The 70,965-nt window shown below is 47.0% G+C and overlaps 2 protein-coding genes and 1 pseudogene across 3 annotated transcripts; all 3 read left to right on the forward strand.

Moving 5' to 3' along the window:
* The first annotated feature begins 2,211 nt into the window (after positions 1-2,211).
* Positions 2,212-4,068, forward strand: LOC117704951 (syncytin-B). The gene has a single exon (XM_034497068.2). The coding sequence runs from the start codon at positions 2,212-2,214 to the stop codon at positions 4,066-4,068; it is 1,857 nt and encodes a 618-aa protein (XP_034352959.1).
* Positions 4,069-10,179: 6,111 nt separating this feature from the next.
* Slc25a37 (solute carrier family 25 member 37) lies at positions 10,180-53,235 on the forward strand. 2 transcript variants are annotated; one of them, XM_034497985.1, is made up of 4 exons: positions 10,180-10,567; positions 45,646-45,874; positions 47,543-47,599; positions 49,840-53,235. In XM_034497985.1, the coding sequence occupies exons 1-4, from the start codon at positions 10,358-10,360 to the stop codon at positions 50,358-50,360; spliced, it is 1,017 nt and encodes a 338-aa protein (XP_034353876.1). In that variant the 5' UTR covers positions 10,180-10,357; the 3' UTR covers positions 50,361-53,235. The 2 variants fall into 2 exon arrangements, with proteins under 2 accessions (XP_034353876.1, XP_076786910.1); XM_076930795.1 differs by lacking the exon at positions 10,180-10,567 and having other exon boundaries at positions 45,667-46,262.
* On the forward strand, positions 33,356-37,336 carry LOC143441684 (small ribosomal subunit protein uS12 pseudogene; annotated as a pseudogene).
* Positions 53,236-70,965: the final 17,730 nt, after the last annotated feature.

Raw genomic sequence — 70,965 nt, forward strand, 5'->3', positions numbered from 1 at the left:
TGGGGGCTACTTTTTTATATGGATTTCCAACTTTGGGGTCTTAGCCCAACCAATTTATCAAACTACTTGTACTACTCTCTCAGAACCTCTGACTCTCTCCAAACCTATTCAACCTACTGTCTCCAAACTTAAAGAGACCCTTCTGACTCCTTCTGCACCCCTCCAAACCTTTTGTTCTGTTTGTATACTTAGACTTAGGTCTCTTATATCAATTGTATGGAGAAACATGTCCAAGTAGTAGCCCACCTGACTAAACAGTTAGACTCAGTAGCAAAGGATTGGCACTTTTGCTTGAAGACACTCAGAAACTTCTGTCTTAATGATACAAGCTCTCAGAGTCACCCTCTGACTCATTGTGTTATACTGTACTGTATTGTACTATACTGTAGAGTCAGGCCAGAAGAAGGTCTGCATATTGACGTGTGCAGGGACGAGCTTGAGGCTTAGCAGATCATGAGGCAGACTTGCAGGTCAAAGAGATGAGAGGTATTATGCAATCCTTGGGGAAAGGCTTCAGGGTTGTCTGAGTGGACATTTGGAGGTCAGGGTCTGTCCAAGTCAATGCAGGCAGGATGATCTTGACAAAGACAGGCGAAGAGGAATAGTTCATCACTGTCTCTGCCGAAGAAGTTCAATCTTCCCCTCCCTCCTCCCCCCCACCTCACAGCAAGCAGATCTCATTGCTCTTCCCTGGCACTCACATTAGCTTGAAACCAAAGGCTAACATCTAAGTCAATTCCAACTATGCACACCATGTTCTAATTCTCATGCCACAATTTGGTAAGAGAGAGAGGTTGTCTGTACTCCCCAGAGCACACCTATCATTAATGACAAAGTCTTTCAAGCTGCCTGGCTGCCTCTGGCTGCAGCAGTCCTTTCCTGCACAGGCCAGATAGCCAAAGGCAACTCTCGAAGCTGACACCCTCATTAAACAGGTAACACTGGCCTCCGCCCCGCATACTTCTAGTCCTCTGGAGTCTGCTCGACCTAAGGCTGTCTTTTTTTTTTTTTTTTTTTCCACTCTCTCATCTTTCCGGCCCTTGTTGTCTTTCAACCTATCCACCTCCCATGTGTGTATGTCTGGTGGGGGGGGTGGGGCTTAGGGGGGATCGGTCAATCCCTCTTCAAAGATTCTTGAGAATCCTATTACCTTCCTTTCTGTTCAAGCATGGGACCTCCTTTCCACCCTACATGATGTGGGATATCAGCTTCTGTTCACCTTACTCAAGACCCATCTCTACTCCCCCACCTTGTCACAGACCTTCCACACCACGCCTCCTTCCTCACTCACCAAGCCCCAGGACATCTCCTGGGACAGAGCTAGCAGATGGACTTCCCCCACATGCTGCCCTCTGGGTGTCTGCTCTGCTGGCGACACTCTGTCAGGATAGGTGGAGGCTTTTCCCACTAGGTCTGAGAGGACACAGAGGCCGCTCATTTCTTTCTATTTCAAATCATGCCTTGCATTGGTCTGCTTTCACCTCCACTGTCTGACCATGGACCCATTTTGTTTGTTTGTTTGTTTGTTTTTTGTTTGTTTTTTATTTCTAAGGTAACTCACTGGTTGGCTACCCCCTTAGGCATCAAATACTGTTTTCACATTCCCTTTAGACCTCAGTCCTCAGGGCTGGTGGGCCATGGCAATGCTTTTCTCAAACAACACTCAGCCTGTGGTTGAAGTCAAACTGTCCCGGCCAGCTCTTCTATTGTTCTTTCTTTTTTTCAGGTTCTCTCCAGAAAAGCCCGTTGACCTTAGCCTCTTAGGATTCAAGCATAGCTGGCCGGTCACCACCTTCTCGCTAGCACCTCATTCTCATTGCATGGACTGCTTTACATCTAACCAGCCACATTCTGCCATCGTTTGGCTCACGAACCTTCCTCAACTCATACTCATCCTGATGATTCTGGAAAGGGACCTTCCCAGGTCATTGTGACTACCTCAACAGTGGCAAGGGTAAAGGAAATGTCTCACTGGCTGCACTACTCTGGGCTCCAAAGGGCTCCAGACCCTAACTCCTTCTGGTGACCCTTCCCTATTTTTGCTTCTTCTCTCCCAGGTCTGACCTCTCACCTCATAACCTGAGAGCCTGAAGCCACCCTGTCTTTACCAGCCACCTTTGAACACCCCGACTGAACAAGTTTCAGTGTTCAAGAGTCCACAGGACCAACTTCTCAGCACCCCACACTACTGCTGGCCACTCCCAAAGCACCATGACACGCCTTTGGGTCCTCTGTCTTGTGCTTTTCCCCTCCTCCTTGTCCTATCCTGAAAGCTGGCTGCCCCTTATAAACCTCACTCACCACATCCTACGTGATACCAACTCTTCCCTGTTTTCCAACTGCTGGGTCTGCTTGTCCACCCAAACCCAACGGTCCCTAGCAGTCCCAGCCCCTCTGTCCATTTGGACAGACACACCCATGAAGCTTCACCTTACCTACTCAGTCAAGCCGTTCCCTGGCTCCTTTCCCATTAGCGACATTGAAAGACGCCTCCGGTTCTTCCACCCACTGACTGCCTCCTATTCTTTCCACAATCCTGACAGAAGGGCGATTGCTTTTCTCCAACTTGTCAGCTCAACAGGCATATTTCGGATCATCACCCGGATAACTTCTGTGATATATCCTGATAAGGACCGTTTCTTCGAATCTGCCCAACGCCCTCTCTGGGGACCACTCTTTACTGAGACCGTTCTCAGGTCACAGGCTCCACTCTGCATATCTCGCTTCTTCAAGGTCTCAGCGTATGCCACTTTTGTAGGCAACCTCTCTGCCTCTCTCTGCAACTACACCCTTCGGATTTCACCTTCTACCAGTCATGAAAACCTAGATCTTTCCACCACCCATCTATTCAAACAGGCAATGAAAAGACCCGATGCCAAATGGAAAAACCCACTCCGTTTTTCCGGGCCCCCATCCCTAATCTTCTCGAAGCCGTCTTACTATCCCTGCCCAACAGACATCAAATACTGCCATACCTCCCCGGCCACTCCCTGGATGCGCTGTCCTCAGGCTCCCTCCAGCACCTGCTATAACCTTACCTTATTTGAATCAGACAACTTAACCCATCCCATTACCATGTCAGTGGACCCTACCCACTTCAAGGTCAAACTCCAGGGGCACAGAGACCCCTATCCGCTCTCCCATTACCAGCCCCTCACGGGAGCCGCCCTGTCTGGACAATATTCAGTCTGGGAGAATGAGATCACTATCCAAGAAAACTGGGATGTCACTTCCAACATTTTCTCACATCTTCTCAGCTTCTCGTATGCCTTCTGTCTCAACTCTTCAGGAGTTTTCTTCCTCTGCGGAACATCGACTTATGTCTGCCTCCCAGCTAATTGGTCCGGCGTCTGTACCCTTGTCTTCCAATACCCGGATATTGAACTCCTCCCCAATAACCAAACGGTGCCTGTCCCCCTTTTTGCTTCAGTTCTTTCCTCGGCTTCAGCTCTTCGCCAAAAGAGGTCCCCTCATCTACTCCCCTTCCTTGCAGGCCTGGGTATCTCTTCTGCCCTTGGCACGGGCATAGCTGGCTTGGCCACCTCAACTCTCTATTTCCAACGGCTTTCTAAGGCTCTCTCAGAAACCCTGGAAGAAATAGCTTCCTCTATCACTACCCTCCAGAACCAAATAGACTCGCTCGCGGGTGTTGTTCTCCAAAACCGCAGAGCTCTGGACCTCATCACGGCCGAAAAAGGGGGGACCTGTCTCTTCCTCCAGGAAGAGTGCTGCTTCTATGTAAACCAGTCTGGAATAGTCCGGGACGCGGCAAGGAAACTCCGAGAACGAGCAGCTGAACTCAGCCAGCATTCTGACTCTTGGGGACAGTGGCCCGACCCTGGCCTCTGGCTGCCCTGGCTGACTCCCTTTCTGGGACCTCTTCTCTTCATCTTCTTGCTACTGACATTTGGGTCTTGTCTTCTGAACTGCCTAACCCGTTTTGTGTCCCAGAGACTTGGCTCCTTTGTCCAGGACACTGCCAAAAGGCACGTGGACAGCGTCCTCCAAAATTTGCAATATAAAAAACTGCCCCAAGACTCCCCAGATGAGGACACCATTCCTGTGTAACAGGAAGAAGTTGTGAGAGTACCAGCTATACCCTCCTCTCTACCCAGTTAATAGAATCCAAGACAGGACTGTTAGTCATGGCCTCATGTTTGTATCAGTGTTGATTCCAGAAACTACAGTAATTTGGCTTCCAGGATTAAAATTACTTATTTTTCTAGATCTGAGCTCCTTCTGCCTTTTCAGTAGCCCCCACCCCAGGCATGACCTCACCTGACATTCTTTAATTTATCACTCACCTTACTACTTAGCTACTCTTAGCAACGGCCAAGTGGAGGCCAAAGAAGGAATGTTTCCAGTGCCCTGCCTGTAAGTGGAGAGTGGGTTCTCTTATACTAGAGACTTTTTTTCCCCAGGCTTGTGCTGCCATGGAGTGGCTTGTTCCTTTGTCTTTCTTGCTTTCTGACCTCACATGAAGAACATTGAGATGGCAGGAGCTTCCAGAAGCTGGAAGGAAGGCAGCAAGGATCCTCTATGACAGCTTTCAGAGAGAGAGAGAGAGAAACACACACACACACACACACACACACACACACACACACACACACACAGAGAGAGAGAGAGAGAGAGAGAGAGAGAGAGAGAGAGAGAGAGAGAGAGATCCTATTGTCCCTCAACCTTAGACCTTCACTTCAGAAGATACAATAAACATGTTTTTTTCAAGCTGTCCGCCTAGCAGGCCCAAGACGCCCGAATCAACTCTGAGCTTTAGGTGTGGTAGCATATTCATGTGGGGCTGTCTGGGAGCACATGAACCAGGTGTGGAGGGCACAGGCTAGAGTAGGATGTATGACTGAGCTGGGCTTGGTAATTGGGATGGGCAAGAGAACCACAGGGAAGGAGAGGAAGGAGAGGTCAAGGGCTGAAAGAGTAGAAAGAGTGAGGATTCCGGAGGTAGGAGAAGCTCATGCTGGCAATGTTACCAGAGTTGCTAGAGGCAGAGCTGGCGCCCTGGCAGCCCTAACAAGCTAGGTTTGGCCAACTGTCCTCAACAGGCCAATTATTGTCACAATTAATATTGAAAAGCAGAAAAACATTTATTCAGTGTGGCCACATTGGGAAGAGGAATGAAGAGGCCTGTGGAGCCCCTCTCTCTCCAAGTCCATGCTCTGGGTCCTGACATGAGGTTTGGGTTATTTAGAAAGCAAGAGGCAGGTATAAGGAAGCAGACCCGTCCAAGGCACAGCCCCTCCTACCATCACTGTTCCAGTCTGGTCTCTTCTGCAAGGTGGTCTGACACGTGGTCAGAGTTGTATGAAATCTCTTCTTGAGAGGTAAGTTCCTCCTACTGGCCCCAGCCTTTTCCTTCAATGAACTTGAGACTCCAGGGAGATCCCAAATTCTTAGGAATCCTTTCCACAGCCTGATGGCAAAATGGAGAGGTATAAGTGCCCCTTTAGAGTACTTTCCTTTCTGCCAGGACAGTGACAGGAGGGGATAGGGCCTGGGGGAGGCAGGGTCTGACTTGGCATTAAAGTCATCAGTGAACCTTCTAAGATTGAGAACCTACAGAAAACTGCAGGGGTTAAAAATGACCATGCAGAAGTTTAAAAACTGTGCCATAAGAAGTGAGGCAGATGAAGTAACCCTTTTAAGGACTTCAGAACCAGGGAGGGGGATTGGCCACTTTAAAGGGTGAAGCTGGGAAGAGAAATTTTATTAGGTAAAGGAGGCACCAGTGTGTTTGTGGAAATGGGCTGGGAGAAGGAAAACATTATGGAGGTTCAGCTGACACAGTGAGCAGCTGGGGGCTGGCCTGTGGTTCACCATACAAAGGCACACGGGACTTCAGCCACAGTCTGACATGGCTTTGTTTCCTGGTGCCAGTGCTGCATTGCCAAGCCATTTGGCCACTGGGGACTTTAAGCCTGATAGAGGGGCTCTGGTGTGAGAGCAAGGACAAGGGCAGTGCACACATGCTGCTGTGAGCTGATGTTTTCAATTCACACAGCACGGGGCAGGCATCCCCACAGGACCATCTTTCAGTACTTGTGCTTGGTTGATGTCATACGTGATGTCACATGTCATGGTGACTCGTGCACTTGAGTGACTGAGACGGGTAAGGGTCAGGCTCCTAAGAGGCAGAGCGGGTTAACAGGGTTAACATCAACCTCCTGATGGAATCTTCAACTCTAACACCTGCCTGTCACCATCAGCAACCAAAGAAAGCCCGGTAAACTGAGGCAGTTCTGTCCCACCTCTTCATTTTGTCTCTGTTTCTTCTTCTATGTCCTGGGGAATGTTATCCCGGAGGGAAATTTATCCCACAGGTCAAAAGTCTATAAACAATACTATACCTGGAAAAGGGAGGGATTCTGGGATTCTAAGGACAGATATATGTGGTTGTGAGGATTGTATATATTTAAAGGTGTTTGTGATCTTCTTAATGTATATATACTTGAGTTAAAATTAGCTGGCACATGCATGCTCTCAGTCTCGATCTACTGGTGTATTTTATTTAGTATGTGGTTAAGTATCCATGGCTGTGATCTTCAGAGGAAGTAGGGCAATCCAGAGGCCAGAGCCCTATTGTCAGGAAATGGTAGAACCAGAGCTGGCACATGTCTCTGAGCCAAAGTTAGAAACTGTGCACCCTGCATGCTCAGTAACTTCCTCTTTCTAAGCTAAGCTTGGCTTCCAGTTGACCTGGGGCAGATAGCATGTTGACATCTTCGGGCCTTTAACAGTCAGGAACTTTATGCAAGACTCCAGCAGAATCAGCAGCCCGTGTCTCTGGCCCTGGCCCTGGAGAGAATATCCTCACCTCAGTAGCCAGTCTTCTGGTTTCTGAGTTTCTGGGCTCCTGTCTTTCAAAGAAAGAGCAGTTTCCCCTGTGCAGGGTGTGTCTAAAACACAGGGTTCTAGAACTGGAATGTGGGCCTTGTCCCAACAGGCCTTCTTCCAGAAGTGGAGGGGCAGGGCTGGCTGCTGAATTGCCGTGTCCAGGAGTGAGTCCTCCACCATCGGGCCTTTCTACTGTTATGTATAATATTGTTGGAGGTGTGAAGAGCCGACTCCAGGCTAGGTCTCTGAGGATAATTCACAGATACACATGGCCAAGATGGCCCAAGAGGGGAACAGTTAACTTTCACATCCCTGAGTGGGAGGGATCCTGAGGACATATATGACACTGTGGTGAAGGGATTGGGAAGCTGCCATCAAAGACTCCCAACAAGCATATATCTGGTGGCCAGACACTCCAATGTGCAGACACCTTAGTGTCTGCAGTCTTCTCAGGGAGCCGAGAACAGCAAGCAGCAGCAAATGGCTCTGGTTGTACTTCTGCTTTCTGGATCCAGAAATTTATTTTTGTATGTATTTCACATGTAAGTACTGTACTTATATGATTACCCCTTCTTCTCTTCCTCCCTCCAATTCCTTTTGTGTTCTCTGCCACATATGCTCTTCAAATTCATGGCCTCTTATTTTTTTTTAAAAAAAGATTTACTTATTTGTATTTTTTATGTATATGGGTGCATTGTGTTTGTGTACATCTGAGCACCAGAAAAGAGCATCAGATCCTGTTGTAGGTAGTTGTGAGTTGCACATGAGTGCTGGGAATTGAACTCAGGACCTCTGGAAGAGCAACCAGGACCCCTAACCATCTCTCTAGCTCCTGGCCTCTTATTCTTTATTATTGTTACATATATACATATGCATTTATAAATACATCCTGCTGACATAACTTAGTGTTGCTCATATGTGGTTAGAAATGACCTCTTTGGATTGCATAGCCTATCGGGGGCTCGTCCCAGGAGAAGACTGATTCTTGGTCTCCTAGCAACTATTAATTGCCTGTAGTACTTCATCTAGGGGTGGAGCCTTGTGAGAATTTCCCCATCCATGTCGGCATGTCTATAGGTGCTGCCATTTTTCACGTCTTGTTTAGTCAACATGGTTGCCATTTCCTGGGTGTTGCTTCCATGCCATATAAAAGACATGGTCTCCCAGCAGAGGTCTTGGTCCTCTGGTTTTTATAATCTTTCTGTCCCCTCTCCCTCTATGTTATGTGAGCCTTAGGTGTAAGGGTTGTGTCTTAGATGTATCAGTTGGGGTTGGGCACCCCGTGGCCCATTGTTCTTTGCAATTTGACAGGGTGTGGCTTTCTGTAACAGTCTCTGTCTACTTCAAAGGGAAGCTTCTTTGATGAGGGGCGAGAGCTACACCATAACAATTTTTAAAAAATAATTTAAAAATCTTCTGACTCCAAAGATTGTAGTCATATTCTCATTTGCAAGAATCTTTAATTAAAGAAATTTTTTCCAAGAATATTCTTAGTCATTGATAAGTTGAATTCCTTCCACCAATGCCATTGTTGCCAATTCCAGATGGTTTCCATTAGCATGTGGTATATATATATCCTTTTATTTTTTTAAATCACAGAAATAATGTATAAACTGAAACCTGAAAAAAAATAGTTGCCTGCAATCCCATCACCACTGCAAGTCTTTCCCTTTTCTTTCTGTGCACAGCCATTTTGTGCGTGTAATGGCTCCAGAATTGTGTTTTGCTTTTTTTGACCCAGCAGTGTATGAGTCATTTCCTTTGTATTGCCCAATAAGAACCACAGTTTTTACGCATGTGTGTAATATTTCACCAATACACATCATTGTTTCTTCATTTTCCCTCTTACTGAATGTTTAGATAGCTTGTAAGTATGTGCTACTACAAATAATGCTTTCAAAAATCTTTATGTGCATCTTGGGTCTTTGTGTCTCAAACCCAGAAGTGGGATAGGGGGTTTATATGTATTGGTTGAAGACTTCTATTTTTTTGTACGTGTGTGACAGGGTCTCACACTGACCCCAGGATGGCCTGGAACTTATCATCATCTAGCACAAACTGGCCTCACACTAGTGGCAATCCCCTTGTCTCAGACTCTTGGTTGCTGGTGTACATCCTGGGAGTATCAACAACTTCTAATCAACAGTTCTTTAAACAACACCTTTGTCAAGAGCGGAGCCACGTTTCTGTTACCTTTGTTAGACTGTGATCTGGTGTCTACTTTCATAGTCTCGGGATTTGCCTGGAAGCTACTAGGACAGCTATAGAACACTGGAAAATGGTGCCCTTGGCCCTGACCCCTTTATCATCCTCTGCTGAATCCCCAAGGGCTGCTTGTAGGCGTAGGGTCTACAAGGTCTTCCCCATCCCTGCATATCTCATAGCCCAGCCTTGCTGCTCTGCTTGGAAGTCTTTACATAAGCGAAGGAGGCCCTGGCACTGCCCTCAGCCCTGGGATAATGTCCTAAACGCATCTAAGGACAGAGCCACCCATAAGCAGACAGACCTCTGCTTTTTGATTTCTAGATTTAACAGCAGATGGAGCAAGGCAATACTAAGTAAAGCATCCTGGGTTCCAATTCATTGAAGGGGTCAGCAGGGATGGCTGTAAAAGAACAGCCTTAAAAGATAGGCAGTGTTGCAAAGCTTTATTCAGTTACTTGAGCACTCTCTCTGTGACATTAGTTAACGCTCTTACAAACCCCAAGAAAGTGACCCAGGGAGCTGCTTAGTGAAGGGTTCTGTTCCTGATTCTCTTGTCTTGGTCCATCCAGGGCAGGGTGGACTTGGATCGTCAAAGAACACACTTAGCCCTTCGTTGGTTTCTGAAGAGAAACACACTTCCCAAGCTATGAGGCTTTCCCCAAGCAAAGCTGACTAGAAGCGGGGACCTTGAATGTTAACTGTTCACTCCCTGGAATGTGCCCTAGCGGAGCACAAAACGCGCACATATCCGGGTGTATCCTCGATTCTAGATTCCTACTCCGTCGTCCAACCACTCAGCTTCATAATTGACATTCCCAGTAACAGTCATCACCTCCTACCAGCCTTCGGAATGCTAAAGCTGGTTGATTAGGGTGTGCAAAACCACCGATTCTGGGGACAGCCCTTTCTCCTGATCTTGCAGCTCTGCGCATATCCCTTCTGCTGACTCTCCCAAGGACCTGACTGTCCCTTGCAAATGGTCACCACCCCCTAGGTAGTACAACTTCCCGGGACACCCCAATGTCTGCTCTCGCCCCCGTCCGGTTGCTTGGAAATGTGCAGCGGGCAGCGACGTCACACAGAGAGGTGGGTGCCCTCTGCCCGGCGCACCAATAGCGCGGCCACGGCCTGCCTCTTCTTCTCCAGCTATTGGTGCTTCTGGCCGCTCGGCTCCACCCCAGCCCGCCATGGCGTCAGCCGCCTCAACCCGGGGGAGGAGGTTCCCACTTTAAGAAGTGAAGTTTTCCTCCCCCTCCCCCTCCTGCCCACCTCCTGCCGCCTCCCGCGCCCCGCGGGGCCGCGGATGGAGCTCCGCCGTGGCGGCGTGGGAAGTCAGGCTGCGGGCCGGAGGATGGATGGGGACTGCCGCGATGGCGGCTGCGGCAGCAAGGACGCCGGGTCGGAGGACTACGAGAACCTACCGACCAGCGCCTCGGTGTCCACCCACATGACAGCGGGAGCGATGGCCGGGATTCTGGAGCACTCCATCATGTACCCGGTGGACTCCGTGAAGGTGAGGCACGCGGAGGACTGTGGGGGAAAGAAGCCGGGAGAGCAGCTGCAGCAGAGCGCGCGTTTGCATCCTGCGCAGTTCCAGCCCAGGGCAGAGCCACGAAGCCACGCTGCCGGTTCCCCGGGGCGCGGCGACAGGCCAGGGCTCTCTCCCGGATTTGGTGCGTGCAGCCGTGGCTCCGGGAAAGCGCACCATGTCGCTCCTTCCGTGATGTCCCGGGGGAGTGCCCACAGATCCCGCCAGGGAGCCTTGCACTTCTGTCCTCGTTGCGATCCCAGGGGACAAGTGGTGAGCACTCAGTGCGCCGATTTGGCTGTGGCTCTGTCGGACCGCGCGGGCGCTGCACGTGCGCCGCTTCTGAGGGAGCTGGTGGCCGGGAAGCGCTTGCCGCGCTCCTCCGAGAAACGTATTCCCCCCCACCCCCCTTTCCCTGGCCGCGCGCCCTCTGGCCCCGGCGCGTGCCTACTGCTCTGGGTTGGTTTAGGGGCTGGGGAAGAGCAAGCGACGCTGTTTCGCCGTTTTCCCAGGCTCTTTGGGGGGTCGGGGTCGGGGATACTGGATCAGCGACACTCCACGTGACGCCTCCCTTCCCACCCAGTTCTGCTAGAAGACAGTGGGACATACAGGGATCTTTGCTGTCTGTCGCTTGCAGAGACGTGGACCCGCAGATTTGTACTGTACGGCTGCGCTGCGGGTTGTGTAATAGGCTTGCAGTTTGACCTGGTCACTTCCCCCAGGTAGTTTCCGCATGCGCTTCTGTCAAGAGGCTGCTCGAACAGGTGAGATTTGTCAGACCGAGAGCAGCCTGTGCTGGACCTAGAGAGGCCCGGCAAGAGATGCAGGAAGTAATACCTGTACTCACATTGCACTTTTAGAGCTGGAACACGGGGAGAGACAACCCTGGGAGTTAACATGTGAATAAACCGAGGTGCAGGGAAGAGAGTGTAAGAAGCTTCCTCTGACTCTTAGCCACTTGAATTCTGGGCTGCTGTAGCTCCATTATGCTTTGGGGAACTTGGGGGCCTCACTAAGTGGCAGTTATTTTGTAAGGCAGGGTGCCAGGTCTGTACACATGAAACAGTACCTTACTGCTGATGTGGGTCCCACCTGAGCAGGTATGAATATCTGGGTTTTCGCAGAGCTGGCAGTCAGTGGCTGGACAGGCCAAGTCCAGTGAGCTGGATGCTGGGTATAAGGCCTGTCTTCCAGCTCACTGCCAGACCTGAGTCATCTTCACCTCTGTCCCCCCACTGTCCTAGTGGGGAGTCATGCACTGCTCCTTGCCTGCCACTGTTGAAGAGTGAGGAGGGGGAACTTGCTTTCGATTTTTAAATCACCTTAGAAAGAGCCGGGACACATGCTAGATGACATTAGTACAGGAAAGACAGATCAAGTGTAAGGATGTTTTCTGCAGTCTAGTGTATCTTGGTTAGAGACAGGGGAAAGTTAGGAGCTATTAGTTTGAACAGGTCACAGATCTGGAGATGACATTCCATCGAAGGAACCCTTCCACTTGTGAGGCCTGGTGTCCCTTGGCCATGAGTTCTGGTTCCTATCATGCCAGCTTACTTTGAAGGTTAGAAACAATTCTTGCTGCCTCTTGATTTGTTTGACAGCCCAGGCATGTCTCTCCCCTTTGTAAGTAACACACTTTGTGTTTAGATCCCCCACACTTCCCCCTACCTGTTTTGATTCAGACTTCACCCGTGTACTTAGTCTTTTCCCAAAAATTTCCATCTCTGGACAGACAAGCATAGGCTATAAGGGGGTGTGTGTGTGTGTGTGTGTGTGTGTGTGTGTGTATGTATGAGAGAGAGAGAGAGAATGTGTGTGTGAGCTATGAGTGTATGTGTGAGTGTTCCTGAGTGTGTGAGCCATGAGCCATGTGTGTGTGTAAGTGAATGTGTGTACGTATGTATGTATGAACTGTATGTGTGAGAGTGCATGTGTGAGTGTTCCTGAGTGTGTGAGCTCTGAGCATATAGCTCACAGTGTATGAGAGTGAATGTGTGTATGTATGTATGTGTGTATGTATGTTTGTGTGTGAGAGAGTATGAACTGTATGTGTGTGAGTGCATGTGTGAGTGTTCCTGAGTGTGTGAGCTGTGAGCATATAACTCACAGTGTGTGAGAGTGAACTTGTGTGTGTGTGTGTGTGTGTGTGAGTGTGCAGCTATCTTGAGTGTCATAGCAAGCATTCACCTTATGGGGTTTGCTTGTAAAATGAAATTTCTCATTGCCAGTCAGCAGGTTCTTCTAGTTCTGAGGCTGATCCCGGCTGCTGGTTAGTAGTGACTCTGGGGACCCTCTTCTGTTCTTAGACTCACAGGTTAGGTGTGAAGTTCCTTCTGTGTTCCCCTGCAGCTTTGGTGGGGGGCAGCAGGATTTTTTTCTTTCTTTCTAGTTTTCAGCAAAGCCAAAAAAGAAAAAAAAAAAAAAAGGCACAGAGAAAGTTAGCGTCACAAGTGGTATGACTCCAAGTAGGCAGCAGGCAAGCCAGAGTCTACGAAGATCATCACAGTTGTCTGTACCTAACCTGAGGTGGCAGGGCACAGCTATGTCCCAGTCATGGAAACAGTGCATGTGGGAAGACCACAGCTGCGTCCCTCTTAACTATTTTGGATGATGAAGACTGAGTAATTGAGTCAGGAGGGCGGGCTTGGCTCCCAGCCCTTTAGCTCACCAGTCTGTCTCAAGCACTGGCCTGTGCCTTGGCTTTATTGGGGGGAAAATGGGCGCTCCTTCACCTTTAGCCCCTTCCCCTTTGTATGGCACACCCATGTCCTTTCGTGTTAATTATTACAGCTGAAACCAAGTGCATGTAAACTGTATATTGGGAAGAAGAAAAAAAGATTTCTTTGATTTTTTTTTTTAAAGGCATTCATTTTTTTTGAGCTTGCAATTGTTAAGTGTGACTGTTGAGTTCGCCCGCTCTTTTTCAGGTTTGCTATCCGAGGCTGTGTGAGCCGTGGGACCCAGGGCAGGTCCTTTGCAATCAAAGCCTGCTGATCTCCTTGGGCTTGTGGTCTTCAGTACAGAAAGGGGACTTATGGATGTGTACTGCTCTAATACCGAAGTGGCTTTTTCATAAGGTTCTGTCATCTCTCGATGCCACTTTAATGTCCAGTATCTTCCAACTGTGGCTTTTAATGTACTAGTGGGCTGAGTATTTTGGTGACAGTATATAAGTATATAAGCAGATACCATTTGGGTAGGAAGAAAGACGGTTGAAGTTCTGTTTGACTCATGTACCCCAGAGACAGTGTGAAAAAGCACTTCTGGCCAGGTCAGGTAGTAAGTACATGCAATGAATCCTAGAAATTGGAGGCTGGGATGGGAGGGCAGAGAATTTGAGGTCAGCCTAAATTTCATAGTGAGTTCAAGGCCAGCCTGAGCTGCCTGGCAAGACTCCATTTCCACACAGAGTCTAAGCGTCAGAGAATCTCATGGTCCATAATTTCTCTCCCAGCAGCAATAGCCTGAGGTTACTTAAGTTCCTATTGGGAAGACTTGCATCAGTTTTTCTAACCTTTCGCTTTTCCCTTAGTCTTCACAGCTAGTGGTAGCTGTGAAGGCTTCATTTAAAGAGTGCCAGACTGGTGGGACCCCTGAGCACCCCCATGATTGTGGCAACTAATGGATACTACAGGAAGCTAGGATACCTGGCTGTCTGCAGACTCCTGCCCAACTGTGGCTTCTCTCTAACCCAGGCTTGGCAGCATTTCCCTAGAAGCCTCTAACCAGTGGTGGCAAGCCGGTATGGTGGCTTGGACTGGCCTGTGGGGTGGAAGCAAGAGTCCGTGGTCAGGACTGTAGGGAGCATGCCAGGTGGGTGGAGGAGGAAATTCCATCCAGATTAGGCAGAGACCATGCAAGTCAGCTTGGTAAGCACAGGGAAGAAAGGAAACAGGAAAGATTTGAAGTGGGGAACTTCCGCTGACCCTTTCACAGTGCTGCTTTGAGTGACTTGTCAGGAAAGCCCTGTTCTTGTTCTAACCCTCACTGGGTGAGCCCTCTGTTCTCCAGGCACCGAATGGCTGACACTGCTTACCTTACCGTAACTCCTCAGGGGGCCCTCGTGGGTGTCTGTGGGGGATGGCCTAAGTATAGATACAGCCTAAGTATGGATACAGCCTGACCACGGATACAGCCTGAGCATGGGTACAGCTTGAGCATGAATATAGCCTGGCCTGCCTTTGGGGACAGCCCTGGTGCGGCAGGTGACAGGACACCCGCCAGCCCTTGAGCTTTTTCACTTGCCTGGGAGGGAGTACTGGCGGGTGCCAGAGCCCTGCTCCCAGTTCCTCCTGCTTTAGAACAAAGTGTAGGACAGGTGGTAGTGCAGCTACAGGAGGCCACGAAAGTCCAAATTACTCTATTCCCTGGAGCAAAAACCGATAGTGCTTTCTCTCCCGCTCTCCTTTCCCCGCCCTTCGCTGAGAAGCTCTTTTGGACAGGTGAGTAAGAGGTCGACGGACATGGAATCAAATAAGAATTCAGCTAAGTTCTTCCCTTCTTTCATGACACCCCCGGTAGACTCTGATAACCAGATCTGCTGTCTGCATCCCACTGTAAAGTGACTCACACACATTCCCTTGCCCATGAATGGAGGGGAGGGGCAGGCTGGGCCGGTCACAAAGGTGGGGGGATGACACCAAGGACAACCGTGAGAGGCAAAGGGTGCCCAGCAGTTACAAAACAGACAAACTTTATTTTTAAATAAATAAAGAAACTTTAGCTAGTTTCTTTATTTATTTACACAAAATCTCTCTAAGTAGCCCTACCTGGCCTGGAACTCACTATGTAGACCCGGCTGTCCTAAAACTCACAGAGAATCGCCTGACTCTGCCTCCTCAGTGCTGGGATTAAAGGTGTGCACCACTCTACCCGGTGTCTTAGTTAGCTTTGATTTAAAAAACAACCAAAGAAACCTGGGGAGGAAAGGGTGTATTTGGCTTCCACTTGCACAGCACTGTTCATCATTGAATAGGAACTCACACAGGGCAGGAACCTGGAGGCAGGAGCTGATGCAGAGGCCGTGGAGGGGTGCTGCTTACTGGCTCGCTTCCCATGGCTTGCTCAGCCTGCTTTCTTATAGAACCCAGGACCACCAGCCCAAGGATGACACCATCCACAATGGGCTGGGCCCCTCCCCCATCAGTCACTAATTAAGAAAATGCTTCTTACTGGGGGCATTTTCTCAACTGAGGCTCCCTCCAGATAACTCCAGCACATCTGGCCACTTTAACTTTTTAATATGGGGTGGCATTTGAGGTCTTTAATTGTCTTTTTTTTTTTTTTTTTTAATTATTTCCCGTGATTATGGTGTGTGGATGCAGACATGACCGTCATAGGGTGTACATGTGGGTGGATGTCAGGGGACAGTTTTGTGGAATCAGTTCCCTCCCTCCACTCTTGAGAGAGTTCAGGGGCTAGAACTTGAGTCAGCAAGCACTTTGTCTGCTGAGTCACCTTGCTTACTGTGCATTTGGAGTTTAACGGTGGGTGTGGGGTTGGGGGTCAGGGGTGCTAACTGACTGTGTTTCTTAAGTCACACAGGGGCAAGTGTTCAGGGCTTAAGGGGTGTTTTCTCCAAACTCTTTATTGGTCTTTATTGGCCAAGTCTTTGCCACCTTGATCATCTCTTCTTGGATGAGGATTTTTTTTCTCTTTAATCAACTTCAGGCCCCTAATCTCACGTTGCTTTGTCTTGGGCTTGTGTGTGTGTGTGTGTGTGCATATATGTGCATGTATGCATGCTTGCATGTATGCATGTGTTTAAAGATTTTTTAAATTACACATATGTGTATATGCCTGTGTGGTTATGTGCATCTGAGTGCTCATGGGGCCTCGAGGTGTCGGACCCCCCCCCACCGGAGCTGGAGTTACATCCCCATATGCATGCTGGGAACTAAACTTCTGTCCTCTACAGCTCACCAGAACCTCTCTTCCCACCTTTTTTTTTTTTTTTTTTTTTTTTTTTGAGACAGATAGAAACTGACCTGAAAGTCACTAGGTAGCCTAGGCTAGCCTCAAACTTCTGTCAAGCCTGCCTTTGAGTGCTGGGATTACAGGTGTGAGCCACCAGGCCTACTGGACTTTTGCCTTCTGGTTGCATGTAACTAAACTATCTTTCCTGGGCCATTGGGTGAGCTATAGCCACTCCTCTCCCTTCCCTGCCCCTCCCCGCTTCTCATTAAGCCAGTAGGGTCTTCCCAGTGTGTCCCAGTGGAACCCCAGTGCTTCCCAGTCTTTTCCTATCTCCTTTTTTACTCAGCCTTCCCTTTTGAGGGCATCGATGTTTGTTGTTAATCTGAACCCCTAGTCTGGCCCCACACATGCTCCCCAGGGACACAGCACCTGCAGCCCTGTGGTTTGACCTTGCTATTTCCTGCTCTGTTTTTGTTGAACTCCCCAAAGCTCAGTTTATTCTGTCCTTGGAGTTGGCATCCCAGTGTTCTGTTCCTCATGGCTGAGTTCTGATTTCCTTATCTATGGAGGAGAACCCCAGCTTCCATCTCTGGTTCCCTTTCCTGGCCCCACTGCCTCCTGATGACTTCTCCCCTCATCTATACTGTGGGAGTGTCTGGTTGACATCATTGTCCCCTGTCAGCAAAGGCTACTTCTATTCCCATTCTTTTCCTATCTCTGTTTGCTGTCCTCCTAGAAACCCATCTCTCTTCCTAGTGGACAGGAACTCAGGCCCTTTCACCGTCAGCCTGGAAATAGGCCCCGTTCTTACCTGTATCATCTTGACATAGTTTCTTAGCCTCTCTGTGCGGTTTTCCCACTTGTAGAAAGAAGACACTGTTCTCTTGGGTGGTCGGAGGGTGAGGTCCTTGTAATGCTCAGGACAGAGCTGGTACAAGGAGAATGTTCTCCAGGAGTGAGCCTGCTTCTTCCTCCTCCCCTTGGTTGATGTGGCTATAGTCACTGTCCCTCCTCTAAGGACTCAGACTCTTGGCAATCGACTCTCCGGATCTCTATGGACACACACCTGACAGTGTAAGCCCTGCCTGTCCTGGATCTCATTGGCCTGGAACTTGGTAGTTCAGCTAGGCTCCAGGGATCTGCCTGCTTCTGCCTCCCCAGGGATTATAAGCAGACCACCATACCTAGCTTGTGCGCTCTCTAACTCTCTCTCTCTCTCTCTCGCTCTCTCTCTCTCTCTCTTTCTTTCTCTCTCTCTCTGTTTCCCTTTCTCTTTCTCTAACCCTATGTACGTACGTACGTATGTATGTATGTATGTATGTGCACAAAATCTCAACGTGTACTCCTGGCCTTTCCTGGAAATCAGAAACCAGGATGGCCTTGAATTTACAGAGATCAGCCTGCTTCTGACTCTCGACCGCTGGAATTAAAGGCGTGAGTTCTGGGCATCAAATCCAGGTCTATTAATGCAGCTGCTGTCAAGCCCTCAGTTTCTTTGTCTTTGCTTCTTTAACTTAATTCTGGAAAGCTGCTCTGCCCACTGGGCAGCTGAGCCCTTGGGGTAATTCAACACTGCCCCCATTGGTACCCTGTTGGCTCTGAGCCTGGGTCTGTTCTCCCCAGGTCCCATCAACTGCTTCTGACTACCCACCTGCCTCTGCTTTCACCACTGCCACCTCTCTTCCTGCATTGCAGAGAAGCCAGGACCCTGGATGGCTCAGCTTCCCCTCAGTGTCCTTCATAGTCTCTTGCTTTCCAACCTCTATTGTAAGGGAATGGGTTTCTCTTGTTCCTCTAGGGGAGTTGATAGTGGCAGGGAGGTGTGACATGCATGAAGCACTCAGATATGGCAGGATTGAGTCCTGACTCTACACCCAGGGCACATGGTTTAACCTCTGTCACTTCAGATGCCTTTCCAGCAGGCTTGGGGGCAGGAGGCATTAATCCCAGATCCACCTTACAGGGCTACAGGAAGAAAGAAAAAAACGTCCTTGTCTGGTGAGGCTCTCAGTAAAATGGTTTGTTTGTTTCCTCTTCCCCTTCCTCCTCTTCCTTTTCCTTCTCCTCTTCCTCTTTCTTTTCTTCCTCCTCTTCTTTTTCTTTTTCTAGACAGAGTTTCTCTGTGTAGCCCTGACTGTCCTGGAACTTTTCTATAGACCAACTGGCCTTGACCTCCAAGATTTACCTACATCTTGTGTTTCTGCTTGGTGCCTTCTACAGCCTCCCCTGGACACAGCATGTCTGGATGTCATGATCATTGGCCCAGTCCCTCCCCACCTTCCCTATCTCAGTGCCTTTCTGAGAGCCTATTCCTAACCCCGTGGTGTGGCACCTTCAGCTTCTTCCTGGCCCCTGCTTGTGTAAATGAGAGACAAGTGTATCTCTGAGTCAAGGTCTTTTATGTGCTTCCCCATCTCTGCTGCTGTGGGTTAGGGTATTTGCTTTTGTCAATGGGTTTGGCTTCCTGGTCTCTCTACCTCTCTTTTATTTTGATTTTTGATTTCTTTGTCCTTTCCTTCTAACACACAGTGCCATTTGCTTGTTTAGAGTGTTTAGCGGTTATCTACAGTTACAGAATTCTTTATTGCTTATTTATTGCTCATTAAACTATCAGCTTCCAATGGGAGGGGCTTGGGCTTGTGTTCCTTCGATCTTTGCATTTCTGTGACCTGAGACAGAATAGGTGCTAGGAAGCATTTGATATGTGAATTTCTGCCTCCATTCTGCGGAGCCCGCCCTTCATAGCTGCTCCCGTGCACCTGGCCTCAGAGCTCTCCAAGTTTATCCATCCAAAATCAGAAGAGTGGAAACCCCAGACGCATGTCACATCTATGACAGGGATTCCGGGTGCTCTGGTTTTCACTAGGGAGGTTCTGTGCTGGGGCTGTCCGTGGTATTTATGATAGTCAAAGTGAGATCCTGCTGTAAAGGTAAGGTTGGCTCCCTGATGTGGGTCATCTAGCTGGTTTTCCTGGTACTAGTTAGACCCCTGGGTATGGGGGATGGGAAGCAGCCCTACCTTCCAACAATATCCAGTGACCCAGTGCTCTTCACACCTGGCAGCCCATTCAACTACGATAATGCTGAGTGTGACTTCCATGGCCGCAGAGACCCTTCCCCCCAGCTTCCTCCCACGTGCTCACCAGGTTGAGGCCCGGAAAGGCATTCCTGGAGTATTATTGGCCCGGTGAATCAGGTAAATGAAGGCAGGACATGGCAGTTATAGAGAGCTACCAAACCCAGCCAAACAGAAGTAAAACAAATGAGTATCTCGTAGTATTAAACAAATACTAGCTTTGCCTTTGTCTTAGTCTGTATTGTTTTGAAATCATAACGTATCTTGGCCACAAAAAGAGAAAGTTTTACCTTAGAAAGTTTGTTAAGGTCCTTTTCTTTTTTATATTTATTTTTTTCAGTAGCTTTGTTCTTGGGGTGATTTGAATAAGAATTGCCCCTCCCCCACCCCATTGGCTCATATATTTGAGTTCTAGGTTAGATAGTATGGCCTTCTTAGAGGAGGTGCATTGTTGGGTGTGGGCTTCGAGACTTCAAAATCTCCCTCCAGGCCCAGTGTCTCCCTCTCTGCCTCCAACTTTCAGATAAGAAAAAGGCTCTCAGCTACTGCCCTAGCACTGTGCCTGTGTGCCTGCCACTATGCTCCCTGTCAGGATGGCCATGGACTCACCATCTGGAAGCCCCAATAAACTCTTTCATAAGTTGCCTTGGTCATGGTGTGTCTTAACAGCAATAGGACAGTAGCTAAGACACTTGTCGTGAGCCTGTCCCTTTATCTGGCTGCTCGTCTTGCTCCACCTTTGCTGAACCCTCTCTTTCCACACTAAACACTAAACACGAGGCTGCAAAAACAAGAATTCTTGGCCCTCATTCCCAAAGTAGGCATGCTCCTTCCCTGTAACTAGACACTACGCAGGGTGAAGAGCTGGCTCCCTATAAAGAGAAAAATCTTGTTTCCATGTGTACAGCAGCCCCCTTTATCCTGGGGGAGGGTGTGGTGATGTTATCTAAGATATTCTGCCTTTATCTGGAAGTAATAATAAAGCACACTGCACACATACTGTTTTTCTCCAATGGTAATACCTGTGATATAGTGTAGTTTATAAATTAGACATCTTAAGGGATAAAGACTAACCAAGGATGAAAACAGGTCAGTTATAATAAGATACTATAACCAGTTATTTAAAAACTTTTAAATATGATCCCAAGATTCAGGAGGCAGAGGCAGGTGGATCTCTGAGTATGAATTTAGCCTTATCTACAGAGTGAGTTCCAGGACAGCCAGGGCTACACAGAGAAATCCAGTCTTAAAAAAAAAAAAAAAAAAACAAACTATCCCTGCCCCCCCTGCAAATAAAAATCATCAACAACAAAAACATGAATTATTTCTGGCATTTTCCATTTAATATTTTCCAAGCACTTTGACTTCCCACCCCCAGCCAAGGCACAGAAACCTAGAAAGTCAATACTTTCACTTGGGCTACAAGGATGAGGTGGGAGTTGTTGGATTCTGAGTGGCCACACTGCTGTTCTCTTGAAGGTCTGGAGGTTAGAACAGTGTTGCCTGGCTTTCTTTGGGGACATTGTTAAATAGAGAAAGTGATGGTGGATCCTGACTCCTCCTTCCCTGTGATCTTTAGTCATTCTAGAAGGTCACATTGGCTCACAGAGGTGCCTTTGAAATTATCCACCCACCCTGTGTGTAATCCCAGACAGCCCAGATGCTGTTGGCTTAGTCACTAAGGGGCCCAGCCTTAAACCTGTGTCTTCTTTGAGGGAAAACAAAACGTGTTGAAATTGGGAGAAATCCCAGATTGCTTGAGGCAACAGTTGCATAATAGGCTTAAGAAATGCCTGTCCTCCAATGGTCAAGCTTAGCCACTGTCCCGATGGCACTTCCTGTGTCTGATGAGCTCTTGGGTCCATCAGATGTGGCTGGGCAGAGCCTTAGAAAGTTCCAGAACTTTGTGTAGCTGTCCACGCAGTAGGTAGTGCATACTACAGCTGGAGGAAGCCCTGATCCTGTGACCTCAGTGTGCTGATGGTTTTTATTTCCTGGCCAGGAAAGGGTACTTCTGAGATATAGCTGTGAGCAGGGCCTCAAAAGAGGTGTGTTCCTGTCCTGCGTATGACAGTGTTGAAGCCATCAAACCAAGAGACAGGCTTTAGTGTTCAATTCTTGGTCTTGCCATTAACCAGCTTCAGTGTTGGGCAAGTCATTTCTCTGAGCTGGTTTTCTTGTGGAACCACACATGAGTCTGCTTTCCCTTTTTGACAGGGCTGTTGGGAGGCTTAGGTGAGATCATGTGAATTGAATGGCCTTTGTAAGCCTTAACATATAAGAGTAAGGACAAGTTGTATATAGTTTGCCATGTATAATGTGGTTAACGAGGTATAATTGGAGGTGTTCAGGCTTGTGTCTAGGGACAGACTCAGAGCTCTGTGGCCAGAAGGAACCTGAGTACTTATCCAAACCTCCCTGTGCCTTACATGTCTGTAAAATGGGGCTGAGAGTACACATTTCAGAGCGTGGCCCCGAGAGAAGGTATTGACTTGCAGGGGACGCTTAGAGCAGAGCCTTGCTTTGGCTCATGCAGAGATAATGATTCATCACGGTTATTTCTGAAAACTGCCTTGCCAGAATGCCAGTCTTTTATTGACTGCGTGCTGCCTGTCTGTTGGCTAGTCTTGCTGACACAATGATCATTGCAGCACGTATGTGTTGCTCTTTGCCTCTCTCATCCCATGGTTTTAACTGTCCTTCTGGGGCATGAAAAGTGAGGTCCTGTTTCTCATGTCATAGATGAGAGAAAATAGAGCTTTAGAAAACTCACATGCCCCAGGCGTGGGCCTCTTTTCCTGCAGAGCTTGATGAGAGAGCTGAGGCAGAGTGACAGGTAGGTACAGTTTGGGGTATAGACATGGGCATTAATAATAAGCATCCTTGTTCTGGGGCCTGATGGATGAGCAGAAAGGGCTGACATTTGTGATGAAGGCGGCTGCAGTCTTGGAAGGATGGAACTGGAGTCCAGGGGAGTCCCAGCAAGAAGTCCTTTCACAGAATGTGGGGTTCTGATGCATGGCTAGTTCTTCAGTCGTATGCTCTGGGGAGGAGAAGGATGAATGTTTATATGGCCATAAGATAGTTTTGGTTCCCTTCGGCTTCTCTTCTTCAAAACACACTGCAGTTTTGGTGGCCTTTCCCCCTTTCACCAGGTTGCTATGGCTCTCGGTATACGGATCTGTTTGAGGTTGGCCTGAGAATTTCTCTTCACACTACAGTGTAAAAGTGACTTGTTTGGACTTGTTAGCACTGTATTAGAGTTCTGTGGTCCACTAAGGTTCCAGATTTCTCATCCAAACCTGGGAAGTATGGGCATGCATGGCCTGTCTTTCGTTTGGTCCATCTGTGACAGCCTCCTTCCCTCTTCCTCCCTCCTTCCCTCCCCTCCCTCTTTCCTAATGTAGGTGTTAGTGTCATGGCATATGTGCAGAGGTCGAAGGACAGCTTTGGGTACTGATTCTTACCTCCCTCTTGTTCATCACTGCCCAGGCCAGGCTAGCTGGCCCAGAAGATTCCAGAGATTGTTCTGTCTCCACCCCTCTTTCAGAAGCATTGAGATTACACACAGTACTGTGCATGCCTTTATGTGAGATCTGGGGATCAAAACTCAGGATCTTGCTTGCATGACAAGTGGTTTTTCACTGAGCCACCTCCTTAGCCCAGGAGCACAGCCTTAAAGCTCATGCAGGTTGCTCCACCATGTCATCTATTGTTAAACTGGACTCTAGGGAGACGGGTGAAGCCAGCCCTGTGTTCATGTAGGACTGAAGGATTCCCTGTGGCTGCGGCCTTGGGCTTTGACCTTTTTATCCAGCGGAGTCCTCAGCTGCCCACTGGTGTCTTCACCTGGGACACAAGGGAAGAAGAGGTGACCATCAGAATGCACAGGGCAGTTGCTCAGAAACTCTCTCTGGACTTTTCATTGCACACCCTCATCACAAATTTGAGTCTGCCCCATGGAGCACCAGGCAGATGAGTTTGGGGATGTCTTGGGGAGGAATATACCCCGAGATCATCTGGCTCTTGTACTGTGTACTGTCCTGATTTCTGAGCTTGTTTTGTCTGTGTGGAATAGGTGTCTTAGTGTCTCCTGACTTCCCTTTCTTCATAGTTTTTGGTGGTATTTGGCATCAGGAACTGAAGGTAGAGGGGTGAGTACTGGCTTGTGGGGCACAGACTTGCCCACACAGTTTCTGACTCAGCCATGGCCCTGGCCCGAGTGCAGGGTGCTCTCTGTCCGGACATGGAAGGTAGTTAAGTTTGTCTGGATTGAAAGGGCTAGGTGGCTGGTAGATAATTAGCTTTAAGAAGTGGGACCCAAAAGGATGCTGCTTTGTGTATGTGTGTGTGTGTGTGTGCGCGCGCACATGCGCGCGTATGTATGCACACACGCACATACATACAAAAGAGAGAGTGCATGCCCATGTATGTTTGTCTGTCCTTCTGTCTGTCTGTCCTGTGCATGGTTATGCAAGTGAGCTGGGTTCATTTTAATGAAGAATGGAGAGGTGGATTTCCGTTGTCACCATCTCTGGTTTGGTTGCTACTATAGTCTCCAATCTGTTGCCTCCCTAATTCATGGTAACATCACTCCTGGGAGGACTTAAGGACCTATGTGAAGATGCTTTATGCCGTGGCCACCCTCAAGCAAAGGTACTCATTGTGACGTGGATGCCTCTCCCATGAGGTCTGATGCCCAAGAGGATAGATGCATGTTACCTCAAGTCCTCGAAGAGAGATTGACCATTCTCAGGGACTTTGAGCTTCAAAGAGAAGGAACGAGTCTTTGTGGTCTTGTGCAGGTTCAGTAAGATCTCAGTTTGTGTCTAAGCCTGAAGTTGTGGGTATTAGAACAGGGATATACTTGTTTCGTTCCAATGCATCACAGCGAGTCCCCCAGACAGTAGCTTACCTCATTCCTTCTGTTCATACATATGATGGACACTGACTCCCATTTCTCCTGGAGGCCAATCTAGCAACACGTGCATGGACCTACTCACCAGAACAGCATATGGCTATGGAATTCCCTGGCACAGGAGGCCTTGGTGACTCAGCTCGTTTTTCTGGGTGCTATAGTAGGGACCGGACCTTTTTCTGTGTCTAGCCAGTGCCAAGTAGTTACACAAAAGAAATGCTAGAAGAAAGATTTGGTCTGGTTGAAGTAGAGCCCAAGAAAGTACCAAGATGGGAGTTTTCTTTCTTCTGCATCCCTTCTTGTATGTATATGTGGTATGCATGTTTACATGTGAATGGGGACATATGTGTATGCCAGAGACAGTGTGTTTTACAGAGGCTTGAGGTTGGTGTTCAGTAACTCCCTTAATTACTCAATTATATTTTGAGGCAGGGTCTCTCAATTGACCCCCAGAGCTTTCTGGTTGATTCATCCAATCCAGCTAGGCAGCCTGCTCCTGAGGACCGCTGTCTCCAACTCCCATGTGCTGAGGTTCTAGGTGGGCCACCATGTCTGTCCAGCATTTTCCTAAGATTCTGGGGATTTGAACTTTGGTCCTCATGCTTGTGCAGCAAGCACTTTGCCGGTGAAGCTGTTTTCCCTGCAGCCCTAGAGCACCCCCCTCTCCCTTAATGAAACTGTACATCAAACCATGTTTTCCCTCTTTGGTCTCTTAGCTTTTCCAGAACTGTCTGAGTACTAAGCACTTGTGCATGCCTGGAAAGGAGGAAAGGTTCAACAAACACGATTCTAGAATTAGTGAAGATTGTCGTATGCATCTTAGAGCTTTGTCAGCTCAGAAATGGCCTTTAGTTATCTATAGGACAGCTCTCATGATCTTCGAATCGGACTAACTCTTAGCTACTTGTTAACTTCTGACAGACCCTTTCAAGTTTGGATTGGAGTTGGAGAAGTTGAAAACGCAATATGCTCTTATGGGATGCATAGTGCCATGATTACCGGTAGTGGTGTAGTGGTGGGTTCTGTTGACCTTCTCAGGCTTGTGGGCAGGCTCCTGTCAGTGTGGTGACATGTCCCAGACCTTGCTGTTTGTGTTTTCTGACAATACTGTCTTAAGAAAGTTCCTGAAATTCTCTGTCAGTCCCTGGAAATCAAAAGTTTCTGCAAAGCTGGGCTGTCCCTAGAAGCTGCTGCTCAATTGAGAACAGATGTCTGCTCTGAGAGCAGCTAAGACGAAGGGACCAGGAAGCACAGGGCAGTGCTTTTTCATTCTGGAGGGAGGGACTCTAAAGAAGGGAAGAGAAGCCCGTGTTTACTTGCAGTGCAAGGTGCCCAGGGGTATGTTGACTGAGCAGCAAGTGTGACTGGAACTCATGACCTCTCTGTGCCTCGCTCGGGACACTGTGACTTCTAGGTGCTCTGAATACACTTGGCCATAAATGTAGACTTCTAGCCAGAGCAATTCTGCCTTGAGAAGAAAGCTGGGAAGGGAGAATTGCTTGCAGTGCATTCTGGGAGAGGAGCCAACTGCTCATGTCCCATTTTGGGCCTGCCTTGTCCCTGAATTCCAAAGTGCCCGCCTCGAAATTGCAGTTTATTTTATCCACTTGAAGTCACCCTTCAAGATTGCAGACCCTTCATTCAAGCTGCTCCTGAATGTTGAACGACTCCAGCCCCACCCTGGAACCTGGGGAAGATAGTCCCAGAGGTTTCTGGAGGGCTCTGTTTACAGCTCTCTGAGTCTTTCCTGCTTGGGGACCTTTCATAAGTTCATCACCAGGAAGCTGAGTCATGCAGGGGTCAGTTGGCATGATCAAAGATCACCCCGCGCTGCTAGCAGCCCACATCGGGTTGTCGGGGGATTTGTGAGGAGCAGTGGAGAAATGACAAAGTGGATAAGCTCAGAGGCCCCCTTAGCATCTCCCCTCTGGGGTGGGGTGGGTGGGGTGGGGGCTGCATAGGCTGGGGATCCCCGCACAGCGAAGAAGAACCGTCAACCACTTCATTCACTTGATTTCTTTCCCTCTTTGAATTCAAGGCCAAGGTCAAAACCAAACAAACACAGTGCAGAGGATAAAATGCCTTCCCATCTCATGTTTGGGGTTCAGCTCGCCCTCTTTGCCCCTGTGCTGTGCTCTCAGGCTCAGCTCCTGATACTCAGCAGGTTGATGATGGGAAACCAGTCGCCCCAGTCATTCATCCACACTCCCACTCCACAGCCCCACGTGCCTGAGCCCCTTTGTTTTATTTTTGTGTGTATGTGCGCGTGCACATGCATGTGAGTTTATAGAGGCCAGAGGACAATCCTGGCCATTGTTTCCCAGGTACTGTCCATCTTGTCTATGTTTTCCTCACATCTCTGGCTTCACTTTCCTGAGCCATGGTGGTGTTGCTCGTGTGAGTCAGGGTCTCCTTATGTAACCCAGGTTGGCCTAGAACTCACAGACTTCGGCTTGTTTCTACGTCATGAGTGCTGGGATTAAAGACCTTGGCTGCTGTGCCTAGCATTGCCTTGTCTTTTTGAGACAGACCATCCCAAGGCTAATCCATTTGGCCAGGTGTGCTTGTCTTCCCTTCCTCAGTGCTGGGCGAGCAGGAGTGGTCCACTGTGCCTAGCTTTTTAAAAATGTGAATTCTGAATATCTGGCTCAGGTCCTTGGCAAGAACATTACCAATGGCCAAGCTGTCTCCCGAGCCGCAGGCAACTTTCTTTCTCCTACACATCATCATCTTTGCCTTCCTCAGCCTTGGTGTCCACGTGATGGTACCCCCAGACCTAAATTAGGTGTCCTGCATCTGCTCTGATAGCACCTCCTATTTGGGACATTCAGTGTTTGGAAATTATTTGAGTGAATTGGAGTTTCCTCTTTCTCCCTTTTTAGATCATCACTGTCTCAAAGACCAGAACCCCACCTACCTGCTGCCCCCCACCACCCAGCAGTGCACTAATGGGTAGTTTGTGGGAAAATCTCTCTGGCAGAACAGCATGTCATTTTTTCTGCTGAGACCTCTGCAAGCCTAAAGTCACTGTCATCCTGGTCCCTCATCCTCTGTCACTCCTGGGAACCCTTCTCTCTGACAGTTTAGATTTAAATCGTATGCCCTAGTTCTTTCTTTTTAGAGAGAAGATTTTAGTTAGCGTCTGCTCCCTCCCATAATGGGAGCTTTCTGCTGTATTTGCATCCAGAGAAACCTTAAATCTGTCCTAAATCTGGGGCTCAGCTTGGATGATACCCATGTCCTTGGCTGTTTTCCTGTGTGTTGTGCCCCAGACTCTGGGGCACACAGATTCATTGTTGATAGCCTGTGGGGCTTTGTGGGTGTGGGTGCAACCCGGTTGGCCCCTGACTCCTTGGGCCATTGTTACAGTGTTTTAGTGGGGCACAGTGAACAACAATGGATGATTCTCACAGGAGACAGACGCACAGATGCATCACCTGATATAATTATAAGCAGAGGAATGAGCAAGCCAAGCCTGGCGACAGGACTGCTATGAATTCTGCCTTTTCTCCTTTGTTTAATGGCCTAATCATTGGGCACACTTCAGAAGGTGTGGCCTCTGTGAAGGGTGCGGAAGCCGGCCTTGTAGACACTGGCAGGACCTCACCCAATTTGCAGGCATTCACCAGGTGCCTGGCTCTCAGTCTGGTGTAGATTTCAACCAAGCTGTACCCACTAAATCCTGGGGCCCCTCCCTTGTCTGGTATCAACACCAAGAGTTGTATTTTAGGGCTACTTGTCTTGTCACCCTCCTGGTCTCTCACACAGAAACATAGCTGTTTTTTGTCAGTTCCCTCATGCCTGAACAGCTGGCTGGGATGTGTTCTGGGAGGGTGCCCGCTGTGGTGGCAAGAGGCTGGCACATACTGGGGAAGAAGTGCTGTGTCATCCAGTCAAGTTGGCGTGTGGAAGGAGGAGGACTCGGTTTTTGTGGCCTAAGCATTTTGTCTTCCTTTGCAGAAGCCAGAGAATCCCTGGACTTGGCCTTTCAGAGGCTTCATCCATGGAAGGCTTCTGGCTAGGAACAGTGCTGTGTCTGGAGGTGGGGTGGGGGCGGGGTCTGACACTGCAGAGACCCCGGGGGCGGATGACAGACAGACAAAGGCCAGCTCCAGGAAGGGCTGCTGGAGACTTCAGGGAATTCTGATGGCAGACTCCCGAGATACATCCTTGGGGCAAAGTGTAGGTTACATCTTTTTGAAATTAAGGCTAAATATATATAAAACATGTTGTTTTGCCCTTTTAAAAACTTTTCCTTGTGTGCATATTTATGTGTGAGGTGCATGTGTGTGCATGTGTGGGAAGGCCAGAGACTAACCTTGAATGTTGTTCCTCAGGAGCTGCCCATCTTTTTTTTTTTTTTTTTTTTTAATTTTAAAAATATATTGTATTTATTTATACACATGGAACGTGTGTGCATGAAGAGGTCAGGGGACAACTTCTCTTCTTCTACCATGTGAGTCCTGGGTACCAAACTCAGGCTTTACATGGGCTAAAAACTCAGGCTTGGTGGCAAACATCTCTCTGTGTTGAGCCATCTTGCCAGCCCACTTTTTTTTTTTAATGTGTATGAGTGGTGGCTGCAGATATATCTATGTTTATACACCACATGTATGCCTGGTCCTCACAGAGTTCAGAAGAGGCATTGGATGTCCTAGAGCTGGAGATACACATAGATGTAAAGCCACCGTGTAGATCTTGGGAACTGAACCCATGTCCCCTACAAGAGCAGCAAGTCCACTTAACCGCTGAGCCATCTCTCCAGCCAATCACATTATCTTTTGAGAGAGGGGTCTCTTTTATCTGAAACGTGTTGTCTGGCAGCCAGAGAGCTCCAAGGGTCCACTTGTCTCCACCCCTGTGCCTCTGTGCCTGCCTTCTGCATAGGTTGTAGGGGTTGCAGTTGGGTCCTCCTGCTTCTTTGGTCAGCACCTTACTGACTGAGCCATCTCTTTTCAAGTATACCCTTCAACGGTGTTGAGTACCTCTTCTTTATGATATAGCTGGACTCAGACATCTTTTCATCTTGCAAAACTAAAACCTGTCTTTTAAATAACAAGTTCCTGTTTCTCCCTCCCCCAGACTGGGGCAGTCTCCTTTCTGCTCCCTGTCTCTTTAAATTCCATTCCTTTCAGTGCCTGATGTAACCAGAATCCTAATAGAGCTGCCCTTTTGCAATTGGCTTATTTTACTTAGCATATGGTCCAGGTTCATCCATAATGGAACATGTGTCAGAATTTTCACCCTTTTAAAGGCTAGAGAGTATTCCATAGAATGGCTAAGACCATATGTCTTTTTTTAAAAAAAGATTTATTTCTTTATTTTATGTATATGAGTACACCATTGCTCTCTTCAGACACACCAGAAGAGAGCATCAGACCCCATTACAGATGGTTGTGAGCCACCATGTGGTTGCTGGGAATTGAGCTCAGGACCTCTGGAAGAGAAGTCGGTGCTCTTAACCACTGAGCCATCTCTCCAGCCCTGTCTACAATGTCTTTATCTGTGGTGGACAACAGGACTCTTTCTACCCATCCACATCTCTTTTTGAGGCTCTGCTTTTGGTTCTTGTAGGTGTAGCACCACTCCCCACAGGTGAAATTGCTGGATCCTTGGAAATTCTGCTTTTTTACTTTTGGACGAACTGCCTTGGTGTTCTTTTAAATCTTCTTACTACTAATAAATAGTGTCTTTGAGTGAGAATGGCCCCCATAGGCTCATATATTTGAATGTCAGGTCTCCGTTTGGTGGAACTGTTTGGGAACGATTAAGAGATGTGGAGTTGTCATGGAAGAGGTGTGTCAGTGGGGGTGGGATTTCAGGTATCAACAGCTCATGCCAGGCTGAATCTCACTCTGTCTGCCTCTAATCTAAGGATAAGCTATAAAGTCTGGGCTTCTGCTCTAAAACCATGCTTATCTGCATGCCGAGGTATTCCTCACCACGATAATCGGTTCTCTGAAACTGTAGGTAAGACCCCAATTAAATGCTTCCTTTTATAAATTCCCTTTGTCATGGTGTCTCTTCACAGCAATGGAACAGTAACTGAGACAAGTGCACAAGGGTTTGGGTTTTTCCTGGTTTTCAGCTGGCTCTGAGCCTTTACTTCCCAAGTGCTGGGGTTTTAGATGTGTAACACCATGCCTGTTTTAAAATTTTTAAACAGGTGGGTTTAATTTTTTTTTAAAATACAGGTATTTTAAACCTGCAGATAGGTCCAATGTACATTAATGTCAGTAGGCTTAACCTCCTTCAACTCCTACACACCGATACACCTTTATAGCTGGCCCTCCCTGTTATATAGGTACTGATGGCTGACATTCTGAATGTCTCCTCAGAGACAGTGTTAGCCCTATTTGTTCACGCAGCATCTCTGTGTAGTTGTGATAGATGGTCAACAAAAGCACTAGGAATCCATCTGTCTTGCTTCACTGCTGGTGAGTGTCTGGAGAAGTGACCACTCAGAGTCCCTGTGGGGGCCGAGCTGCACAGGGATTTAGGTCTGCTAACTTCCAGAACATTTTGGAGGACCTTCTGTGTGGTGAGTCCCGCCTTGTTAGCATTTGCACTGGGTTTGCATTCCTAGATAATCTCACAAGCCAGCGCCCCTGCATCCCACCTCTGGCCTGTGGAGGGGTCTGGATCCTCCAGGTCCCAAGGGACATGGACAGAGGAGATAGGTCCCTCTGTGCTCAGTCTTGTAGCTGACCTCAATCCACACCTGGCTGCCACCCCGGGTCTATTTTCCCAACACTCCAGAAGGCATTGAGAGAGCCAAAGGCTTGCCACAGAGGTGAGCTTGCTTATCACAGACCACACAACAGTTTTAGGGTGTATTGGTATTCAAGGACCCTCCCTAGTCCTGGGCTGGAACTTCAATACCCGTAAAGGTGAGCATGGAGGCCAGGTGAGTGAGCTTCCTGGAGCACTTTTGTTTGTGACTGTTTTAGCCCATGTAAAGTGATATTAGTGACAGCTCCCCATCCCCCGTGCTAGTTAGCTGTCCAAGTTTCCTTTGTTACATAACCGGGATTAATTTAAGCAGCTCTTATCCCTTCATTCAGAAGTGACAGGGAAGAGGAGTGACTGTGGGAGGGTCCGTGTCCCTCATGGACAGCCTGGGTGAATTCCCTCATTCCTCTGGGCCTTAGCTTTCCTTCCATTAAATGCAATGGTAGAGGGATCAGCACCTCAGGTGTGCTGGAGTCTGCAGGTTTATGGGTGAGTTCGCTCCCACCCTGGGCAGATCTTGTGGGCACCTTTCTCCAAGCAAGAAGAGTTGAAGGGAGGACTCAGTACAAATGATAGTTTCTAGGGATGTTTTTTTGGGGGGGAACAAAAAACAAAAAAGAAATCCCACAACCTAACTGCTCACCAGATCTAAAGTAAAAGAGATTTAATCTTTATAGCCTTTCTAGAAGGTAGGTTCTGTGAAGAACCCCACTCAGAAAAGGAAACAAGCTGAGGAGGTGATGAGCCATTGTCTGAGTTTACACATGGTAGAGGAAGCAGCCCCTGGGGTGTCTCACTGCCCTGGCAGCCCCTGGCCAGTGAGTCTGTAATCATCAAGAAGTAGCCTAGTGTCAATCTCTTGCTAAGAGAGGATAGGAAATTAATGCTGAGGCCTGGGGCCCCCACCCAGGGCTCTGTGTCCAGGAGCCTGTTGTGTGATTTCTTGCCATCTATTTTATAGTCTAATGGGATTCTGTTCAAACCTGTCATGATGTCCTGTGTGCCAGACATCGAGTCCTTCAGTAGCTAGCTAAGAGGAACACTCCTTCAGGGAAGGGTAAGCTAGTCTTAGTGGTGTATTGTGGGGAGAGTCTGGGCATCCATATTACCAGAGTTGTTTTTTTTTCCCTCTCTCAGGGAGGGAACACACAAGCAGCCTCTCCACAAGTATTGCAACAGAGATGGACCCTTATTGAACAGTTGGTCACTGTCCACTGAGATGGACCCTTATTGAACAGTTGATCACTGTACACAGAGACGGACCCTTATTGAACAGTTGATCACTGTACACTGAAATGGACCCTTATTGAACAGTTGATCACTGTACACAGAGATGGACCCTTATTGAACAGTTGGTCACTGTACTTGCTGGCTAATATGCTTCCGTTCCGTCTTTCTTCATATGGGAAGCACAGGCACACAAGATAGGGTGCTCTGCAGGCGAGGCAGCTAAAGGTCAGCGAGGTGACATGGTTTACCAGGGCTGTAAAGTTGAATTAGACTAGAGGGCAGAGGACTGGGCCATTTTTGTCTCCTTGGATCTTGATCCAGGTACAAGGCCTCAAATCAGCTTTCACTCTGCAACTGATGGATAAGGAGATTAGCGGAGTAGATGAACTTGTAACTCTGCCTGCCAGGAATGGAGATAGTCTCAGGAGCCGAGTCTGCCCCTCCCTTTGGCTGTCAGACTATACAATGAAGCCTAAGGTATTGGGATTTCCCCCAGGAGTCTTTTGCTGAGGGAAAGAAAAAAGCTGCTGGCTGCCCTAGCTGGAGAGTAAGAGACTTCTCACTGTTCTGACAACTTGGCAGACCACCTTGCAGGAGACTGGAGCTGAGACAGTAGTTGACACTTCACCTAGAACCGCTTAAATGTGCATTTCCTCTTCTGTTTAAATCTAAACCCCAAGGCAGGACCCCAGAGATCGAAAGGGGCACTATATACCTATATACCCCTCTTTCCTCTGCTTTTCACAATGACTGACTCATTGCAGACGGGTGCCACCTAGATCACTGGTTTTTTTTTTGTTTTTTTTTTTTTTTTTTTTTTTTTTTTTTTTGGTTTTTTGAGACAGAGTTTCTCTGTGTAGCCCTGGCTGTCCTGGAGCTCACTATGTAGACCAGGCTGGCCTCGAACTCAGAAATCTGCCTGCCTCTGCCTCCCAAGTGCTGGGATTAAAGGTGTGCGCCACCACTGCCCGGCAACCACTGGGTCTTCTTGGGGTAAACCTCCAACTCTTCCCCAGTCCTAGTGTCCCCAGCCTTGTGCCCAGTGCCCCAGAGTTTGTGGGAGGCCTCTCCTGACCCTGTCTCTGTTCCACCCCACTCCTTCTTTGTGGGACTGAGATGTGTAATAGTAGAGTGTCTCCAGACAGCCTGAAATTCCCTGAGAGCAAGTGGCTCTCTGAGAGGTTGTGTGCGGATGGCTGAAGGCTTCCAGCAGACTCTGACACTGCGTTTTCCAGCAAAATATTGTTGGAGGGCTGGCAGAGGATACCTGACTGGCTTTCTTACTTTTCCTTTCAACAGCAGAACAAAGCAGGAGGCTGGCCCATGGAGCTCAAATGAAAACTCTCTCAAGGCACCTTCCCCCCAATAATGGGCTTCTGTGGTGCTTGCTTGGGGACTGGGCCGCGTAAGTTTCTTTTTCACTGTGGCATGCCAAGCTTACCTATGTTTTGCAGAAGTAATGTGCACAGTTTCTCAAGTTTGTCTCAACACCTTGTCCTTACTTGTGGATGGAGCGTTTACAAGCCTTTCAAGACTGGCTGAGTCAGTGGGAGGCCTCAGAAGTTCACTTTATTAACCGGGGGTTGAACTGTGTCTCTTGGAAGCATTAGCCTTTGAATGCTGGACTGTTTGGAATATCCTGTTGAAAAACAATGTTGAAATTGAAGTGCTGCTCTTTGGATCCTGGCACTGGCAAGATGGGCAAGTGTCATGGTCTCCTTACTGCTAGGAAGCTCCGCAGTCACCAGTGAGTTCCAAAGAGGCAGGATAAACAATACAAGAAAGCCCTGTAGGCCGGTCCTGTTGGAGACATTTCTTATGCCAAGAGAATTGTGCAGGAAGAAGTAGGGGTTGATGTCAAACATCTAAATCCTGCTGCCAGGAAGCGGCATGGCAGTGCGCAGCAACTCAAGGATGGCGAGAAGGTCCTGGGGTTTGTGCCCTGTGATGGCTACGTGAACTGCATTGAGGAAGACGATGAAGTTTTGGTTGCTGGATTTGGTTGAAAAGGTCACGCACGCCTTAGGGTGATATTCCTGGAGCATGCTTTAAGGCTGTTAAAGTACCCCATGTGGCTCTTTTGGCCCCGTACAAAGGCAAGAATCAAATTCACATATTCTGGGGGGAAAAAAAGAAAAGAAATTGAACTGCTATTCTATCATAGTTGGGAAGCAGGGTCAGCAGGGGGAGGCTGAGTCAAGGGCTCTGAACTACTGAATGGACTGAGGCCCCTGACACAGGACTGTAAGTCCACTACCGTGGGAGTGGGTGAGTTCCCGATGAGACTGGGTTGGGCTGGATCTGCTGTCTTGCATGCATTTGCCCTTCTTCCTTCCACAATGTGGGAGTCCTCCCCAAATATTGGGATGTGCTCTTGGGTTTCCAGGGCCGTGGCACTGTGATGCCCACAAACACTGCTGCTGTTATACCCGGAGGTGCTCCATTATAGCACAAGATGGGCTGAGTCAACTCTGACTCGGCTCCATGCTTTCATCCTTTCAGAGACCCTGCCTGACCCTGACCTCAGTGAGAATCTGGCTCAAATTCTTCTTCAGGAGACCGAGTGCTGGGATGTTGATCCAGTTCTGTATCAAGTTCTGTTGGAGATCTGTGACACGAGGTCTATGATCCATCTATGCATGGCCTGTGAGGACATGGGTGAAGGCCATGCATAGACAGAGCATGCATAGACAGGGATGCCTGGACTTGAACTTGGGGGAGCTTGGGTAGCGACACTCAATGTAGCTCTCCTATTCCCCAACACTGGGCAAAAAGGAGACGGCTGCATGTAACTTAAGGTGACCATAGGAGCAGAGCATGCCGCGGACAGCTAGGAATTTGTAGCCACATTTGCCTGTTGCCTGGCTCTCTTCCTTCATTTCCCCATTTATAAAATGGGGATAGGTAGCCATTCCTTTTCTTGCTTTTATTATAGTATTTTTTGGTAAATAGAGATGGGAAAGGCTCAGAGTTTACCACTGACAGAAACTAGAGTAGGCCTCGGCCCTGTTTGGAGTGAGAAGGAGTGACCTGTGTCTCAGGTTTCCCTTCTGACCCTTGGTGAGATCCCAGCCCTGCTATCTGGTATCCTGGGAATTTGCTCCACCTGAGGAGTAGATGGCGTTTAATCCCTGGGGTGTGCCTCATATGGGGTGTTCTGAGTGTGTCCTGAGTAAACTGGACTTGGGACAGGCATGGATTCTTCTTGCTTGCTGTAGGACCTTCCAGAGAAAGGGAAGAGCCCAAGTCCAGTGCCTGGGGTCTGGAATGGGAATCATATTCTTGGAGCCATAGGTATACTGTAAGCTGCTGCCCTAGGGAGAGGGGGAACCCAAGGGGTGTAACGTTACAGTGGCCACAGCTTTGGATGGAACAGGCAACCTGTCTGGGGAACCTGAAGGGAGGGCTCTAGTTGTATGTGGCTGCCTCCTGATTCAGGGAGACCATCTGTCTAGCTAAATGTCTGACATTTCCTGTTGTCTGTCCTCTCACTGTTGTAAGCAGTGTGTAGCCATGCGTGGAAAGTCACCTGAGTGAATTCCAGATTCATTGGCTGGATTCTGGCCCTCCTCTTTTCGGTCTTATCCTAACCACCTTTCTTCCAACCATTTTCAGATGCCCATGTAATGGTTCAGCTGTCTCTCTGAGCCTTGTCCTGAGGGCATCCCTGCACACCATGTTCCAGCCACACAATCTTGTTTCCCAGATAGCTGCACATGTCCAGATGGTCTTATTTTTCCCAAATACTCCTACTTGTCCATGTACCCCCCTCCCAAATATGTCATTGTTCCCTTACCCTCTATGACTGCACTTTCTTTATATATTTTTTTCTGGGTAACATAGTCTAAACAATTAAACAGAATAGAAAGAGCTGTAGTGACAGTTCTGCTCTCACAGCTTGATCCCCTGTCACTTTTCCTAGTTGAAACTTGAGTAGCCCCTCTCTGGCCACCTTCCACCTTGGAAGTGTGAGTCTTTGTACCTTGGTGCACCCCACTGTGGCTGTGGGAGGAGAAGCAGGCTTGGTACCCTGGTGGCTCCTTCAGGCAGCCTAAGGAACTTTGTTATTCTTGCCAAAGTGGAATTCCATCCAACTCGTAATGTACTTTGTCCCCAGAAACAGCGAGCGTCTTGGCTGGGGTCTAGCTCAGTCAGTAGCATGTTTGCCTGGCACACCAAGGCCATGGTTTGATGCCTAACCGCGGAAACCTTTATGGTTTGTATACAAACAGACTTCCCCTCAGCTGCCTCCTAACACTGGGGCCACCTGAAGAACCTTGGGCACTATGATGAGGTATCCTCTTCCTCCAGGGTTCTCCTCTTTGCTGTATCTAGTGCTGCCCTTTTAGCTGGTACTACAGGTAGACCAGCCTTTCTGCTTGCTCCCAACTAGAGGTTTTTCAGGAGGGGGCATTTCAGCATGCATGGGAGGTCTCCCTGTTCAGACTATGAATGTTCTGGAATGCTCATCGTGTGTGCTGTGTAGCTGTGCTGTTCTCTACCTTTTAAGAAGACAGTAATGACCACTCTTGGGGCAGTCATTTTCTCTTGCTGCTCAATAAACAACCAAGGGCACAGTTTCCCTCTTGGTTAAATGTACACATGCGCATGTTTTTATTTTTGTATGTCTGGATAGGCAACTGTGTTCTCTGTGTCTGTGGTTTCTAAGAATGCTCTAAAATCAAAGCGCGGGGGATGAATTAGAACCAAGTGCACTGACTCATGTGTGAAAGTGCTGTAATAAAACCCTTTGTGTGCTGATTCTAAAAATCAACGTTTAAAAAACAGCAAAGCATGAGTTGGAGTTCGGGGCTCGTGGGTAAAGTTGGATGTGTGTGGCGCATCACGGGACTCAGTGTGCGCTGCGCTCTCGGTGAGCGTGTGAGAACGGTGCTGGTAGTTTTTTTTTTTATACAGGATTTTAAAGGACCAGGATGAGGCCATAAAAGCTCCATTATGAGTCTGTCTTCTGCAAAGCAGCACGAAGAGGGTGTGGGTTCTAATTTAGGAATCCTGGTGTTAGGGATGCTGGTGGATTAGAGGTGCTGGTGGTTTAGCTGTGTCGTAGGGTTAGGGCCATTGGTAATTGAGCTTGAATATTGAGGGCTTTGCTGCACATGCTGCTCCTTGCATTTTGGAATTCCACATGTATAGTCTGTACTTCGGAAGGATTCTGGAAGAAGGGACATGGCTCTCAAGGCCTGGGTGAGTTTACAGTTTCACTTTAGAAGACTTCCCACAGAACACTTGTCCAGAGGAGTCTCTTTCTGCTGACCTTGGGCTTGTGCTCTGCAGTCGGATGAGTCAGTGGGAGGTCCTAGGCCCCATCCTCTGTATTGTGGGTGGCTGTTGGTGGAAGCTGACCTTGTGTGTCTGCAGAGCTGCCTCAGCTCCCAGGGTGGAGGGAACAGTACAGGGTGTGAGCTGAGCATGTCCATGTACATGCTCGCGCGCGCACGTGTGTGTGTGTGTGTGTGTGTGTGTGTGTGTGTGTGTGTGTATGTGTATGTATGTGTGACTGGATGTAGTAAAGTTTCTGCTGCTTGCAGACACTGGTAGCTAGCTAATGTGGAAGTTGCCTGTCTGATTATATATTCTGGGGCTGACCCTGGCAATAAAAGCTAAAAAAGTCTGGCCTTTTTTTCTAGCATTTCCTGGGTGCCTTTCCTTACTTCTTTTCTTCAGGAAATCTCTGGAACACGGGTACACAGGTTGTTGGGCATTCTTAGCTCAGCTTTGGTCCCTGGAAAGTTGTCTCTATGTTCACATCAGGCCCTGGGAGCCTGCATCCTGGGTGTATCCCTATTGTTCTTGGCGTTCCTGGTATCTTCTGATCCTGGAAGTGCCACTTGTACTTTGAACCAGGGATGGTCTTCTCCCCACCCTCAGAAATTTGAGACAGGAGGTTGAAAGTCACCAGCTCCTCTGGGTTGTTGGGCAGGGAGTCAGTCTGTGGCTTAGTGATGACACGCTGGAGCGTGGGATGGGCCAGCGTCCCGAGCAGACTCTAGGGAGATCTGAGGCCTTCCTTCCAGGCCTTTTCTCTTTTTTGGGTTTGAACCCAGCTTTCATACTCCCCACCCATCAGAAGATGGGGAGGGTGCTTCTAGGGTCCTAGTTTCCTGTCTAAACACAGGGCTAAGAGCTCCACAGGCTCTTCGCCTCTGGTTATGTGATCCATGAGCTCACCTGGGACTGGCACACACATTTTCCACTCTCCCTCCTCCTCCCCCTCCTCCGGGTAAGAGAACAGGCTGGGCCTACCTGTCTTGCCGTCCTGGGGAGGGTTTGAGAAAGAGATGGCTCCTCTTCTAATCCCTCTGGAAGCTTATGGAAGGAACCCGGCCCATGGGTGTATCATTCCCAGAAATCCCTCTTACAACTGGTTCCCAAGGGGGCCTGAGCTTGCCACACTCTGACAGACAGAGCTTGGCCAGAGCCTCAGAGCACTTTGCTATTTGCTGCCCCCTTGAGAGTGAATGGCAGAAGTGTAGGAAGAGGCTGGGGAAAGCTTGGCTGCAGAGGGTGCACCTGCTGCTGCTCACCGGGATCCCTGTTGTCTCCAGACTGCTCCCTGCTGACGGTCCTGGCCCTTCCTTGTAAGGGCTGCCTTAGGGTCGCTGACACAGGCATACTCTCCGTGTAAGAGTCTTAGAGGCCCGCCTGTTGGCCCCAGCTGTGTTTTCACAAGGATGCTTGGCCGAGTGTAACTGCTTATTAAATGAAAAAAAGCCGCGTATGCTGCCAGAGACACATGTTTAGGAAGTGCCTGGTTAAAACTAGCTAAACGAGTTTCTTTCCTGAATGCTTTCTCAGAGCCTGCCCCATGCTGCTGTGTGTAATGAACTTCTAAGAGGTAGAATTACAGCCCAACCATGGAAACTGAGTGGAAGGGAAGGTGAGCTCCGTCCAAGGCCGGGGCCGAAATCCAGATGGGACAGTTCAGTGAGTAAAGGCTCCTGCCATGGAGCCTTGTGGTCTGAGGTTGGTCCCCATTACCCATTTGGCAGAAGGAGAGAATTAATCCCTTACAGGTTGGCCTCTCATCTTCACATGTGCATCCCAGCACATGCCTGCCCACATCCATACCCAAATAAACATAAAATTTAATATGATGATGATGGTGTTGGTGGAGGTGGTGGTGATGATACCCAGATGGGCGAATTCTTTCTCGAATGTGAGTGTGCATGTGTGTCTTTTCTGCATGTTCTTTGTGTGGCCTCATTTGTTTGTTTCCTTCATTCTTCTCTCCCTTTTCATGTCTCATTTTTATTTTGAAAATTATAGTTTCATATATGATATATAGGATGTAGATATCATTTTCAAGCTAGGGCTGGAGAGATGGTTCAGTTGTTTAGAGCACTTGCTTTGCTAATGCTAATGTCTAGAATTTGGATTCCTGCGTCTACATAATAAGATAGTCATTCTGTCCAAGCAGTAACCCCAGCTCCCTGGGAGATGGGACAAGATGCTTGGGGCCTGCAAACTTCCAGCCTGAGAAAATAGAGTCCCAGATTCAGGAAGAGACACAGTCTCAAAGGAGTAGATGCCCAACAATAGATGACAATTCCTGATGCCCCTTTTGTGGCCTCTGTGCATTTCAAACACACCCACTAACTCACAATCACATACATGTGTACACACACACACACACACACACACCCCTTTTACCATTCTTACCATTTTTAAATATACAGATCACCATATGCATTCATGTTGCTGAGTAGCTATGGCCACTGTCAATCTACTGAACTCTTTCCACTGCAGAACCAAACTCCTGTGCCCATAAAATACCAGTTTCCACCATCCAGTAACCCCCACCTCTGGCTGCCCCTCTCTGCCTTACCTGATTGGATTTGACTAAGATAGGCCCCTCCTATTGGTGCAGTGCTCCGTGGAGTGGTAGCCACGTTTTTGCTCACCCTTCATTCTTTTTAAAAATTAAAAAAAAAAAAATTGTTTTATTTATATGAGTACACTGCAGCTGTCTTCAGACACACCAGAAGAGGGCGTCGGACCCCATTCCAGATAGTTGTGAACCACCATGTGGTTGCTGGGAATTGAACTCAGGACCTCTGGAAGAGCAGTCAGTGTTCTTAACCACTGAGCCATCTCTCCAGCCCTCACCCTTTGTGGGTTGTTTTTTGTTTTTTCTTTTCGAGTTGCTTCTACTCACCCTTTCCCCTCCTCTGGCCTACACGATAGAGTATCAGCCTTTTTCTCTTTCTGTTCCATGGCTGGGATGGTTGCTCTTTGAAGGTTGGTGAGGGCTTGACTGGGCCCTGCTCCATTCACACGGCCTCCAGCTGTACTCCAGGTGAGTAGCACTGAACTTCCCCTGGAGACTGAAACATCCACCAACCAAAGTACCCATGGATCTTGCCACAGTTCCCTCCCGGTGATTCTAACACCCCCGTCTCCCCTCCCCAACCCCTGTTTCACTCCTCTCTTTAATCTTCAAACCAAACATGCTGGGGACCAGGTAGGTAACATCATAAATCAGAACCCACTTTCGACTAGCGAATACCGGTGCCAGCATCTGGTCTAGTTTGAGGCCTCACAACGGCTATTCTGATGCCTGTTTTCTCACCTGGCTGGCCCCTAGTTCTCACCCCAGTCTCTGTGGTTTCTGCCTGCTTGGATACAAGGAAGCCCTCAATCATACATGCGGTGTGTAAACTCTAGCAGGACCCTGCCCCTACACCAGAAACTCTGGAGGAGGTGATAAGCCTCCTCTGAGAATAGGCACAAGACAGCAGACTCTCTTTGGAGGCATGGGGGTCTCTGCCCTGGACAGGCTTGACTAGAGTCGTTCTTTTCTATAAGCCCAGACTAGTCTTCAGGGACAAGCTTGTTCAGCAGGGGGTACCACAGTTTGAGGAGTATCGGACATCAGTTAGGAATGGGTAAAAAGTCAGTGATGGTGAAAGATGGGTTTGGTTCCTGAGACTATGGTTCTTGCTCAGGGAAGGTGGGCCGGGTGATGGAGAATCCCCTCACTTGCTGTATCATCAACTCATCTACTTATCCATTCAGTAAATATTTGTTGGGTACACAGGATTAGTGCATCTACCATGCCTGAGTCCTTGCAGTGAATGAGAACCAGACTGGGGGGGGCGGTGTCTCAGCTCTCGGGGAGATTATAGCCTGGCTCCATGTTAGTCCTCCTCATATACCTCCCTCCCCCCTGTGACTTCTTTAATATTATTAAGTTCAGAGATGGAAATAGACACAATGTCATCTTGTTTCCCAGCCACTCCCAGGGAATGGACTCAACGCTTAGATGAACTGACTGACCAGGGTTGCAACAAGGGCCTTGAGAGCTGAATCCACCCCAGTCCTATGCTGCCAAGGCCCAGGGCCACAAACCCTGCATTGCCCCATCTGTTATGCTGAGATTTTAGTTTTTTGTCACCGACAGCCACAGGACACACAGCCCAGTGAAAGACAAGACCCCATTTGCTTGAAACTTGGATTTCAAATCTTCTGCAAGTCAGTGCCTGACAGCTTCTTCAGTTCCCAGGGACAGTGGCCTTTCTCAGCCCACATGCGCACTATGCATACCTGAACATCTCTCAGTGGCTGTGCAGCAGTTAAACAGCATGGTAGCCATGATTCCTCTGTCCCTTTGGTTGTCATACTCTTGCTTAACTCTTCTCTCTGCTTTTGTCTGCTTATAATAGACCCTCGAATTAAACCAACATATAAACCATGGGCTGTCCATTCTCAGGGGTTTCCAGATGCTCCAGCCTCCTCAGGGTGGGCCAGAGCCACTTCCCTCAGCCTATGGGAGGGAAAGGAGAACTTCTGACAAGGCTGCAGTTGACTTGGCTGTGTTTTGTGATGATGATTGTTATTAAATTTATTCATTCACTTTACAACCAAATATCAGCCCTCCTCCCAGTACCCCCTCATGTAAGCCTTCCCCCATTCTACTTAGAAGGGGAAACCCCTCTCTGTGAGTCAACCCTTTCATTCCACTCCCACCCCCATTCCCACCTTCACCCCCATACCCCTCACCCATCATAACTTATCTGACTTAACAGAGACACAGAGAGACATCCTTCCTACCAGTTTTTTGTTTGTTTGTTTGTTTGTTTGTTTGTTTGAGGTGCTGGGGACTGAATCTAGTACATGCTGCGCAGGTGCTCTCCCACTGATCTATAGTCACAGCTTCTTCATTTTTATTTCTAGACAGAGTCTCACTAAGCTGCCCAGCTTCTCCACTATGTAGTCCCAGGTAGATGGCCTTGAGCTTTGGTTCTTCATTTCTTAGCCCTGGAGGATCTGGAATTACAGACCTGTACCATTAGGCCTGCCTTTCCTTTCCTTTTCTTCCTTCTTTCCCCCCACTCCCTTCCTTCCTTCCTTCCTTCCTTCCTTCCTTCCTTCCTTCCCTCCCTTCCCCACCCCTCCCTCCCTCCCTCCCTCCCTCTCTTTCTTTCTTTCTTTCTTTCTTTCTTTCTTTTCCTATTAAGCATTAAAAATGCACTTTATTTCTGAGGAACTGATTATGGTGGCAGAGGACATTGGTAACTGATATTTCTGTTGTTGGTTGTGTCTTGGTTGTCGAGACTATGTCCATGTTCTCTGCAGTTTTAGTGGCCAGAACGTTCTGAAATCTAGTAGCTTCTAGTTGAGGCTACTGGTTTTCACAGTGTTCACCGGGGTGAGGGATGGGGAGTGGGGATGGGGGTGGGAGGTGGTGCTCTGTTTTAGGGAGTAGAAGGGAAATACACAGTGGAACCCAGGGCCCTTTGTCTCATTTCCAATGTATGTTAGGTGTTATACATGATTTTGTTTGTGAATTAAAAGCTACTGCCTCCAAAGGTTGAAGAGGCTGGGGGAGGTGATGTGGAGGAGGGAAAGATGGTGTGGCAGGGGTGGGGGAAGAGGAAGGAACATAAGTCCACCATTTGGCAGGTGTTTCAAGTATCTCCTACTGATGTGATAAAACTTTGCGGGGGGAAAAGGCCAAGAAGGGTGTGTATCCAGAACACACACACACACACTCCTCTCTCTCTCTCTCTCTCTCTCTCTCTCTCTCTCTCTCTCTCTCTCTCTCTCTCTCACACACACACACACACACACACACACACACACACACACACACACACCCCACTGCAGGGGCTATGCATTCCTAGCCTTCATGGCAGGCCAGCAGGCTGGACAGCTACCAATACCACACAGGTGACCTGCTTTAGTCAGGAGTAACTGACTTTAAATGTTAACCTTATCTAAACAAAACAAAAATAAATATTAGAGAGTCATCTAGAGTACACTGATGTTTGATCAGGTATTTGGGTACCTCAGCCTAGCTGTTGAAGTATGAAATTAACTCTCCAATCTTCTTAACTGCTTTTCATAGCTGGGCAGTGTTGGCGGGCAACAGAGCCAGCTGAGCCCCGGTCTCTTCCCACGCATGTTGAGATAATTATTTAAAAACTGCCTCTAGTCAAGCCAACCCCAACCGTCTAAGCTGCAGCGGCTCTGCCTAGCTCAGTCGCCATGTTCCGTGAGGCCACATGTGCGCCACGGCTAGAAACAGCCAGCCAGAATCACCAGCCCTGCCACCCGAAGATGCCAGCGTGGGAGATGGCTCTGCCAATCTTCCACGCTGTCTCCGCAAGACTGGGCATTGCCCAGACCATCCCGCCAACCACGTGGGCTCGTGAGACTCTAATGCTTAGATCCACTCAATCAGAGGTGTAACCCAATACCCAACCTAGATATACCAACTACCTTTGACTGCGAGGAGACACGTGAACACCGCCTCCAGGTTCCCCCTCTCATCTCCTCTCTCTCCTAGCTCCTCCTCTTCCTTTTCCTTTCCCTCCTTACTCCTCCCCTTTCTCTCCTTACTCCTCCAACCTTAGCTCCTCCCATACATGCAGACGATTCTATGCATAGGAAGCAGTAGAGCATGGCTTCCTCGATGTATTGAGTGTTACTTTATAGAAACATACTGTAAAAGATGTTTATAAAGGTGAAGATATGGGTGGGGCCCAGTGGATCTGGCAGAGATTTTCCTGTTAGGACCTGAGGAATAACTGTCAGGGCACAGAGGTTCAGGTGTAGAAGGGTGCACACAACTTAGAAACCAGAGTAAACCAGGAGGATGCTGATAATTCACTTGGCTTTCTCCAGATCAGCAGCTGCAGCCAGCTCTTCAGGATAACTACAGAAAAATGGGGCTGGAGAGATGGCTCAGTGGTTAAGAGGACTGGATGCTCTTCCGGAAGACCTGGGTTCAATTCCTAGCACCTACATGGCAGGCAACTCACAACCATCTGTAACTCTAGTTCCTGGGGATCTGACAGTCACACCAATGCACATAAAATAAAATAAATACAGAAAAATGTGTACCTGTATTAAACAAGTACATACTGTTAGAGCTTGCCATTAGCTCCTGAATAGAACACTCTAATAACTTCCTATAGCATTCTTTTGGTGGTGACAGTTTTTTGTTTGTTTGTTTTTGGTTGGATGGTTGGTTGGTTGGTTAGTTGTTTTTGTTCGTTGAGAGACGGTCTCATATAGCCTAGCCTGGCCTTGAACTTCTGATTCCCTTTCCGTCTGCATCCTGAGTGCCGAGACTGCAGGCATGCCCAACTGTGCCTGGTTCATGTATGTGGTCCTGGGGCTCAAACCTAAGGCTTTGTGCACAATAGGCAAATGTTCTGCCAATGGAGCCACATCCCAAGGCCTTTACCCAACACCCTTGTTACCTCAGATATCATCTGGAGACATGTGCATGGGTCACAGGTGCTATAGCATTTTATAGAGACTTAAATGTTCATGAATCTTGGTGTCTTTAGTGGGGACTCCAGGATCAGCTCTTCTCCAGAGACTTGGGGGCAAGGTTGTGGAGGGGTTTTGAAGACATTGTTCCAATGCTTGCTCTTAATAAATGTGGTGTTTTCTTTGACAACCCCACAAAGCCACACAGGTTACCCATGGCAGGACTCAGCAGGGATCTCACTCAATAGTCCCTTCTCCCTCTCCTTAGCTTTGCCCATCTTTTCTACAAGCTGTGAGGCTTTGCAAATTCGGAGCTGTGGAGACTAATGGAGGAGTCCATCCATTTTTTTTTCCCTCACCAACTTTTTTTCTTCTGTTCTCTGGGTTGCCCCTTCCCCCTTATCATAGGTATTAGCTCCCTTATTCATACGTATTTTCTGTCTCCTGCAGACACGGATGCAGAGTTTGAATCCAGATCCCAAAGCCCGGTATACAAGCATCTATGGCGCCCTCAAGAGGATCATGCACACTGAAGGCTTCTGGAGGCCGCTTCGGGGCCTGAACGTGATGATGATGGGTGCAGGGCCGGCGCACGCCATGTATTTTGCCTGCTATGAAAACATGAAAAGGACTTTAAATGACGTTTTCAGCCACCAAGGAAACAGCCATCTAGCTAATGGTATTTTGAAAGCGTTTGTCTGGAGCTGGGAAGCGCTTCTCTTCAGTGCTTGCTGCCTGGGGGCTTCCTCCCCGGGACCCAGCAGCCTTCATCCTCGGCAGTTTGCTCAGGAACAGAGAACTCTAGGGTCACGTGAATGCGCGCACACGTTTCTTTCTTTCTTTTTTTTAATTATTCAATCCCTCTTTCTCTGGGGGAAGCTGGTGGTAGATGTGTTTTGGTATTTGGTATTTATTATTGTGTGGCCATTTTTTTTTGTTTGTTTAAAAAAACACTCGAAACAATTAATGATCAGTCATAGGAGAAAAAATCCTTTTGAATGCTGGATGCAAAACAAAACACAGAAAAGGACAGCTTCTTTGAGACTATTTAAAAACTGGTACAGCAGGTATCTCCAGCGCCAGGATCTAACTAAGCTTTGAAAGGTCAAGACGTTTTATGCTGACACAGGACTCCGAGCCACTGTGGAAGGCCATCCCTACTTTAAGCTGCAGGAGATTCGGGCCTTTGACCCCCCCAGCCTCCTCCGTGTGTCTGAGTCCCATCTTTCTGCAAGCCAGAGCTGAACTAGTTTCCTGTTGTTGATCCATGGAGGGCGGGTGGATAGGAATGGGGCATCAGCTCTGACGGAAGGCAGAGCCGATGGGCTGGGCCAAGTGCTAGCACGGGTGGGACTTTAACGGGCTTTTCAGTGGGTGGGAGAGGACTGTGGATAGCAAAGCAACATAGAATAATGTTCGTTTTGGCAAAATTCACTCTGAGGAGTGGAGAAGTGACTATAATCAGCAGTAATCCTGATTTCATTCCACCCACAACAAAACAGCATCCTTCCTGTGAGCCACCTTAGACCCAGGCATACCCGGCTGCTTTGCTGACCTCCTTTGCCTTTTCAGCTGGTGACCAGTTTTTGAATTGATTGCTCTGGTCACCAAGAGCCAAACCCTCACGCTTCTGAGATGGTGCTAACAGACCCTCTTTCATCCAAACCACCTTGTGTAATGAATGGTTTGGCTCCTTGAAGGAGACTAGGAGACTTGACAAAACCTAGCCCTACACCAGGGTTTGCCCAATGCTATCCCCGCAGCCTTGTGGTAAATGCCATGGTCAGTGTCACCTTTCTGGGGATAATTGTGTGTCTATGTGTGCCGTAAGTAGGAGACACTAGGCATCTTCCTGAGAGGTGGCCTGTTGCCTGTCCCTCATCCCTCCCTCTTTCCACTGGTTGTTGTAATTAACAGGCAGCTGCACTGCTGTGGAAGGCCCTGGGAAGCCAGAAGCAGAATTGAGGCTTTCAAAGCCAGGCTGGAGGAGACTTCAGATGAAGTCGTTCACGCACAGGGCCGGTCCTAAGAATGGACAAGGGAATACAAATCTAGGCAGTAGGCAATGCCTGCGTTGTGGTTCCTGAGCGCCAACTTCCCCAGGTTGATATGCAAACCAAAGGAGCCTCTGAGGCTTAGATGGAACAGTGCCCTGGATAGCTGCCTCCCTACTGCTGTTCAGAGTCTCTGCCACCACTTTGGGATTTAAAAATGTACTCACCTTGGCTGAGCTGCCAGGCAACTTTGAGCCTTAGAAAGCTAAGTCCAGTGTTTATCTGACTTAAGTTCATGGAACTTCCCAGAACAGCAGGTGACAGTGGGTAATTTTCTGGAGTTTGTTTTGCAGGGATAGCTGGGAGTATGGCCACCCTACTCCACGATGCAGTAATGAATCCAGCAGAAGGTAATGTTCTGTGGCTATAGGGAGGGACCGTTGGGGATAGGTAGAGAGGCCGGAGGTGCTGGGGGCGGAAGGTGGGCAAGGGCTGGCTTCATTGGGGCCTGTGGGAAGATTGCATTCCTCATACGTTACTGGGGGTCTCCAGAAAGCCAGCGAGCACTGGGGCTCTAGGAGCATCCCATTATGAAAACAGCTAAGCAGAGATGTCTGCAGACCTGTAGCATCCTGGGAGGAGTTAGAAACTAATCTTTAGGCCCTGCCCCAGCCTCACTGGGGCAGGAAACCTGGGGATTGCTTTGCATGTTCATCACTACAGTGCAACCTGTGTGTTCAGGCGTGAGCACAGCAAATAAATATATCCACACATCTGACCCTGTTAATTGTCTCCCGTCACAGACAAATCTAGAGGAACTGTCCCCATCTCATTCGTTGTGGGTTGCATCCCTCAGCCCATTAATATAGAATCTCACCATGCAATCCAGGATTCCCTGGAACTCTCTCTGAGGCCCAGGCTAGCCCAAACTCTGAGCCTTACTGCCTCAGCCTCCTGAGTACTGGGGTTATAGACACACCCAGCCTTTTTTTTTTTTTTTTAAATTTGTAAGATGGTGGCAAATTTCCAGAAACAGTGAATATATAGAATTATTAACCCTCTGCACTTCTAAAACTAACATGGCCATTTTGAAGGGGGGCTACCTTACTTCTTTTGAATTTTGGAAGTCCTCTTATAAAGTAAGGCAGTATAAGGCAGTATATATATGGGTTCACTTGGCACCCTTATGCATGCTTAGATCATCCCTGGCTTACGCCTAGGGTTCAGCACAGTGTAAGTAGATGCTGTGTGACCTCCCTTAGGGAATAACACTAAGGAGAAGATCTGCTTATGTTTGGTACAGACTATTTTCTTTCTGGTTATTTTCATTTACAGTTAGTTAAATCTGTAGACACAGTGTTATGCTATAGAGGGACTGACTAGCTGTATAGATCTCAGGATTCTATCTTTTTTAAAAAATCTATTCATACAGGGACCTGACAATGATAGTCACTTGGTCAATGTTAACTAAGCAAAGAGTTTGTTTATTTAAACAATTTTTTTTTCTAAAATCAAACAAACAAACAAGGCGGTATTTTGTAACCCAGGCTAGTCTTGAAATCTCTATCACCTGACTCGGCCTCTAGATTTCTAAAATTATAAGTAAATGCTACCATACCTGGTGTTTATATTTTTAATTTTTTTTTTATGTGGATGGGTGTTTTGTTTGCGTGCATTTATGTGTACCTGGTACCCACAGAAGCCAGAAGAGGGTACCCGAGATCTCCTGGAACTGGAGTTACAGGCAGTTGTGAGTCTCTTTATGGGTGCTGGGAATCAAATCCAGGTCCTCTGGAAGAGCAGCCAGTGCTCTTAACATCGAGCCCGTCTCTCTGGCCCCCACCCTCTTGAGTTTGTATTTTTTGTAAGACTTACATGAGGCTCATCCTCCTTTCCCCCTTGGGAAATGACTCTTGACTCAATTAGGTCCCTATTTAAAGATCGATCGTCTTGGCGGTGTGTAGGTACCATTGAAACTCTAGGGAACATATTTTATTTTCTCTGGTCCTATGAACCATTGGTTCATTCTGTCTTAAAGCCAAGATCCCAGGAGTACTGTGATAGAGATTAAAATCAGAGAAGATAGATAGATGACTGAGAAATCAGGGATACTCTTACAGGTCAGTGTTTTGTTTTGTTTTGACACAGGATCTCACTATGTAGTCTTGGTGGGCCTGGAACTCCCTGTATAGACCAGGCTGGCCTTGAGCTTATAGAGATCTACCTGTTTGTTCGTCCTACGGGCTGGAATTAATGTTATGTGCCACCGTGCTTAGCTCAGGGACAAGGACAGGTCAGGGAGAGGGAACTATTTTCAGGGAGTATATGGAAGGCTAGGCTTGGTGATCAGGCCAGCTAATCGAGCCTGAAGTGACTGCCTGATCATCTCTCATTCAAGCTTCAAACAGGAAATTATTTAGAAGTACCTACTTTCCTGGCGCAAAGTCACAAAGTTGAGATGGGCTACTTGGAGCTGGCCCTCCATGGCCTCTTAGCTAGGGCTATATGTGTGCTGTCTTAGTACCTTTCTCTGGTGTGTATTCTAACATGCTTGTTTCTCTTTATTGGTTGGCTTCCCATTTCACTCCCATCTGGGATGGGGCCAAACCATCCACCTGTCTGCTGGTTGCTCATCCCCCACCCGACACAGTGGTGAAACAACGCTTACAGATGTACAACTCACAGCATCAGTCAGCCCTCAGTTGTATCCGGACAGTGTGGCGGACCGAGGGGTTGGGGGCCTTCTACAGGAGTTACACCACACAGCTGACCATGAACATACCCTTCCAGTCTATCCACTTCATCACCTATGAGTTTCTGCAGGAGCAAGTCAATCCTCGCCGGGACTACAACCCACAGTCTCACATCATCTCAGGAGGCTTGGCCGGTGCACTGGCTGCAGCTGCCACCACCCCGCTGGATGTCTGCAAGACCCTCCTCAACACGCAGGAGAACATGGCACTCTCCCTGGCCAATGTCAGCGGCCGGCTGTCAGGCATGGCCAATGCCTTCCGGACGGTGTACCAGCTCAACGGCCTTGCTGGGTACTTCAAAGGCATCCAGGCTCGAGTCATCTACCAGATGCCTTCCACCGCCATCTCCTGGTCTGTTTATGAGTTCTTCAAGTATTTTCTTACGAAGCGGCAGCTGGAGAATCGAACTCTGTACTAAAGGAACGGGGCAGTGGGAAGTGGTTCCGGCATCTTTTGTTCCAGCTTCATCCTCTTGTTCTTGCACCCAGGTCTGGTCCTGAAGGGTGCTTGCGCCGGGCCCTTGGTTCCCTGGTGCCTTAGAAAGGGAGGACCGGCCTCCACTGACCAGCACGCTGTCTGTGGGGACATCTGAGGTGGTGGTAGGCGGGAGAAACTTGGGGAAAGGGAGAAGTTGTTTTTTTCTCCTTCTTCCTTGAGAGTAATGTAGCTTTTCTGCCTCACTGTGGTCTTCTCCCTAGATCTTTAGATCACACCGAAGAGGCAAACAGTGACACAGTAAAGAAAAAGTTTATGTACATAAAAGTACCATTACCCAGTCTGAAATAGGTGGATAATGTTTATCCTTTATTTTTTTACATAGAGATTTTTGAAATTGTGTGTGCTTGTGTGTGTCCATAAATAATACTAGAGCTGGGAATGATGGACTTTTTTGTTTTTTTTGTTTTTTGTTTTTTAAATAAGAGAGTTGAATTCTTCCATCATGAGAAGTAAAACAAACAACAAAAAACACAAGGAAAAAAGGCACCAAAGTAATAAGTGGCTTTATGTGGCCTGAAATTGTGTGTAGCGCCCCTCCCATGGGAGTTTAACTTGAATGTAAAATAATAAATACAAAGTTTATATTTTGAATTTCTCTTTTCATGGGGAAAAAAGGTACGTTGAAAACAAATCAAAATAGTCTATCACTTGGAGCTGTTTTTAAAAAATACAGTCACCCTCCCTCCCCCCCCCCCCGCGTGCCTTTCTGTCTTTTCTAAGACTTCCAGGACCAAAAATAGGGTCCTGGAGCATTTTCCTCCCTCTGTGGACACCCCCCATACAGTCCTCAGCAGCCTGGCTGTCCCAGTACAATAAGAATGACTGGCCATAGCCTTCCGTGTGAGTGATGTGAATGTGCGCCTCCCTGGTCAGCTCTTAGCACTAGAAATGCCACCATCTGCCTAGTGACTCGGTGAGACAATTCCTGCCTTTGTCTTAGGACTAATTTCTGTAAGCAGCCTCCTTCTTGGGCACTTCTGCTAACCTGGTCTATAAATCTTTATATCCCTCCCCTGTCGACCCATTTCCCCTGCAGTCTAGGGTTTTTGGGTGTTTCTGTCACTCGTCTGTCCAGTTGCATGACTTTAACATCATAGCCTCTCACTACCCTGAGGCCAGCCCTCCAGCCGGGACTGATGCCTGCCCGTGACCCTCTGCCCCTCCAGAGCTGCCCAGCAGCCTTGTCTCATCTTGTGTCACTTAAGAACCTACATCCTCTCTGCTTTATCTTCTGAAATGGAGCCAGACCATCTCAGAGAAAACACAAGCCTGTGTTTGTGTTGTCCTGTCTCCCTCTTCCAGCTGTCTCTGAGTAAGCAGGGAAGACACTTGTGTTTTCATTTCCGTGGCCCTGGTTTCCTTTGGAAGCCATGACTAGCATGTTCCCTCCCTGAAGAGGCTTAGAGCTTGAGTTCCCATGGATGGTCATGCTGCCTGGGAAGAAATTCAGCTTGTGCTTGGAGAATTTTCATCTTGTGCCTATGTACCACTCACTCAGTGGTTACAGACTTTTGGTTTTGTCCAGCAAAGTTACACACGGGTCAACTGACCTCCTCCCCCTCCCCCTCCCCCTCCCCCTCCCTCTCCTTTTCCTTCTTCTTCTTCCTCCTCCCTCAAGTACTTCCATGTGCTCCATGAGGGCTTCCTGGCTGGTTGCAAGTTTCTGTCTTACTGATGTCCTGGGCTGGCTGTCAAATTGTAGAGTCCAAAGTCAAATTTAAATCAAACCCTAAACTATTCCTACACCACCCTTTGATACATTGGTGACTAATCCTGCTTCAAAGACAATATTTTCCCTTGGAGTTTTTTTTTACAATTATCTAATACTGGGGTAGCCCCTTCGGTCAGGGACTTGTAAGGTAGGACCAAGACTTCAGGACTCTGTGGGTCCTGTCCTGGCTATCCCCTCCCCATGATTGGTGGGTCTGCAGGAAGACAGCTTTTTAACCTGCCTGCCCATCCAGTCAGCCTAAGGTTGAGCCAGTGATGACTCTGTGAAAAAGTTGTTAAAAGTTGGGAAGCATTCAACAAAAATTCTGTGGGAGTCAGTCCCCTCTGCTTAGCTCCAAAGTTGAAATTTTTCTTGATCCCCCCACACATGATAGCCTGTGTGTTGATTGTAATTTTTGATATTGCAAAGTTCTAGATAGGAAAATGTTTCCCCTTCCAGTGACCAGATTAGGAGAGTTATAACCTATCTTGGTCATTGGCATCTTTGGAGTGACATCCAAGGATGTACCAACCCACCTGGGTACAATGATAATACTTTAGTTGTATGTGTGCGTGGTGTGTGTGTGTATGTATGTTCAGGTCATGTGACAGTCAACCATTTAATAGATGTGTGTTAATTTATTATAGACAAATATTGATCTTTTAAAAATGGGATGCTCTTAATTCATGACTTTTTAAAGAATTGGATTAAATATAGCTACTTTTATGTGTGCTTGTTCCCCTCCTCTGCCCCCCTCCTCATGTCTTATAACTATTGCCTTCCAATGTCACCCCAAGGCTGTATCCCCAACATACTGCTATGCCATTAAGGTTTTATTTAACTTTATTTATGGATAATTGTGTCTGTGAACAACAAATGCGCCGCTGCCGGTCGCACAGTGTGTGGGATAAGAGTGGCCCAATTTTGCTTTCTGGATGTCTTAAAAATGCCTGTGGTCAAGATTGTTTTTGCCTTTGTGGCCTTTGTGTCTGGGGAGCAGCAGTGTGTTCACATGCCTGAGTGTCTGTTGTGCTGCTACAGTTGTAACACTGGAGCTGGAGAAAATAAAGCATTGATCCTCAAAGCGTTGTGGGGTCTTTGTTGGGATGCAGAAGGGGCAGGAGAGTGGATACAGAGGCTGGGAACTAGCTGAGCTGGAAGCAGATCATCTTGCCAGCAGAGGGCGCTTATGTACATCACACTGCCTAGAGGCCTCCTGCTTGACACCTGGAGGATGGCTCCCTCACCCCCATCCCCACTCTTTGCACATACCTCTGTGGAGAGTCAGTCAGGAACCTCTTACAGAGAAAGCCTCAGTTGACCAGAGTTCACATTCCCAAAATATCACAGCCAAAGCCAGAGAGTAGAACTTTCCCAAGAGGTACAGGCGAGGAAGCCTGAAAGGAAAATGTTTGCTTTGAGAACTCTGGACTTTATTCCCAGAACCAAGGTCAAAGATCTGCTCAGTATGACTGCCGAGTCTCTACCAAAAGGTACAAAGTTAGAATGGAGGCTAAGTCTGGGATCCAGCCATGGACACAGGTGCCAGGTGGGCAAAGGTGCTGGGCAGACAGTGCCTGGGAGCAGCTATCTGATTTGTCTCCTCTTACCCACAGCCAACTCTGAGCTACTCTATGTCCCTTGTGGCTGGTAGCTGCTGCATTTTGGTGTGGGCTGTGGGGTGGGTTCAGTGTCTACTCACTCAACCCAGTCTGCCCGCCTGCCTCAGCCGGCAAACACATGGTAACTGTGGTGAGCAGAAGTCATGCCGGAGCTGTGGGGTAGAAGTGTGAGATGCCCAACCCTCATAGGCCATGCAGTTTAGTAGAATACAAAGACAGCCAGCCATGTTGTTGCAGGCCTGTAATGTTGTTGCTACCTGGGAGGCAGGAGGTGACAAATTCAAGATCAGCATGGACTAAAGAGTGAGATTAGCTTAGTGGGGCAGGCTGTGTAGATGGGAGACCTGGCTCGATGATTTAAAGCACCTACTATTCTTACCAAGGACCTGGCTTCAGTCCCTTACACCATAGGTGGCTTACATCCATCTGGAACTCCGTTTAGGGAATCTGATGGCTTCCATGGGTATCTGCACTCTCGTGCACGTAGCCCTCCACACATATACCCAACTGAAAACAATTTTAAAAATCTTTTGAAAGTTTAAAGTGGACTAGGGTTGAGCTGAGTGTCTGAGTGCTTGCCTAGCATGTATAGGAGATTCTGGCTCAGCCCCTAGCACCTCATCGACACACTTCAGTCCCCTTCCCTAAGATGGCAGTGCTTGGTGCTATGGAGGTTACAGGAAGCATGGGACCTCTTTATACACTGTTGGTCGGATTCACTGGTTCTCCCCAGCCCGTAGGGGCTGAAGTTGCTCTGGTCTCTAAAAGGAAGGGTTTTCTTTTCTCCTCAGCCAAGGTCTCCTGTCGTGACCTTTAGTGGGTAGCTGCTCTCCTAAGAACTCAATGCTGACGCCTAAGGAGAGCCGTTGGTGGCATGGGTGCCTCAGAGGAGGATGCCTCAGAGGAGATGGCATGGGTGCTTCAGGGGAGGTGGCATGGGTGCCTCAGAGGAGGTGGCATGGGTGCCTCAGAGGAGGTGGCATGGGTGCCTCAGAGGAGGTGGCATGGGTGCCTCAGAGGAGGTGGCATGGGTGCTTCAGAGGAGAATGTCATCCTCCCCATGCTGCCCATCAGACTTAGCTATGCGGGTGGGTGGGAGACGGAGAGGAATGGAGGAGGGTTATTACCAAGTGCCATATCTGGTCTAAGGCTGAATGCAGAAGCCTTAGAGTGAGGATGGGTTGGTATCGGAAAGCCTGGGACATGGCTACATTGTTCTGTAGGAGTTTTGTCTATAATAAGTTGTATAAACATTAAGCCTTCAGTTTTTAATTCTAACACAATTTTGTGTATGTGTTGAGGGGGTGGGCAGGTACCCGTGGAGTCTAGAAGAGAACATTGGATTCCCCTGAAACTAGAGTTACAGGCAGTTGTGAGCCATCCAATGTGGCTACCGGAAACCAAACTGAGGTCCCCTGCAAGGACAGCATGCATGCTTACCCACAGGACCATCTTTCTATCCTCTAGGTTGTTTCTTCCCCCTGCTTCTCCTCCCATCCTCAGGCTCCTCCCACTCCATCTTTTTCTTCCTCTCCCTCCTCCCCCTCCTCTTCTCCCCTTTTCACTGTGATAAAAAAAAAAAAAACCTGGCTAAAACAACCAACCCCTAATGAAGGGAAGACTGTGACTTATGGTATAGGGAAATGTGACCAATTGAGTCAGGGAAGGCAGGGGTGTGTGAGAGGCTTGCTCACTTCTGAGAAGGAGGGAGAATCAGAGGGAGCAGAGAGATAAGAAAAGAGCAAGAAACAGAGCAGGCAGAACCATTGGTGCCATCCCTATCCCCTTCTTTCAGGTAGGCTCCACCTCTCAAAGATTCAACGACCCCCCAAGAGTGTCACCAGCTGAAGAGCAAGTGTTTAAGCACTCATTTGTTGGAGCCTTTTCACATTCAACCCATAACACTGCCTTTGCAAGAAGTTTGACCCTGAAGTACCAAGTTATGGGGTGATGCTGTCATTGGAGAAACCATGGCATAGAAGTCACAGGGAGAGAGGGTTGGTGAGCATCGTCAGCAGTTTGGTGACACAATGGATTTCCTAGAACGATGCCTAAGAGGCAAGCAAAGAAGACTTGAGTTGCTGAACAAAGTTCACAAGCTGGAGCTTTGGGAGGTGGGGCTATGGGGCTAGGTGAGAAACGCCACTGAAAGGAAGGAGGACCTTACTGAAAGGACCAGCAGGTGGCAGCAGAGGGGCTGAGACCCAGGTATAGCATAGGCACAGCTACTTGGAGAGGTTCTGGTATCTCCGTGCTGAAATTCTGTTCCTGGAGACAGTTTCCTTGGATGGGCCATAGTAGTCACACTCTTGTCCCTAGCCTCACATTGAAATGTCCCAGAGCCACTAGAGATCTCTGAGATTTGTTTGAACTTGCCTTCCCTCTCAAAAGAATACTCACCACCTTGCTGAAGAGAATGATATTCCCTTGGGAAGGATGCTTTTAGCCTGGGCTAACAGTCAAGCATACATATGCTATGCTTTGACCGTGACCGGTTGTTGAAGTATTGCAGTGACCCTTCCCTTTTCTTGATTGCACCAGTGTATAATCTGGGTTGAAATCATGTCCCAAACATGCCTTTTATTTAGGTAGCCCAGGCTGGCCCCCAACTCATGATCCCCCTGCTTTTGATTCCTGAGTACTGGGATTTCTAGTGTGAATCACCACCTGAGTTGAAAAGCTTTTGAGTTGAGAGAAATACATGTGACTGTGGGAATGATCATTTCAATATTACTTCATATTCATGTCCCATATGTTCTGGGTGGGGCAGGGAGGCCACAAGAACAGAAAAGGAATGGAGGAGGGGCAAGAACAAATGCTCTTAGCAACTGAGCCATGTCTCCAGCCCCATATACTTATTTTTTAAAAGTTTTTCTTAATTGACCAGAAGCGCTCATTTGACCAGAATTGCTCATGAAAATGAAATCTACTAATATGACGATTTAGAACGCAAAGGATTCACCAGCACATCCTGCTGAATTTGTATAACATTCTAAATTTGAATTTTTTCCATTAAAATGTCCTGAGTTATTCCAGCCTCATTATTTCATACAGAGAGCTTGTTGGATGATAGCTATTCCTTTACTTCTGGGATGTTATTCACTGAAATCGTATCGGTCCTAATTTTCATGGAAACGTCTGTAGTGTCATCTTTTTCACAGATGAGCATCCCCCTGTGTGTTTGTCGTGAGTGATCCCACACAGCTGTCAGTGGAAGAGATGGTTCATCCCGCAGATAAGAGCAGGGAGTTTAGGGGACTTGGAAATGTGTGCACTGGGAATTGTGGCTGTTAGTGGGTACAGAGCAGAGCAGAGACAAAATTTGAGGTTTTTTTTCCTTTTAACTTTTCATTGACTCTTTGTGAGTTTCACATCATGCACCCCAATCCCACTCATCCATGCTTTTGTATATGTCCTCTGCCCTTACAACCTACCCCCCAAAGAAAATAAAAAACAAAAAACAAAATAACCCCAAAATTAAAAAACATAAAAATCTCGTGGTGGAAGTTATAGTGAGTCACAGTGTGTCCCACAGTACACCCCTTTGTCCATACTTCTTTACTTGCAAATTTTCATTGCAGTGAGTTTGTTGGTCTGGTTTGAGGCCTCTGGCTTCTGCTACCCCATCACTACTGGATGGATCCCCGTACTGATATAGGAACTCCTTTCAGCTATCCTGTTGTTGCCCTGTGTCATGGAGATCCTACAGCTTTGGATCTGCGGGACAGGCCCTTTCATTCGCTCCAGCGGTTCATAGATAGAGTAGATGTTGGGAGCAAAGCCCTGGATCTGGGCCAGGACGGTAGCTGACTTGGTCAGACCACTAACTCTCCCGCACCCATGCCAAAGCTCTCCAGCACGGCCCCAGCTAGCTTAGCCAATGCTGCAGCCAGCAAGGGGCAGGAACTGCTCTTCGTCTCTCATGCCTTCAGGCTGCTCACCCTCACCTCCACCACCAGGGGGAGCTCCACTGTGCTACCCAGGTGGGGTGCAGGACCTGCTCTCCTATGTGCTGCAGCTGGTGAGGCACAGGGCCAACTCTCCCACTCTTATGATCCGGGGCCTAGCTCTCCAGACTGCTGCAGGTAGTAAGGGAGGAGGGCATCTCCCCCACACCCACCCCACCCCATGGCAGACAAATAGTGTGGCCCATATTTGAGGCTTTAATGTGGTTATACACTATTCTCACTGGGCTAGTTAGTACATGTAGCTTAGGGAATGCAATTTTATATTTGCTTCCCAACTCAATCCCGAATTTCTACTTCTGACCACAAGGTGGTATCTGATCTTCATTGATGCTGAAGTCAAGCACTTCATCTTTTGTAGCTCAACCAGGAAACTCCCCCAAACCCAACCCCTCATTCTTTCTGTTTCTGTACCTGTTGCACCAGATGGGGATTCCTAAAGAAAGTTTGGTTAACATGTTTTGTTGAGGAGACTTGTATTGAGTCAATCTTATCTGGGGTAAGATATAAATATGTACTTTCAATGTTTTTAGTTCATCTTTGATTATCTTTCACAGTCTCTTTTTTACAGCCCAGAATAGAAGCATATTGTATTTTTACAAGTGCCTGTTATAGGCTGCACACCAGTTAGCTTGTAAGTGGGACATTCCAGAGGAGCCTTCTCATGAGTGGACTTTTCAGCTGGGTATACACAGGGTACACACATGAGATGCCCATTGAAGGAAGCACATGAGTGCAGTTGTCTCAGTTCTAGACTTGTGTAAGTGTACGATCTCTAAATCCATGGGGATCGTAGTTTTTTAGATTTACTAATTTTGTGTGTATGAGTATTTTGTCTGCACATATATATGTATGTCATGTACTTACTGGCAGAGGTCAGGAAAGTGTGTCAGATCCCTTGGACTGGAGTTAAAAGGGATGGTTGTAAGCCATCATGTGGGTGCTGGGAACTGAACCTGGATCTTTGGACTCCAGATCCCTGCCACATAAAGGATTAAGATTGATAGGTGCTCCCTTATGTTTTTCATGGTAATGTTACCACATCGGAGTAAACCCCCAAATAAATGGACTGCGTAGTTGGGGAAGGATTCACAGGGGGTGGGGTAGGAGGTGATGCTGGTTTAAAATAGTGGATGTGCCACACACTCTCCATTACTGGGATTACAGGCAAGTGTCACCACCACATCCAGCTCTGATCTGTATGTTCTTGGAAAGAAAATTCTGGACAAGGGCATAAAGACCAGGGAGAACAAACGGCTTCCAGATGTTATAAGCAAGGCTACGGTGACAGAGCATCATGTAATCATTGAGACAGGCTGATCTTTTTTGGTTTTGTCCCTGTGTGTGTATTTTCACAGGTATGTGTGTGCACATATGGGAGCCAAAGGACAGCCTCTGGCAGTGCTCTCTGGATGTTGTGATGGCCATCCTTAGGATGAGGATACTTGACATCCGTGGGATGAGGGAGCCTCAACTAAAAAGCTGTCTCTATCAGATTGGCCTGTAGGCTTATCCGTGGAATATTGTCTTGACTGCAAATTGATGGAGGAGGGCCTAGCCCACTGGGTAGTGCCACCCTGGGCAAGTGCTCCTGGGTTACACAGGAAGTAGATGAGCTGAAGCAGGCAGCCAGACAGGAAGTAGCTTTCCTCCCTGGTTTTGCTTTAACCTCTTGCCTTGAGTTCCTATCTTGGCTTCCGGTGATGAGGGACTGTGACCTGCTACAACAAACCCTTTCCTCCCCAGTCTGCTTTTGGTCATAGTGTTTATCATAGCAAGAGAATACAAACTAGAACAGTGGTTGTACCCCTTTTTTTGAGACAAGTTCTTTCACTGGCCTCAAACTTGCTGCTGGGCTGGCTGGCCAGTGGAGCCCTCCATGGTCCCTGTGTCAGGTGTAGAAGTGTCAAACCTTGCCTGGCTTACTAATACGGTTCTGGGGTTTGAACTTTGCTCATGTGGCAAGTGGTTTATGGGGGAACTATCCTCTTAAGTCCCGAAATTGACCAATCTCCTTTCAACTAAATGTCGGGAGACAAAGCTGTGACCTGCTGTAACTGCAGTTGTGACTTAGTTCATTATGAGCTTTGCAGCCGTGAGACTTGGGTCTGAATAGCCGCTTTCTGGTTGAAGAGGCTTTGGGCAAGTCATCATGACTTTCTGTGCTTACTTTCCCTCTGTGCACCACAAAGATAATAAAGGTTGCATCGAAGATACCATGAACAATACAAGTGCAACAGATCCATCACAGGTGTTAGAACTCTGTCTTCTATTTGATTCTAAGGTGTGGGGCCACGGTTGGTTGAAGCACAGCAAGCTGACTGCGCCTTGGAAAGGGTCCACTTCTGGATTCCTGTGTGCAAGGCTGTTGTTTGCATAGTGCACTAGAGATTTAATTGCTAGGGATAACAGCTTTACAGAGGAAAATAGGAATGCCTGAATGCCAAAAAAGAAAATAGCTGGGTTTCAAACTGAATACAAACAAAAATCCAAATTCATGAATATTTCAGGATATATCACGCTAATGCAGATCAAACATTTTATCAATTTGATAAAATGATAGAAATTGTACAGTCACATAAAAATTGTATTTCATGTGAGTAATTCATAAGATTTAAAATGTTGGTTTGCTGTGAGATGAGGACTCCAAAGTGGGAGCCCCACACGCATATGAAGCTCATAAAACAGTTGTGATGGAGGCCAAGTGTCCAGCAGATTAATCTGCTAAAGGTTCACACAGATGAAACTCTCTCTGGTCTTCACATGAAAGAAAAAATGAGTCTCCCTTAGCCCTTTTCTGTAAATGCACTAGTCCCATCCATGAAGGCTCCACCTCCTTACCTTATTACCTTCTTTGATGATTGGTTTTGGCTGTCAATGTAGCTGGCAATGTTCACCTGTAGGTACATCTGTGGGGGTGTGCAGAAAGAGGTGACATATGGGATAGTAACTGGGGGTGATGAGAGAGATCTACTCAGATTGTGGGTAGCTCTGTCCAGTACACTAGAAGTACAGAAGGAGAAATCTGGAGGATGCCAGTCCAGGTCTGTACTCTATTCATCCTGGGTGAGTAGGTTGATCTTTTTCCTAGGGGGCTGGAGAGATGGCTCTGCAGTTAAGAGCACTTACTGATCTTAGAGAAGACTAGGGTTCAGTTCCAAGCATGGTGGCTTCAGCTTCAGGGGCCCAAACGCCATCTTCTGGCCTCCTTGTGTATTATACACTCATGATGCATATACATACATGCAGGCAAAACGCTCAAACACATAAGATAAAAACAAATAGACCTTCTAAAATGGTAATTAATAATTCAGTAGTCACTGATCCCACCCAAAAAAAGAAAAGGAAGAAAATAAGCCACAGTGGTATCCGCTGTTTAATGTCCTAACAATCTAGCAATTTCTTTTTACTTACTACATATATCCTTTAAGTATATTATTCACCAGTGGAGTTGTGGTCCCATTTTCCCCTTTAGGGAAGATATGTTCTATGGGTAGGATCCTGATGAATCTATGGGGGCTGTTGGGTAGAAGAGACAGGAAGAAGAATAAAAAGAAGAGAGATACCTGTAAGACAAGGCTCCTAGCAATGGTTCTGACATTTAGCAATAACTTGAATGCCTACCTGCCCCCACAACAACTTTGTGCTAAGACAGACTTAGTGGCTGGAGGGATTGGCAAGCGTGCATGCTCATACCTGTTTGTGGTTCAGGAAGGGTCTAGGTTGTTTTTTTACAAAAAGAGAGTTCAAATTGTAGAAGGAGCCAACCCAGGCTTGCTTTATGAGGCACTCCCTGCCCATTTATTATGCTGTGTGATTAGTAACAATGAGATTTGCATCCATTGTTTTTCTCAGGAAGTTACTGAGCAAAGTGAGGGACACCCTCCTAGGAGGGGCCAAAGCAGAGGTGTCTTCCAGTGTTTGAAGAACCACTGAACCTGAAACAGCTTGGGGGAAGCAAGGCCTGAGGAAATGTGTCCAGGATGTACAGACTGGCCAGGTGGAGCACCTGAGCTAACTTCCGGCCTGGAAGAAGCCAGGAATAGGAGTGGAGAGTTTACCTGGTGCATTGAACAGGTGTCATCTCTGACATACATCGCTGAGCACAGTACTGAGACAAAGGCGACTTCCTCCTCCTCCTGATCCTCATGTTTGCACTTGGCATCTGGGCAGTTCTAAAGTTGGCAGGCTGATAGGAAGAATGTGGCCATGATCTGGCTCCCTGGGGCTCAGGCCCAGTGACCTCACACCGTGAACACGGTTTGAAAACTGTCAAGGCACTTGTGGTCCACCTCCAGTGTCCTTGTTGCTCACGCTGGCCATGTTGGGTTTCTCCAGTGAGAGGTTCTGGGGTAGTAGAACTGTCCAGCAGGGCTCCAGCTTCTTTTCTTCTAGGCATAGATCTCATATGAGCCAGACCAGGAAATCCAAATCCATTTATGTAGATAACAGAAGTATTATATGTGCTTATCTAGGTTACATTGCAAGACTTCTAATACCACATTGCAAGGTGAGTTCCCTTGGTGACTTCTAAGATATTTAAATGTAAGAGAATGCAGTCAATATTCAGCTTTTAGACATTGCATGTATTGTTTTAAGAGGTGAGCACATGAAGTAGAAAATTTAACATAGCTTTAAAATTTCTATATTTGCATAGGAATAAATCACAGTCTTTGGTCTTAGCTCTCTGTATTTTGAGAATTAGATTAAGAATTGTCTAATTACCACAATATCCAAGGCACAGAATTGCTGTCACCTCTCAAAGTTCCCTTGCACTGCCTTGGGGTTGCTGACTACTCCTTCTGGCCTTTACTCTGAGCAAACTGTCCTCGTTCTAGACAGACTTGCCTGTTTCAGAATGGTATGTGATGTATAGGCCATCAAATATGCCAATCTATTCATCTAGTCTCTAATAAAAGATTATTTATATCACTCCTGCTTTGGAGTGATTATGAGTACAACTGATCTAATCATGTACAAGTAAAATTTTGTGTCAACCTAAGTTTTCTTTTTTTACTATTTATTTTTTATATGAATTTCTATATTTCTGCTTGTTTGTATGTGAACCATGTGCATGCAGTGCCTGTAGAGGCCAGAAGAGGGCGTCGAATCCCCTGGAACTGAAGTTACAGGTGGTTGTGAACATCTGTCATGTGGGTTCTGGTCCTCTGGAAGAGCAGTAAGTGTTCTTTCTTCACTGCTGAGAAATCTCTCCAGCCCCAAGTTTTCTTTAAAAAAAAAATCACTGTATGTTTCCATTGTGTATGGTTGTGTTACATAAGGACATTTTTGTGCATTGACCATATTCCCTCTGGCCCCTCCCATTTCCACTAGGTTCCTCTGTCTTCCTTGACGGCTTGCCTTCTACTTTCATGTCATACATACTCACGTGTATATTCTATGCATTTATGTAAAATCAATCAGATTTTATATAGATGTTCTACTACATCTGAGAGAAAATGTTATCTTCTTGAGACTTGCTCAGCTCATTTAATGTGATCATGTGCAGTTGCATTCATTTTCTTGCAAACAACATTAAAAAAAATCCCTGTTTTGAACATTGATCCATTGATCTCCATGTCTGTCTTTGTGCCAGTACCTTGCTTGTTAGTCTAACTAAAAGATTAGGTATACTGATACTTCTTATCATATTGTTTTTCTTGTTCAGAATTGCTTTGGCAATCTAGGGCCCTTCGTAGATCTATGTGAGGTTTAATATTTTTCTGGTTCTTCAAAGAATGATGCTGAAGTTTTGATGGGATTGGATTGAATACATAGACTGATTTATATATAGTCATTTCCATGATATTAATTTTTCAGTTCATCTCATTCTTGGGCATATCCTCAGTGTACATACAGGATAGTGACATCTCTTTCAGCCCAAGAGAATTGATTCCCATTGTCCTTAGACTTCCATGGAGCCTCTTGAGAAATTAGCAGTCATTCAAATTGATGTCTCTTACCTACCATTTGCTGTTTGTGTGGCTGTTTCTAGATATTATTTGCTTCATTTTTTTTTTATAAGTTTGATTACAGTTTGTTGGTTTCCGTTGAGATTGTGTGTTGTTGGGTTGTATTGAAACTTAAATTTATAGAATGCTGTCTTTCACAACATTTAGAAAATTTTTACCCCTATTTCTTGACATTTTGGTTGTGCACAAGTCCCTCACCTTTTATTCTGTTACATGAATGGCATGAATATTAGAACTCTTGTTGTGTGTGTGTGTGTGTGTGTGTGTGTGTGTGTGTGTGTGTGTGTGTGTGTGTATGAAAGAGAGGGGGCAGGGTGGAGAGGAAGATGGAGACAGAGGAGGAAAAGAGAACCTCAGATATCATTTTGCAGGAGCACTGCACACCTTCTTTGAGGCAGAATAGCTCCTTAGCCTGGAGTTTACCAATTATATTATTTGGGCCAGTGAGTCTCAGGGCTGATTTTTGTCTCTGCCTACCCAGTGCTGGACTTATGAGTGCATACCACCACGACCCAGTCTCCACACAAAATGTGAGCACTTTCGAGATCATCCCACGACTTTCTTAGACATGATTTCTATCTTTCATATCCTTCCTTCATTTCTTCCTTTCTCTCTCACCTTCCTTCCGCTTTTCTTTTCTCCTCCTCCTTCTCTTTTCCTTCTCCTTCTCCTCCTTCTTCCTGTTTATGTCTTTCTCTCTCTCTGTCTCTCTCTGTGTCTCTGTCTCTGTCTCTGTCTCTGTCTCTGTCTCTGTCTCTCTCTCTTTCTTTCTCTCTCTCTCCTAACCTGGGAAATTACTGTTGATCAGTATCTAGGTTCATTTATTCTTTCCTTTTTTATTTTAGTGTCTTGAATCCTGCTATTGGGCATGGTGGTGCACAACTGTAGCCCTACACTTGAAACATGGTAGCAGGAAATGCTGCAAGCCCAAGGCCATCCTGCCCTACAGTCAAGATGGGGATGGAGGAAAGGAACGAGAAAGGGAGAGAACTATTCTTACATTCTTATCTAAGGCATTTATCTAATTTCAGAATGTAGTTCTTATTCTAACAGCTAAGATACCTCAGGGTTGGCATCTTTTAGTCAGCTCTTGAAAATTGGTGATAATTTCCTTGTTGACAGTGGGTAATGTTTCTTAGCATCAGGAATCTTTGCAATGCTGTGTTGTGAGCTCCAGTCACATTAAAATCCTGTGGTGGTGGTGTTTTAGTGGACAACCAACCTGTTGTCCTAGTCCAGGTTTCATTCAGCAAAAGAAGGGGATGTCCATTCAGTTGTTGACACCTTTGTTGCTCACTCTGAACCTTCTCTCCTATGCATGTGTCTCAATCCCAACTGTTTAGTTTTGGCTGTGATCACTGGAGGTTCTAATCACAATTCCACCTTCAGAGCTTTTGCTGTACTTCCTGCCCAGCTCTGTGACACGCCTGTGAGATTGAGTGATGAGCTTGGGGGTGTGAGTGGTTCTGAGCTCTGTTCCACATCTGGGAGATTGAGTGATGAACCTAGGGTTACTAGTGTTTCACACAGAGTTGCAGTATTTAATTCTCTACTTCTCTGTTTACAAAACTCTCCCGTCCTCTGATGCTGTGGATTTCTGTACCTGGTTCTTCTAGCTAGAAGTAGGAGTTCTCTAACAGTCTTAGCCTACTCTCTCCTTCTGTGATATCATACAGTAGTATGCAACTAAACTGCCATGGATACTGAGTATCCATGAGAGAAACATGGTTGAGAATTGCTCCCACTCTCAGTATGTCAGGAACTTCTTTCCCATGCTTTTTGAGTCTGTTACTGGTGTCACTGTGTTGGTGGTAGAGGTTTGTGACTGAAGCTGATGTCAACACAAGGTCTGGAAGGGAGGGAGGGAGGGAGGGAGGGAGGGAGGGAGGGAGGGAAAATGGAGGGAGAGATAATTCTCTCATATTTTTTCTGGGGGGTTCTTTTGTTCCCTAGTCTGTTCTGAGATAAGCAGTTTCTTGGTATTTGTGCTCCCTGCAGCCACTGTGCAGTTCAGTCAATGTGATCCACCCTCGGGTCAAAGCCGGATTAAAGCAACAAAAGCAAAAAAAAAAAAAAAAAAAAAAAAAAAAAAAAAAAAAACTATAAAACTCACTATCATTTGATCAGTCTTGTCCACTCTTCAGGAGGTGAGGATTGAACCCAGGGCCTTAGTATTTGCTAGGCAATTGTTCTACCACTGAGCTAAATCTCAACCACATTGGCCCATCTTTAAGTTTGTCTTTCTTATCTACCCACTATATGGACTTTTCAGAGCAACAAGGAGTTGTGTCTTATATCTTGTAGAATTGTAATCAGTGGGAGAGAGAGGATGTAATGAGTCTATTCCTCTTTACCCAGGACTGGAATCCTTAGGCTGCTAATGTTTGATGGACAGGGCATCTTAGAAAGGTATGAAACGCCCACTATTGACATTTCTCTCCAGCTCTACACTTGCCCGAGCACCGGCAAATGCAGACACTGCTTTTTCTGAAAACTTTGCATCAACCAGCATGCCTATACCTCATAGCACTGCTAGCCTGGGTCAGGGCCAGGAGGCAGCATCTCTGATTTCTGTCTTCTCCAGTACTCTCATGTTCCTAATGCTTGGAGTCATCTCTCCACCCCCTCCCCCGACACATCTCTACTTCCTTAAACTCTACGTTCCATCACACCCTCTAGAAATAAACCAAACAAGCACACCATGGTCATTTCTCGAAATAGCCCATTTCCTTCTTGACTTGAGTTTTAAACCCAGGGACACTTACGTCTTCCCAAGAGGTTGCTATTCATCTGTGGCTCCTTTCCACAACCCTGTCTTCCACAGATACACAAACTATCAGATGGAAAGGCTTGCATGCTTTCTCTTTACTAATGTTTTCAAGTTAGCATACAAAGAGATGAGTTTCCTTATGGCATAAATCCATATATGTGTATATATGTGTGTGTATACACACATATACACACACATATACACACACATACACACACATATACATATATGCACACACACACACAAACACACACACACACACATACACACACACACATACACACACATATACACACACATATACACACACATACACACACATATACATATATGCACACACACACACACACATACACACATATACATATATGCACATACACACACACACACACACACACACACAAACACACACACACACACACAATGCACACAGGAGTATATTGTCCTCTGAGAGACTCCACCCAGAAGCTGATTCAGACCAATACAGACACCCAAGACAAACAGTGGATTAAGCCTGAGGACTCTTATGGAAGAATAGGAGGAAGAATTGTGGGCTCTGAAAGGGATAGGAACTCCACAGAAAAACCAACAAAGTCAACTAACCTGGGCCCCTGGGGCTCTCAGAGTCTGAACCACCAACCAAAGAGCATACATGAGCTGGACCTAGGCCTCCCCGCTCATATGTAGCAGACGTGCAGCTTGGTCTTCATGTGGGTCAACTGGAATGGGAACTATCCCAAGAGCTGCTGGCTGTATGTAGGATACGTTCTACTAGTTGGGCTGTCTTGTCAAGTCTCAGTGGGAGAAGAAGCGCCTAGCCTCATAGAGATTTGAAATGCCAAGGTGTGGGATGGGGATACCCAGGGAGACTACCACCTGCTCAGAGGAGAAGGGGAGGGGGAGGAGGAGGGAGAAAGGATTGTGGGAGGGGGTGACCAGGAGGGGAGCAGTGAATGGGATGTAAAGTGAATAAGTAACAACAAAAAAATTTAAAAACAAAGAATATTATTTCATCACAAAAAAAAAAAGAAAGAAAGAAAACCTAAAAGAAATGGATGAGTTCTAGATTTATCTGAAACATCACATTTAAACCAAGGAGAGACCAACAACTCAAGCAGATCTGTCACAAACAAGGAGACAGAGACATCCAGAAAAGGCTTCCAGTTAAAGACCACTCAGCCAGGTGGACTTACAGCAGAACTCCACAAAACTACCAGAGAAGAACTGCCACGAACAGATTACATTATTTCTAAAGTTTTTTTTTCATATCTTTTGTTATTTGATTTTCAAATGCTAAAGGGGGAAGGATCATCTGAAACTCTTCAGTATAAGAAGACTGAACTATTTAACAATCTGAAAACAATGCTAAAACATTCTAAAATATATACAGTGGTATTGACTGTCTAAAAAGGCTTCCAATAGCATAGGAATGAATCAATAAGTGGTATTGCATGAAATTAAGAAGCTTCTGCACAGTAAAGGAGCTAATCACCAAAGTGAAGAGATAGCCCACAGATTAGAAATCAATCTTTGTCAACTACAGATGGGATGAGAGATTAGTTTTGAGACTGTATAAAGAACTTTGAAAATTAAGCAAACAAAAAGAAGTCACACCAATCAATCAATAAGTGAACTAATGAACTGAATATAGAAAATTCTCAAAAGGAGAAAAACAATCAATAGAATTTGAAAACGTATTCAGCATGCATAAAATCAGGGAAACATGAATGAGAACAGTTTTTCGTTAGCACAGGTTAATTACTCATAGCCAATGGTGTCATTATGACATCATCATACACGTGTAACTGCTTCGAAATTCCTCTCACTGGGTCAGAATGGCGATTGTCAGAAATACTGGTGAGGGTAAGTGGAAGACCTGATCATCGCTGGCAGGAATGTAAAGCGATAACGGCGCTGTGAAGTCTGTGTGAGGGTTCTGCACAACACCGGAAACAGGACTACCTCGTGGCTCAGCTGCAAGACTTCTGGGTGTATACGCTGATGGACTCTAAGTCAGCCAAGCCACACATGTTATTGTCACACCAGGCATAATAACTAAGATCCGAAACCTACTGTGCCCATTAACACATGCAAGGGTAAAGAAAACATGGTGTGTACATATTCTTTTCAGCTGTAAACAAAAATAAAATTATATTTGTATGAAAGTGAATAGAGTTAGTGATTGTTAGGTTAAACAAAACAAGCCAATCAGAAAGAAAATATCATACTTCTTTTATATGAAAAAAATATAAAATGGTTTTATGCCATGAGTTGAGGGTGAAAAAAAAAAAAACCTTAAGGAAAAGGGGCAGAAGGTGCTAGAATTCATGTGACATGAAAACAGAAAGGGGACTATTTGAGGAAAGGAAGCAAACCAAAATGGGAGACATATAGGAAATGGCAGTGGGAGAGGAAGATGAAGAAGAACAAAGGAAATCTCCAACTGACAGGTAAGGAGACGGAGAACATCTCTAGGACAAGAAAAGGACCTGGGATAAGGGATGCACCCAAGAATCAGTGGGGGTAATCTTAGCTATGACTCACTGCATTGAGGATATGGCACCTGAAGAGGCCACCTCCTGCAGCAGGGAGCCCAGTGAAGTGACAGACACCAATCCACTCACAAAACATTCAGACCCCTCCCCCCCTTTAAGATTTAATGTATGTGAGTACACTGTTCTCTTCAGACACACCAGAAGAGGGCATTGGATACATTACAGACAGTTGTGAGCCACCGTGTGGTTGCTGGAAATTAAACTCTGGTTTTCTGGTAGAGCAGTCAGTGTTCTTAACCACTGAGTCATCTCTTCAGGTCCTTCTTTTAGGTTTCTTAACTGAATCAAGTATAGGGTTTTCGAACTATTCCCTTACAGTGTTCTTCATTTCTTTGGTGTCTGTTGTGATGTTTTCCGGTTCATCTCTGACTTTGTAATGTTAACTTGGGTTTCATCTCTTGTTTATCTTTGTAAAGGGCCATCTCTTGGGCTTGTTGGGTCTACTATAATATCACCATCAATTAAGGGAGATGGGCGGGTTGGAGAGATGGCTCAGCGGTTGGGAGCGCTGACTGCTCTTCCAGAGGTCCTGAATTCAATTCCCAGCAACCACATGATGGCTCACAACCATTTGTAAAGGGATCTGATGCCCTTTCCCTGGTATGTCTGAAGAGAGCAATAGTATACTCACATGAATAAAATAAATAAGTAAATCTTGAAGAAAAAGGGGGAGATGGGAATGTATCTTTATACTGCTGATGAATGCAAAATAGAAATACTAGAAGAATACACTGAACACTGGTAAGAATTGGAAGAAGGGTTATGTGGTGGTTTGAATATGCTTGGCTCAGGGAGTGGCACTATTAGGAGGTGTGGCCTTGTTAGAAGTGTGTCATTGTGGACATGTTTTATCTATTTATTTATTTATTTATTTATTTATTTATTTATTTATTTTTATTGGATATTTTATTGACATTTCAGATGCCATCCTGTTTCCCCTTTCCCCTCCCTAGAAAACCCTTATCCCATCCCCCCTCCTCCTTTTTGCTTTTATACAATTTTATTTTTTTAAATGTTGATCAAAGGCTTTATAAGTTTGGTAATGCTCAATAACAAGATGCCCATAAAATCAGAAGTGTAACCCAATACCCAACCTAGATATGCCAACTATCTTTGACTGGTGGAGACACGCAAATATCCAACTCCATGTTTCTCTCTCTCTCTCTCTCTCTCTCTCTCTCTCTCTCTCTCATCTCCCTCATCTCCTAGCTCCTTCTCCTCTCCTTACTCCTCCTCTTTCTCTCCTTACTCCTTCCACCTTAGCTCCTCCTACATATCACCCTTCCTGTTAAAATAAAACTTTTCACTCAAAATACAATTAGAGCATAACTATACCAACTTGTGTCAGTAAGGTACAAGATAATACCCAGTCCATCATTTTGTTGACTAACGAGAACCTCTGTCATCTCTCCTAACTAAAAGACTTAGTTCTGAACCTGGCTTTTTTCTTGGCTTTAGAATGAATGTTAGTTGGAAACCATCTCAAATCTTTTCTCTCAAAGTAAAAAGCTGGGATTGGCTATGAGACTATAAATCTTCAACCCCGTCAGAAATCCAGAATGACTGAGTTAACTGAAATTATGGGAAGCATAAAGCATAGCTTCTAAATTAGTCAATTTATAGAGACTGCTGAACACCTGGACAGTCCCTGTACTACAAAACACTGGAGCATCTGATCTTCAGCCTTCTGGCCCAGGATCATCTGACAGACTTAGTGATGCAGGATAATTAAGGACTGATTACTCTGTCTAGGCAGATATAATCAGTCGACTATTCTGCAAGTGTGTCCTTTTCTGGACAGTTATTTGTCTGTAGATGAAAAGAGGCAATTCTTGCCTAGTGGCTGTCTCACCACAACATGAGTAACTCCATAGGTGCTTAATTTCTTCTTTGAATCCAAGACAGGAAGCTGTCAGGAGCAGACAGGTCT

The sequence above is a fragment of the Arvicanthis niloticus genome, chromosome 3, assembly GCF_011762505.2.
Source record: "Arvicanthis niloticus isolate mArvNil1 chromosome 3, mArvNil1.pat.X, whole genome shotgun sequence".
In the NCBI taxonomy this organism is placed as follows: Eukaryota; Metazoa; Chordata; class Mammalia; order Rodentia; family Muridae; genus Arvicanthis; species Arvicanthis niloticus.

Bases quoted from the DNA above. Each gene is read 5' to 3' on its own strand.
- LOC117704951 (XM_034497068.2), top strand. From the start codon at position 2,212: ATGACACGCCTTTGGGTCCTCTGTCTTGTGCTTTTCCCCTCCTCCTTG.
- Slc25a37 (XM_034497985.1), top strand. From the start codon at position 10,358: ATGGAGCTCCGCCGTGGCGGCGTGGGAAGTCAGGCTGCGGGCCGGAGG. The intron at 45,875-47,542 runs GTATTTTGAAAG...TTTGTTTTGCAG, and splicing joins AAACAGCCATCTAGCTAATG to GGATAGCTGGGAGTATGGCC. The intron at 47,600-49,839 runs GTAATGTTCTGT...CACCCGACACAG, and splicing joins AGTAATGAATCCAGCAGAAG to TGGTGAAACAACGCTTACAG.